Consider the following 60,897-nt stretch of genomic DNA (forward strand, 5'->3'; position numbering starts at 1 on the left):
CTGTAACTGTAGAACTACAAAGTGCACCTATATAGTAAGTGGAGCTGATAAAATGGACAATGAGCGTAGAAACAAGGAGGTGGTCAGAATGTTATGCCTGATCGGTGTATATTGATCCGTTCATCATGCAATTTTGGCAGTTGGCATTGTCAAATTATGTGAGAAAATTAAAAATGATAAAAGTGAAGAAAGGTTTTGCTCTGATACCACAATACATTTAGTATATAGTACAATAATAACAACAAACAGTCTATGTTAGAAATAAACAGTACATGTCAGATATATAATGTAGTTGTAGATAGTTTACATTAAGTTTATAATGTAATAGCAAACAGTAAGCATTATGCTTTGTAGGCCTTGTCTGGTGAGAGAAGGTCACTTCTGTTGTATCAAAACATTTCCCATCAATAAAACGCAGCAGTTTTTTTTTTAAAACCAGGTGAATATCTCAGTATTGCTTTATTTCACATACTTTATTAAAACGTTTTTTGGCACATGTTTAATTTGACACATTACCCACACATAAATCTCTCATTTACTTAAATATCTGATTTAATATAATTTATCTATATTTAAAAAGATTTCTTAGTGCTACATAATTTCTACCATACAACAGCTGTAAAAGAAGCAGTCTCTGTGCATTTGTCTCTCTCTTTCATCACATTTTCAGTCCTTAAGTGATGTCACTGTGACCCTGCAGCAGGTCATCCTCAGTCAAGCTGCCACGACCCTGTCTATAAAGGACAAAGGTCACCGCTCGTGTTTGGGCATGATATCATCCCTCTCCAGCACAGCTACGCTGCTGCCATTTTGAAGTGGCTCCTTCATGACCACGTCCAGGTAAAACTCAGCCATGACCGGGCAGTGCTCTGAAGCCACACCTCCCCATGACCAATTATCAGGGATCCAGGGGTTAGTCAGACCTTCCCTGACCACAGAGCAGTGACCTGCAGGGGACAGAACACATAAATAAGGCGTCAAACACGACAAACGGTGTGTTCAAGTGGTTTCCATAAACCTGTTCATATTTACCACCAGGGAATTACACACGTTGCAGATTCATACTGGGTTAATAGCACTCCACAATTATTACTGTACTCCACAATTATTACTGTAAAACTACACACACTGCAGATTCATACTGGATTAAAATCACTCCACAATTATTACTGTCAGACTGTAAAACTACACACACTGCAGATTCATACCGGATCAAAGATCTTGGTGGTACATATTTAAATGATAGACAACCCAGTGTAAAACCAGCTCAATAAGGCTAACAAAGTTAATTCAAGTGTTCAAACTGTTACCAAAGTTTTTGAGCTGGGGTGTTTCACCTTCCAGCACATACAGGTGTATGCAAAAGTTTGGGCACCCCTGGTCAAATGACATTTTGCTGATTTTCTAAGTGTAAATGAGTTACACACCCTCTACAGACAACACACTTCTGCACATTTTAATACACAAAAACTGTGTATTTGCTGAATTTAGCTAAATAAGTAAGTAAGTAAGTAAGTAAGTAAATGAGTAAGTAACTAACTAAGTAATTAAGTAAATAACCATGTATAAAATGTGGCCTGTTCAAAAGTATGTGCACACGCACGTACCGGTGTAGATCTTCTTCATGGTGCGGCTGGCCCAGATGTTGTCAAGCGCGGAGGAGCCCTGTGGTGATTTAGTGCTGATGTTAGTGTAGATGGACGGGGGCAGCAGAGCAGTGAGTTTTTCCTTCCTCAGGCTGTCCAGTTCAGTGCTGTCTGGGGGCAGACCGAAACCACCCAACACCAGAACATCCTTCATCCCTACAGCCGGAGAGAAACGACAACTTAAAGCCAAACGTTATACAGAATGAAGCTGTAGCACAGGCCTGATGGAACTTTGCTTGGGCCACAAAACACTAATTCTGAATCAGAATCTTTATATACTATACGATGTTTTTCAATATCACTCTAAAATTGTTGAAATCAAACCATATATAAATGAGGTATTTTAAGGTATTTTTGGGGACATCATGATGCCGTTCAGTTCTTTAATCCAGTAAAAGCAGCAAAGGCTTGAACAGCTGATTCAGTACACTAGGTAGTGATTTTGAGGGGAGGAAGATGTCTAGCCATTCACTCACAGCAGCACTTAAAAAATGTGAACCATTTTCAAATCATAAAATGTTGAAATTATGGGGATTTTTGAGTTTGAGGAAACAGTTTCAGAACAATAGCCTGTTCGAAAAGTGTCCACCTGATTAAACCTCCAGTGTCAAGGTGACACTGAAGGCATGAAGGGGATCTGATGACCTGCTAAACAAACATGCTGAATGTAATTCTTCTGGGTTTGCTCGTGCTGCACTGTGCTCCAGTACTGCCTATCTAAATCACACTGCTGCCTCATCAGCACAAAGGGCTTCTTTACAGATAGCAGGGCAGCTGAACCCCACTGACACGTAGCCGATAGCACACGGCCATAACCCTTCATCAGAGCCGCAATAAACCTGCCCAGAGGACAAATGAATCTGTGATTTGATTTTGAAGCATTGGGAAATGATTCAGCACAATTACAACCAAAGACAAAACACACAGGAACAGCTTCCCCCACCCCATTCAAATTTTCCTGTTCCACCTTAAATGGCGCAGCAGTTGCATTCTGGCGCCTCAGACACCATTTAAGGTGGAACGGGAAAATTTGAACAAAAAGCTGGCGAATGAGAAGCGACTTGAGAATGAGAAGCCGAATGCTGAGAGGCGTTTTACAAGAAACTGTTCTACTTTTGAGTAAAAGTTTCCTGCCAGAGATGCGAGAAAAGCAACTATAGCTGAGCTAAAGCTCAAAGCAGAGCAAAGTAAATCAGCGTTTTTTTATTTATATTTTTTATCCTATACTAGTACATCAGTGCACACAGACATATTTACAGCCAAGATGGTAAAATGGACATAAAAACACTCTCAGCCTGTTCTGTTCTTTTTCTTTCGCTGTCTGCTCACAGAAGTACGACACTATAAGTGAACTGCTGCCCTCTTCAGGTTAAGTCTTTAACTCACTCTAGGTTCAATGTCACTTTTAATAAAAAATGTAATAAAAGTTTTTAATATATATCTTTTTATTTTAATAAAAAAATTGATTATGGAAATATTTGTAGATGATTTTATTGTTTACAATATTGATAATGCCGAATACTCTTATTTTTATACAATTGCTTTCTGCTTTCTATTCCTTCTAACTCCGCTATTGTAAGGTCCTCCAATGCTGACAGAGGAGTTCAGCTTGAATAATATCCATCGAACCAATAGAATGGGACACTCTGGAGTAGCCGCATAAGGTCACCACGCAAAACGCCAAGCATCAACTAGAGGGGTATAAATCCCCCCAGCGCTGGACTAAGGCACTGCAAAAAATAATTTACTTTAAAAAAACAAGTAATCTGGCTATCTTGAAATGTGTTATTTTACAGAATGTATAATGATACAAAAGAATAAAAAAAAAATTATTGTTCTGTTAATTTACATTGAAAATGATATACAATTTCATCAGAAGTCAGCAAATGTAGTGTGGTATGCTTACCCAGGCAGGGAAATCAAAGCCCAGTCTACAGAATTACCCACTACGCTAAACCAACTATTAGAGGAGGAATAACCTCAAGGCAGCCAAGTCAAAACAACAAATCTCTTTTACAGTGTTTAATGACTGAGCTCCACCACTGGGATGAGTTTGAGCGGTGTTTGTAATCCAGAACTAATTATCCAACAGTAATTGGCTAATAAATTAATCTGACCTTTGGACTGACCTCTCAGTGTGTCCTGCACTGCGGTGCTCAGTCTGTGGTTTTTCGGCCTGTCGGAGCAGTGCTTCCGTCCATTCTGCTCCTTTGGCAATGCAGGTGTTTTCAGGTGAACGTTCACCAAGGTGAGTTCCGATGATCCAATCTGGTTTTGGAGGCAAACAGGAGAGAGATAACAGTGTGAGCATCTAGCTGTTTTATCCAATCACTCACCCACTGTTGTGGAGATATAGAGGCAATATAATATTAATAATGACTGTTTTGCTGATAGTTTGTTGTTGTGATGATGCTTTTCTGAGTGTATCGTGAATATCGCCCATACTGTCACAAAGCTGACCAACCACGTTTCGGTGCAAAAAGACTGCAATTGGTCCTGTCTAATTGGATTTAGTGCAGTGCAGTTTGGGAGATAAAGTCATTGCATCCAGAGTTTTGATGGCAGTTTCTAAATGTGGCACTTCTAGTGAAATATATATCTGTCATTATATCTGTCAAAATATCATAATACATATTGTGTATTGTGAAAATGCTGCATTGTGATCTGACATTTTGCCATTTCTCCCACCCTTACATTGTAGTTTACCCAGCAGACCTCTGAAGTCGAGTAGCATTTTACAGTTGGTCTTCAAGTTCAGGTTCAAGAGGCTTTATTGTCATTTACTATATATACAAACATATATGCAATATACACAGTGCAGACAATACAGTGCAATGAATACAAAAGACAATACATACAAAAAATAGAACACAGACAGTACAAGATACTGAGAGTATGCAGAAGCAGGATGTGACATGCTATGACATATTAGCAGCTAGCCTAGCATATATGAGCATAGCGGTCACTGAGGTAGCAACTAGCAGCCGATATTGTTGAAATAAAATGTGCAAAAAAATACAAATAAAAATAGGCATCACAATAATATGTCATGCCCATATTAGGAACTCCAGCTGTAATCAGGTTTTCTTAATGGTAGAAATGAATGGAGCATCTGAAAATCTCTGAATCGCATCCTGTGGTTAACAAAACCGTACATTTTTCTTTGAATTACGAGGCGGAAACATAAATAATGCTGCATTCATGCTACTACTGAGCTAACATGGTGTTTGTAGGCATGAAAGTAAGCCTACAAACACCAGCTACTCAAACTGCAGCCTAAAACTGCCAAAGCAGCTTATCTGCCACATTTAACAAAGCTTGCTGGTTTGTGAGAGATATTTTGGCTGAATGATGTCAGTTCAATGTGCAGCAATGTTAGCTCACATGTCACAATGTTCACATTTAACTCCTTAACGATCTCGTAATTCAGAGAATCCAGTGACATTCAGGAGAAAAGCGTAAATACAGGAAAATGTATTGTTTTTAGTTGTTTTCAATTCCTCTAGTTAGGACTCCCCCAATCACATGATACTACCAGCGCTAGGAGGGTGAAGGCTTCCTCCAAGACCTGTGAAGATCCACAACACCTTTTCGAACTGCAGCTCACACAACGTCACTGGACAGCCGAACGCGCTCAGAGGAAGGCGCTAACAGTCAGTTAACAGACGCTTGCGCTGACTACTATCGTGCAGAGTGATGGGGGGAGAAGGAGGGCCATCCTACCCAGCCAGAGAGTGTGAGGCCAATAGTGCTCTCTTGGTCTACCGGCCAGATGGCTGTAGCATCATGGATTGAACTTGTGATCTCCTGATTATAGAGCCAACGCTTAGACAGTTGCGCCACTCGGGAGCCCCACAATGTAGTGACTTTACAACATTTCCGATTACCACAGGACGCAAGAGCAGCAATTTTAGGAAAAATCCATTCAAATCTCCCATAGAGAAAAACACTTAAGATCCGGAGCTCCTAATATGGGTGTGATGCCCACTGCAGAATGATGACACGTCCTCATTGGTCTATTCGTAGAAAGATTACACCGAGCTGATAAGACATGGCCAGGTTTAGTGCTGATCTGTTATGTAACAGTGATTGCAAAAGTGGATTATTTTTATTGTTATTGCTTTGATTTGTTGTATTTTGTTGCTTACCATCACTTGGCTGTTCTAATATTATCAGACAAATTAAACTACTTATCTAATTAAACTAATCTTAATTGCTAAGACAGTTATATAACAAAGAATTGCACTGGATTCCATATCAAGATTTATGTGCCCTGTAATTATATCATGGGACTCCTATAATAATCAACTGTCTTGAGTAAAAAAAACACATCAGAAGCAGAACACCGTCTCCTCTGACGAAAGCTGTTGGTACTTACGCAAAAGCGGGCGAGGAACAGTTTAGGCTGCCCGTGGTTTCCGTTGCCGTTAGCAGCGGCGCTGTCCAGCACCACAGCTTCCTTCAGCTCAATTCCAGCTGAGGAGTCCCAGAGAAAACCGGAATATTCTGAACCCTATGCAAAAACAACATAACTACATTAGCACAGGTTATTCAGTAACACAAGTCTCAATACAAATGAACAAAGCCTGCTTCAATTTATGGATATTTCTAAAATATATCATCAGTACTGTACAATAAAATAAAGTTATATTATTTCAGCAGCTCGCACCATGCTTCATGTATACATATATTTTTCACGTTCACATCTGCCGATGCTAAAACATAAACATTTATAAAATGTAGAAAATGGGACTAAATCTACCTGGATTAGATTTATAGTGATAGATAATGTGGATTTGTTGGGTCTGATATGGATATAATATAGTGCTATTGGCTATAACACTGCAGGAGTGTTGTGCCATTGTCTTCTCTGTACCTACAGCTGAAAATTAGGGTGATTAAACTACCGAGATATTTCATCAAAGGGCACATAGCCTACATTTTTCTTGCATTTTATTTTTTGTTCACTTCCATTTAGGACATTTGCATAGATTTTTCTTTTAATTCATGTGTAAATGACCATTTTCCAACCTCTCTTTATCCCTATTAATCAGACTGCTTTTGTTACTGTGTCTTTAAGACAGATATATGCACACAAGCTCTGTTCTGATTGGCCATCCTGCATTGTGCTTCAATCAAAAAGCAGTCCATTTCATATAACTTCAGTACGAGGGGGCAGGGCTAAACTACAAATTCAAATCGGGCAGTTTTTGCAATGTAGTTTCCATTTATGGACAGTATGGACAGTATGGGGAGGGAATGGTATGTTTTACATATTGCATTAAGCTCTTCTATTTAAAGGGGAGAATGAAGGTTTTCCATGCTACGGACCCCTTAATGTGCACTGCCCTTTTAAAACTAATGTAATGTAATAATATTTTGTTGCTTACCATCACTTGGCTGTTCTAATATTATCAGACAAATTAAACTACTTATCTAATTAAACTAATCTTAATTGCTAAGACAGTTATATAACAAAGAATTGTACTGGATTCCATATCAAGATTTATGTGCCCTGTAATTATATCACGGGACTCCTATAATAATCAACTATCTTCAGTAAAAAAAAGCACATGGGGAGGGAATGATATGTTTTACATACTGCATTAAACTCTTCTATTTAAAAGGGAAAAATGAAGGTTTTCCATGTTATGGCCCCCTTAATGTGCACTGGCCTTTTATTTTGTAATAATGTAATATATGTATAATGTAATAACGTAAAATAATGTAACGTAAAACCTTGTATTGCTGAAACAGTAACTTCAGAGGAGAAGGCTAAAAATGTTAAAACTGTGATATTTTAATGTCCCTTTGTAATGACAATGTTCATACATTGTAAAGGGCAGCTGACATTTCAGCAAATGGTGTAAAAATAAACAAAAAAAAGAAAGAAATGGAATAACAGCTTTTCTTATAGCAGCAACGATATGCAAACGAACCCACATCAATCACAGAAATCTACTTGTCCCTAAGATTTGAACTGATGTCTTTAATCTGATCAGTGTGGTTTCTCACTGTCTCCCATAAACACGAGAGCTATCAGGTCGTATTTGCATTTCCTCTGAAAGCGTGAATAGCAGGAAATTGTGGGCCGATGCTGATATCCAATATTTTTCATGTTCACATATGTCGATGCTGATACAGAAACATTTATAAAATGTAGAAAATGGGACTAAGTCTACTTAGATTAGATTTATAGTGATAGATCATTTGTTTTTGTTGGGTTACAAAATGAGTGAAATAATCAGCGGTATACAGACATATGACTGCAGACATCGCCGGAGCCTTAATGTCAAAAAGAAGCCAAAATTCATGAAGGCAAAATCATGTTGCAATTTTATATTAATTGACCTAGTTATGTTTCATAAATGAAAATAATCTCATTCAGCCTAATAAGAAACTAGAACAGACTCAGTTTATATCACAATACCTACATTTAGAGTCAGTTATTCATTCAACCTAATGAGAAACTGTAGAACAGATTCAGTTTATATCACAATACCTACATTTAGAGTCAGTTATTCATTCAACCTAATGAGAAACTGTAGAACAGACTCAGTTTATATCACAATACCTACATTTAGAGTCAGTTATTCATTCAGCCTAATGAGAAACTGTAGAACAGACTCAGTTTATATCACAATACCTACATTTAGAGTCAGTTATTCATTCAGCCTAACGAGAAACTGTAGAACACGACTATTTTGATTATTTACATCAGACCACTGAATGTTTGTTTAGGGTTGCTGTATAAAATATGGAGTTTCCAGTTTAGAAAGCTGTGCTACTGAGCTGGACTTTGGTGCTGTAGCTAATCTAAACTAGTCAAGTTGTAAAGGACAATGACTTTGCCACCATGCTGATGTTAGCTTGATTACACAAGAAAAAACTACACTCAGTGTCTCCTAACAGTTCAACATTTCACAATCGTACAGTATAAACATCACGTTAAATTTTAAACAATCTAAATTTACATATTCAGACAAAAACTGAGTAGAGTGAAAAGTGCAGATTCTAAACTTTCAATCCCTATAACATTTTTATCTGTGAGTAAAAGAGCAGATATTTTATTATTATTTGAAAAGTTATTGTTGTGTGTACAGTTTTGCTTCATGGAAAGAAAAAAGAGCCTTTACAATTTTGCTGTTTTTTTATTTGCTGACATCGAAACAAACAGAAATAAGTCAGAAGTGCAGAATGTAAAGAATGTACAGAATGTAAACAAAATTTTACATTTATTATGCAACTTTAATTAGTGACTATGCATTATAACGAGAAACGCCCTTGCAACCTCCTTGAAAACCACAGCAAACAACCTAGCAATGCCCACCTGGGATCCCAACCACCTACCAACCACCAGGGATACTAGAGCAACGAACTAGCTACACACTACCAACCACCTGGTACTGTTGTGTGTTTGTTATCGAACCGTGTAATTAATTATGTAATTACATGTATACAGTGTAGTTTGGGGCTCAGAGTGTATAAAGACGTCTTTGACCTCTCTGAACTGTCTGTGTTGTGCTGGAGGCCGCTGTGTGTAGGCTAATCAGCTGTTGATGCTCCATTTAGATACAGAAAGGTGTGAGAGATAAGAAAGACAGAGACAGTACACACAGCTGTCCTCTGTGCAAGCACGCGCACACACACACACACACACACACACACATACACACATACACACATACACGCACACACACACACACGCACACACACACGCGCACACACACGCGCACACACACACACACACACATGCATACGCACACACACACAGGGTGTCGGTTAAATGAACACTTGGGGATGAAACAGAATCCTTGAATAGTCATAAAAGTGTAAAAATCTAAATGTTAATTAAGCAATAAAACACGAGAGGGAGCGTCTTATCGTCATCGTCACGTTTCTGCGACCAAATCGCAGCTGTGACGTTATTTTGCGATAACACCCGACCTCGAGTGTTCTATTGCTTTTATACTACAGTTAAATAAAGTAATAAATAAATAAACTGGGTTGTGAACGCGACATTTAATGTTTTAATGTTAGCAGTTCCTTCACCAAATTGTAGTTCATTAACAAGCAGCTCATTGCTACGTCAGAGTAATGAACTCCGCCCACTCGCTGCACAGTCTGCTGTAAGCCTCACCTTTTGAAGTTTGGACTAAGCCATAAAACTGCCGCAATATCAAGTTCAGCTCAGTTTTGTCAGTTTTTGCCAGATCAGTATTAATGTTGTTTTGTTCCAGCCAGTCTGTAAAGCATCTTACAGCCCATTTAGTTTGGCGAATGGTGTTGGGTTCATTTCTGGCTGATTCCAGGTTGTTTAGCTGTTCTTCTGTCACAGCTGCCGACTGAAAAGCTGCTCAGTGGTGACGACAGTTTGGGAATTTAGTGTCGTCTCATCTTCAGAGTCTGACCAAATCGGCTGTCGGTCAAATGTGATCTTAAAAGTGTCCATTTTCTGTTTGTGGCAAAGTAAGAAGTAAAAACGTTCAAATGGCTTGAGAGTCTCCTACAGCTGCCTAAGTCGTTGCTTAGCAACGGCGTCTCAGCGGAGTGATGCAGTGTTTGTAAAAAAAACAAAACTTGATGTTATGGTGAAATATCAGCACGGTTAGAACGCTTCTCAACCGATCAGCTTGCGTGGCCAGAACTAACTGTTGTATAATTAGTATTTTTGATATGCTTATTACCTTTTTTCTAACATTATACAGTCATAAGCACAAGTTTGACCCCCTCGGTCTTATAAATAAAAAAAAAATAATATGTACACATCTCTACAGGGAACACATAACATGGGTCATTCTCCATTTGGAGTGGGAATTCAGGTGGATACATCTTTTAAAAAAAATTAAAAAAAAAATTTCTTTCATGCCAAAAATAAATAATTTTAATATGTCCATTAACATAATTCTCTGGTGTTATATGAATGTGGTGTAACACCAGTGACGGTGATTGCAGTGACATTCTAGTTAAAACTGAGGATTTTGTAAATTGGCTGACTCATTGGTGGTCAGGTGACCTTGTGCAACTATTTAAAATCAGTAATAAAAATGATATTTGGTATTATTTTAACAAAATTTTAATTACCCAGCTATTAAAGCACACAACACCAGTGACACATAAACGTTATGTGCCGCCTGATAAGCAAAACTATGAATTAATGAATAAAATGTAGTGAGCAGTGTTGGACTTGACTTCTCATGCAATGAGATGCTTCCTCTCTGATGAGCCTCGACCCAAAGAAGCAGTTTAATAGAGCTGAAAATACTGTGTTAAAATGTAATATAAGAGTCCTGATAACACCAGTGACCAAAATCGCTCTGGCAAATGATTTGTTTAAATAAAATACATATTTTTTAAGTGTAGTATAACAATAATATGAAAAGTAAACATGAACCTGTTGAATACAAGTTCCTAAGTTAAACCACTTAAAAATATTGTTTTATATTACAAATGTTTTTTTAAATGTCAAAAATTGATTTATCAGTCTACTCAGGCTTTCGCAGAGCTCAATAACAGATTAATAGCTGATCACATTGATTTATCAGTCTACTCAGGCTTTAGCAGAGCTCAGTAACACTGAGATTAATAACTGATCACATTGATTTATCAGTCTACTCAGACTTTAGCGGAGCTCAGTAACACTGAGATTAATAACTGATCACATTGATTTATCAGTCTACTCAGGCTTTAGCGGAGCTCAGTAACACTGAGATTAATAACTGATCACATTGATTTATCAGTCTACTCAGGCTTTAGCGGAGCTCAGTAGCACTGAGATTAATAACTGATCACATTAATTTATCAGTCTACTCAGGCTTTAGCAGAGCTCAGTAACGCTGAGATTAATAACTGATCATCTCATTGATTTAACAGTCTTTAGCAGAGCTCAGTAACTATCACTGCTAATCTCAATATCATCTGACACCATGAGATTGTGATAGCTTTGAAAGATTATTACATTTTATCAGCACTAATGGCTTACACACACACACACGCACACGCACACGCACACACACGCACACACTCACACACACTCACACACACTCACACACACTCACACACACACACACACACACACACACACAAAACAAAGGAATGGGTCAGTCAGAGAGAAATGCAGGGTTTACATTCCCTCCTCTAATGAGCTTCATTTATCTTCAGTATATAAACACTGGCGGCTAATCGAGTGTTTACACCTGCTAAACCTCAACACAGATTTCTCCTGTGTGCTTCACCCATCCGAGAGAACATCATGTGTTTATCCAACATTACTGGAAACAGCAGACATTCTTATGTTGTATAAACATTATAATAGTGTTCATTTCTTATCTCCTGACCCTGCGAGTTTAAACAAATCTGTCTGCTGTCCTCTGCTAGAGATCAGACTGAGGCTTCTTTAGTCAGTGTGGATTAGTCTGCATGTCTTCAGTGTGGCCTCCTTTTTAATGTCTAAGTGGACAATGTGTGCACTGCATGTATGTTTTGAATAAGTGCTCCAAGACTGGCCAGCAACGCCCTTAGAGTGGAATTCCACCGATTTTTCTAAATTTCTGCATAATTAAAATGATAAAATGTAAACAAAGCCATTCAGAGTGGAGTGCAGTCACTTATTCAGAACTGCTCACAGTGGGGGTGATAGGAACCAGACGTCTGAAGAGTTTAATGCCTCTAAAAGCTCCCTCACAATAAGTTTCTAACTAAAATAGTCATGAATGCGCTGCCTGCACCGAAAACTGTGACAAATCAGTCAGTGATGTAGTTCTTCATACCGTCCCATCACTGCTCATGATCTCTCAAAGCATCATGTATGGTTTCTATTTTAAAGTGTTCATGATGTCTCACCTCACTGGACTCTGCAGTGGGTTTCTCAGAAACAGCACATTTCCACGGTCCTTGAGGGCCTTTCCACTTACGCACGTTAAAGAGGGACGGCTGATTCAGCTCCGCACAAAACTAAAACACACAGGAGGGGAGAGAAGAGAATTCATTAGAAAAAGCAAAAATACAGGGGAAAAAAACAATACATTCACTGTGTGGCCCCTTTATCGGAAACCCTGCAGTTCACTGTTGCTTTTAATAGTCTTTCACATCAACTTCTGCAGTAACTATATGGTCAGACCTGACCCTGTTGAATATTCTACTGTCCGGGTGAAAAACATCAAAGTCAAACCTCATTCACCAACTGATCTTAAGAAGAAATCTCTTCTTAAAACCCACTTATGCAGTTTTCACAAATATTCTGACATTCACAAGTGTTTTCTTGCATGGCATTTGTTTTTAGGTAAGAACAGAATCTACACACACTCAAGAGCTCAAAGGAGTGAACAGTTCTGTGGTTTAAGAACACGTCATGAATCTGACGTAGACTTTTTCTTAGGACCTTTATCAAGAACACATTTAAGAAAGAACTTAAGGAGATATTGGTGAATGAGGCCCAATGTTCTTATACAGCCTTAATGCCTTTGGACACCACCATTTACGTAAAAGGCCCATACCATGAAAAACCTAATTCTCCTCACTTCTTTTCAAAATAAAAGAGTTCATCGTAGTACATAAACAGGTTACTTCCCAGTCTATACAGTCATGTGAAAACATGTAAAGAAATACAGTCTAAGTGACACATTTTGTTGATTTTTTAAGTGAAAAGAAGTTAAAAGATCATCTACATGGAACAATCATGACTGATTTGCTGTGTTTAAAATAGTGGAAAAAATTAAACAAAATATAAAAATATGCCATAACGTTTACACAATTTTACTTTTTTCTGCAATAGTGTATTAAAATGTGCAGAAGAGTGTTCTCTGTAGAGGATGTGCTGACTTATTCACACTTAAATCAACACGACATGGAATCTGCCCATGGGCGCCCAAACTTTTGCATACGACTGTATACAGAAAGCTGCAAGCTGCAAAAACAGCCTATTTTGGATTTACTGCTTTTGTGATGTCACAAAAATCTTCATGTCTACATAGATCCACCTATTCAGCCTACAGCAGTTTAGCTCCGCCCACTCACACTGAAGTTATAAGGAGTGTTTCAGCTCTTCAGCTTTTTCAGTGAGGCACAATACAGGGCAGCCAATCAGAACAGAGCTCATTTACATATATTAGTCTTACAGGCACAATAAGCAGCCTGTTTAATTCTAAGAGATAGAGAGAAGATGGAAAATGAACGCTTTTGTTTTTGATTCATAAAACCACACAAACGTTATAAGTGGACCTCAGGGGGAAAAATAATAGAATAAAATGTGGAATAAGGACCGTTTACTAATGTTGTTTACATCTGTTTTGATAAATAAAGAAGCAGTCAAAAGTTTGGGCACACAGTCATCATGGCTCTTCTGTATTTTTACTGTTTTTTAAGCATATTTAAGCATAATAGTGACATGAAAACTACAAAATAACACTGGATGCAATGGAGAATTGTTAAAGAATTGTTGTTATCTTTTAGAAATTAGCCCCCCTTTATGTGATCTTGATCATCCTCTCCAGCAGCTTCATGAGGAGCCACCTTAGATCCTTTTCCAACAGCACTAAAGAAGATACACACATGCTGAGACCTTGTTTGCTGCTCAAAACTAGAGCTTATATTTAAAACTCACACCTACACTGTAAAAAGTGGCTCGTCAGATCTACTTAAAAACTACTTCCTGTGGTAACAAGCAATCGAACTAGTTTTATTCAACCTAAATAACTGAATGAGTAAATAAATGAACGATTCTTTCAATCAATGAAGTTTTCTCGCTGAATAAAACTAGTTCGATTGCTTGTTACCACATGAAGTAATATTTTTAAGCAGATCTGACGAGCCACTTTGTACAGTGTAGGCACTGACCTCAGCTGTTAAAGTGATTTAAGTACTATGATGACATTCTTTATTATTTTTGTCATGAATTAGCTTTAAAAGAGCCAAATGTACTGCATTCTCCTACATGTACAGGCAGCTCCTTCCGCCTGTGATCCGCTCTTACTGAAAAAGATGTCCCTCATAAACATCTCAACATCTCCTCTTGTACAAGAAAGGATAAAGCCACTTAGATCTGAATGAAAATGCCATCACAATTACAGACCACGGGTGAAAATGAGCCGTATTACTCCAGCCTAAACAAACGTGTTTTTAATCTGGATTGATACCTACCGAGCCTGCATTTCTAACATTCTCTGGAAAGAGTTTAGGAGCTTTATAAGCAAATGATCTTCCACCGACTGAGCCACAAAAGATCCTAGGAGTCTGCAGTAAGCCTGATGTGCTCTAGATGGGCGGTAAGACGTGCCAGAGCTCGGCCATTAAGACCCTCTAGTTAATGCTGAACTGTTTCCATATTTAGCCCACAGAGCAACTTTCGAATCATCATGGGGCAAACAAAGGCCTTTAGCTCTATGCTAATGAATTAAGAATGTAAACAAAGCAATTAGAGCTTTAAGCGTGCCTTCACATCTCCAGCTGACGCTTTCTGCTTTTAGAGCTTTGTGCTTCCACTTTTCCACCAAAGCAACTGGTCTAGGGGTGAGAAGGGGGATCCCCTGAGGTTATGAATACAGTGCCTGATGAGGGAGACACTGTTTTATGACAGTTTTGAGAAGGTTTTGGCCTACAATTTATTTTTTAAAACCTATTCATGGCGAAGGGGTACATGCAGGGCACTGTGAGGCAAAATAGTCCCCAAAGAAAACACATTTTTTTTTAGATTTATCAGTATTTTTTTTATCATCAACATTACATATAAAGCGTAGCAGACACATGTAGGTTCACTGGTGCTTTTGGATAGTTAATAAAGTATAAAATTGCTACAGTAAAAATAAGTTAACACATCCTCTACAGAGGCCACACTACTGCACATTTTCATGCATAATTACTATTTACACCAATCAGGCATAACATTCTGATCACCTCCTTGTTTCTATGCTCATCGTCCATTTTATCAGCTCCACTTACTATATAGGTGCACTTTGTAGTTCTACAGTTACAGACTGTAGTCCATCTGTTTCTCTGCATACTTTGTTAGCCCCCTTTTACCCTGTTCTTCAGTGGTCAGGACCCCCATGGACCCTCACAGAGCAGGTAGTGTTTGGGTGGTGGATCATTCTCAGCACTGCAGTAACACTGATGTGGTGGTGGTGTGTTAGTGTGTGTTGTGCTGGTACGAGTGGATCAGACACAGCAGTGCTGCTGGAGTTTTTAAACACCTCAGTGTAACTGCTGGACTGAAAATAGTCCACCAACCAAAAATATCCAGCCAACAGCGTCCTGTGGGCAGCATCCGGTGACCACTGATGAAGGACTAGAGGATGACCAACACAAACTGTACAGCGATTAGCCATGTAAGAGATTAGCCATTGTCTCTGGCTTTACATCTACAAGGTGGACTGACAAGGTAGGAGTGTCTAATAGAGTGGACAGTGAGTGGACACAGTGTTTAAAAACTCCAGTGTGTGTCTGATCCACTCGTACCAGCACAACACACACTAACACACCACCACCACGTCAGTGTTACTGCAGTGCTGAGAATGATCCACCACCCAAATAGTACCTGCTCTGTGAGGGTCCATGGGGGTCCTGACCACTGAAGAACAGGGTAAAAGGGGGCTGACAAAGTATGCAGAGAAACAGATGGACTACAGTCTGTAACTGTAGAACTACAAAGTGCACCTATATAGTAAGTGGAGCTGATAAAATGGACAATGAGCGTAGAAACAAGGAGGTGGTCATAATGTTACGCCTGATCGGTGTATTTGCTGAATTTAACATCTGTTAAACTCAGTAAACAAATAGAAATTGCTCAGTAAAATTAGCAGCCACATAAGTGCCACATAAGTGTGTCTCTGTAGAGGATGTGTAACTTATTTTCACAAAACATATCATTTGACCAGGGGGGCTCAAACTATTGCATACTTTTGCATTTAGGCTGTAGACATTGTGATCCCTGGTTCCTATTAGCATCATTGTAAAGATATCTGAGTCTCTACAATCAACCACTTCACACCAAACCACTCTGAATTACTCTTTACGTCTCCGGCATAAAGTGAAGGTTTCCCAAAGTCCTGCTGCAACAGCAGAAACATCCTTTTTTTGTGTTCTTATCTTATCTTATTGTATTCTTTGCGTAATATGGTTGAATCTTACGTATAAGAGCAGGAGAAACACAAACTAGCTTGAGGAGACCAAGACTGGAACTGAAAACCCATCAAACGCTCTAAGCACTTCTGCCTCGGACACTTTTGCAAACATGCAAAACACCTGGCAAAGCAGCGCAGATCCAGAAGCTACTGAGCATGCCGCACAAGAGCGGTGCAATCTGATGAGGGCACTTGACATTTCCTATAAACTCTGACATCTATAATTAACCCATGCAGTGAGATTTCCTCTCAGGTACTGACAGACCTCTCCTTTATTCTAATGCTTGACTTTAAAGCGCTAGACCACCTCAAATACAATCGACCAGCCAAGAAACGCTTGGTGTCTGAAGTTCGCTTCATTAGTTTTAGTGCTGGAGCTACAAGGCTGGTGGAGAGGTACATGCAAGGCAAAATGAGGCAGAGCACTCCCCAAAGAACCTTTTTACCATCATCAGTGTTACATATAAAAACATATGAAGGTTCACTGGTGGGTTTGGGCAGTAAATAAAGTTGCTATATTAATAGTGTTGTAGACCCCTGGTTCCTATCACCTATAAAGTGACCAGTGAGTGGAGGCACAAGGTAGGTGTTTCTAATAAAGTGGCCAGTGAGTGGAAGTACAAGGTAGGTGTTTCTAATAAAGTGGCCAGTGAGTGGAGGCACAAGGTAGGTGTTTCTGATAAAGTGGCCAGTGAGTGGAAGTACAAGGTTGGTGTTTCTGATAAAGTGGCCAGTGAGTGGAAGCACAAGGTAGGTGTTTCTGATAAAGTGGCCAGTGAGTGGAAGTACAAGGTTGGTGTTTCTGACAAAGTGGCCAGTGAGTGGAAGCACAAGGTAGGTGTTTCTAATAAAGTGGCCAGTGCCTGATGAAAGAGATTGTTTTACAATAGTCTTGAGAAGGTATTGGCCAAAAATACATACTGTGGCGTTGACACAGAATAAGATGTGGGAAATGTTGGGTACTGTAAGGTAAACTTACTTTTTTCTGATTTTCTACTATTTTACCATAATCAACATTACATATAAAACCTCAGAAGACACATGTAGGTTCACTGATGGTTTTGGATAGTAAATGTCTATATTTTGGTTATAGTCATGGTGACCCCTGGTTCCTATCACCACCACTGTAAAGAACTCTGAGTCCCTACAATCATTTCACACCAAACCACTCTGAATGACTGTTTACTTCTCAGCAACTGAATTATGCTGACATTTTTTGTAAAATCTGCAGAATTGCCCTTTAAATCTTAAAAAGACTTGGTTTCTGACACTGTCTAACACTGTTGTCTATAAACATGGACAAAATTCAGGGTTGAAGATGTCTTGAAACACCAAACATATATAGGCTGATTGGTTTAAGGGGATAACTGTGTAAACGTACTTTTTGTTGAACAATACTTATAAAAGGGGTTTAGGGAATGAGGGTAGGAACCAGCAAAGTGATTTAGGACAGGGCTGCAGCTCTTAAAGCACTGGGCTCCAGTTCCAGGCAAATGAATGATGAACAACAATCCCGATAAAAGTCTCATAAGACTTCCCATAAAAGTCCCATAAGAGTTCTTTCTGTAAACCTGTAAATGCCAAAGCGATGGCCGGTTGCCCAGCGTCTTCCACTATGCAGGCTCAGTTACTGTAACCGAATCTCAGCGATAACAGTGGAAGGGGTTTGGCAGAAGCTGTGAATCAGAGAATCTGCTGGCAATCAGATGGCAAACTTGCTTACACTAAAGAGAGTCGAGGAAACCAGCCAGACTTCCAGCAGAAACGAGAGCAGACACACGTAGACATGTACACAAAGATACTGGATCATATAATCAATACTAACATCAATCAAGAGGTAAAGGTAAGTAGGTTACAACTATTTACTCAGCCACTAAGACTCAACAATTAAATATATCATTTTTTCAGTATTTAGTGTGTCCACGCTTTGCCTGTTTTTCAACTTGCATTCTTTTCAGAAAAATTTTTCAAAATTATCTACATGGAATTTTTTCCACAGTTCAGTTTTAGAAATTGGTTTTACATTTTCTGCTTTTCACAATCCAAGATATCCCAAAAACATTCAGTGATACTGAGGTCTGGTCAGTCCATCGTTCTGAGAACACCAGCAGCTTCTTTGTTGTTTTCTCCTTGTTTGTCTACTTTGTTTTCTCAGTACCAGACTCAGATACACACTCCCACACATATATACACACACATATATCAACCACTTACGATAGCAACAAGTAAGTAAGTTAGTAGCAACCTGAGATAACATAGTAATGTCCAAGCAACACCAAGGCAACCACCTGGGATGCTAGGCCATTGCTATAGTAACACCTTAGCAACCACATGAGTTAAGACAGTAATGTCCAAGCAATACCTTAGCAACCACCTGGAATACCCTAGCAATGGCCTAGCAACACCTTAGCAACCACCTGACTTAACACAATAATGCCCAAGCAATACCTAAGCAACTACCAGGGATACCAGAGCAACAGTCTTGCAACACCTTAGCAACCACATGAGTTAACATAGTAATATCCAAGCAATACCTTAGTAACCACGTGGAACAACATAGCAGTGGCCTAGCAACACCTTAGCAACCACCTGAGTTAACATAGTAATGTCCAAGCAATACCTAAGCAACTACCAGGGATACCAGAGCAACAGCCTTGCAACACCTTAGCAGCCACCTGACTTAACATAGTAATGTCCAAGCAATATCTTAGCAACCACCTGGGATACCATAGCAATGGTCTAGCAACACCTTAGCAACCACCTGAGTTAACACAGTAATGTGCAAGCAATACCTTGACAAATCACCTGGAATACCATAGGAACGGCCTAGCAACGCCTTAGCAACCACCTGAGTTAACATAGTAATGTCCAAGCAATACCTAAGCAACCACCTGGGACACCACAGCATAGGCCTAGCAACACCTTAGCAACCACCTGAGTTAACATAGTAATGTCCAAGCAATACCTTAGCAACCACCTGGGACAACATAGCAGTGGCCTAGCAACACCTTAGCAACCACCTGAGTTAACATAGTAATGTCCAAGCAATACCTTAGCAACCACCTGGGACACCATAGCATAGGTCTAGCAACACCTTAGCAACCACCTGAGTTAACATAGTAATGTCCAAGCAATACCTTAGCAACCACCTGGGACACCATAGCATAGGCCTAGCAACACCTTAGCAACCACCTGAGTTAACATAGTAATGTCCAAGCAATACCTTAGTAGTCACCTGAAACAACATAGCAGTGGCCTAGCAACACCTTAGCAACCACCTGGGATTTCAAAGCAACAGCTTTGTCAAGCCAACTTAAAGTTTGTTTGGTTTTCACTGTTACTTTTCAATGAAGTAAGAAAAAAAAATACCTGCTTAGTATTTAGTGATCGTGAAGCAGCTCTGTGTTAATGCTTTGTGTAAATTACCATCAGCTTTCAGGTTTATATTCAAAGAAAAACGACGAGATCTAAACAGCTCCCTATTTAATGTTGTTGCAAACTGACAAAGAAAATCAGTTCATTTGTATTAAAAACAGTTTAAGAAAGCAAGGTGTCAAATTGTTGCTGTATGTGTTCAGTAATGGCATTTAAATTATAGGGCTCCTGAAGACTCCTGGTTGCGTCACATGGCTGAATAAATCATAAAGGTATGCAGTGAATATCAATATCACATGCTTGACTCAAATGTGACTCTCATTTAGTCTGTATCTGAGTCACTGTGCCAGTGTTCAGTTATTGGGTCAGATACCTGACACTGTTAGCCCAAATACCAGTCCAGGGTGATCCAGAAGCTGTGTCCGATATCCCCCTGGTGCTCTCCAAACACGCATATTATTCCCCTGATCCTCCGTCATCGTCGCCCCCTACAGGCAGCAGGAGGCCAGCAAACAGCTCCATTTACTCAGTCACATGTACTACAGTAATTTTCCAGTTTCTCAACATCCAGTTTTGCTTGATTTGTACAAATGATTATACCGTTTCTTCAACTCAAGCAGGGGATAAAGCTAGTTGGCAATGGCTTAATTGGCACAGATGAATTTTTGGGAAACTTAACGGCTCTTTTGGTCCTTATTTCACTGCACTTTCAGTGGAGTTTAGATTAAAGCTGCCGTACTCAGTTTTGTTCTCTCTGAACACGAGTAAAGGAAATGCCTTTTTCCTGAGAAATCACAGATCAGAGTTTCTAGTAAAGAGCACAACATGTAAACAACTCCGTTCAAAGGAAACAGCCCATAACACTTCAGCCTCTGAAAGGCATGCACCGAAAACAGTGCTGCTTCCAGTTTACATCTTTCAGATGAACAGATGTTGCTTCTCGTAAGTGAACTGAAGGACAATAATTTTGACTGACGTAAAATAATTTATTAATGTAGAAATAATGTACACATTGTAATCAAGCGCATCACTGTTCGACGCACTCAAAGTAAAAGTTCCAGTCAGATTGTGGGTTAATTCCTGGTAAAGGCTGTATTTGTAGCAGATGTGTTACTGCAGCCTCTTTTTAATAGCGATGACTCAGAGCAGTGGAAGCCCTTCTTTCCATTAGTACGCATCCAAACAAAACACATGCAGCTCACACAGCACTTACACTCACTGGCCACTTTATTAGAAACACCTAACTTGTACTTCCACTCACTGGTCACTTCATCAGAAACACTTACTTTGTATGTACATTCACTGGCCAGTTTATTAGAAACACCTACCTTGTGCTTCCACTCCCTGGCCACTTTATTAGAAACACCAACCTTCTTTTCACTCCCTGGCCACTTTATCAGAAACACGTACCTTGCACTCCCACTCACTGGCCATTGTATAGGTGATAGGAACCAGGGGTCTACAACACTATTAATGTAGCAACTTTATTTACTATCCAAACCCACCAGTGAACCTTCATATGTTTTTATATGTAACACTGATGATGGTAAAAAGGTTCTTTGGGGAGTGCTCTGCCTCACTATGCCTTGCATGTACCTCTACACCATGAATGCATTTTAAAATATATTTTACACCAAAACCTTTTCAAAACTCAAGCAGTGAATTCATATTCTGTGAGGGAGCTTTTAGAGGTGGACGTCTGGTTCCTATCACCACCACTGTGAACAATTCTGACATGGTAAGTTCCTTTAGAACGGAGCATTTCACACCAAACCACTCTTAAATCAGAAATCTTCACAATTTAATTATGCAGAACTGAAAAAAAAATGGTGGAACTGCCGTTTCCTATAGCTGTATTTTGAGAATGCCTCTTTGTTGTCATGGTAAAGATGGTTTAGTGTGTGGAGGGCACTGACGCCTTAAGTGGCACACTGATGACTCAGGACAGGAAGCCGAGACTTATCAACTCAGTGAACGAGGCAACACAATCTCTCAGCATCACAAAACCACAGTTACACCACAGACCCAGAGGTTGCCATGGAGACCAAAACATTAACTCAAAACTAAAGGCCTTAGTGTCTGTAAGAAGAACTCAACCAGCGTGATCCTCACACTCACACAGAGCAGAAGAGAAACACACCAGGATTAGAGACCATTAAAACTGCACAAAACTAGAACAAACAGTGAAAATCAGGAACACAGTTAATTACAACTGTTCTGGAGGAAAAACTGTTTATACATTGTTTATAAGAACTGGTTAATAATGTGATTATTTCAATCTGGTTGAACTTTTATTGAATGTTCTTACTTATTCACATCAAACAAATAAATTTAGCATCATGAGGAAAAATGCAGCAGAAATTTTGTATGTTTGTAGCTTGGATGAATAACAATACCCAATTGATTTGTTTCATGCAACTTTCACACTTTTATTCACAATTAAATTAGAATTTTCTATTGTTCGGTAAAAAAAAAATCAAGGGACATGACCAAAAAAAAAAAATTGCACTTTGTAGTTCTACAGTTACAGACTGTAGTCCATCATGTTTGTCTGCATACTTTGTTAGCCCCCTTTTATCCTGTTCTTCAGTGGTCAGGACCCCCATGGACCCTCACAGAGCAGGTACTATTAGGGTGGTGGATCATTCTCAGCACTGCAGTAACACTGATGTGGTGGTGGTGTGTTAGTGTGTGTTGTGCTGGTACGAGTGGATCAGACACAGCAGTGCTGCTGGAGTTTTTAAACACTGTGTCCACTCACTGTCCACTCTATTAGACACTCCTACCTTGTCAGTCAACCTTGTGGATGTAAAGTCAGAGACGGTAGCTCATCTGCTGCTGCACAGTTTGTGTTGGTCATCCTCTAGTCCTTCATCAGTGGTCACAGGACGCTGCCCACAGGACGCTGTTGGCTGGATATTTTTGGTTGGTGGACTATTCTCAGTCCAGCAGTGACACTGAGGTGTTTAAAAACTTCAGCAGCACTGCTGTGTCTGATCCACCCATACCAGCACAACACATCAGTGTTACTGCAGTGCTATGTTATAATTTTTAATTTTTATATTGTGTGTAAAATAGATTGCTTTTGATTTCTAATATCTTGAATATATTACAGCTTCACTTTTCTTTGAATACACACTCAATGGAAGTTTTACACATTGATTAGAGAACTTGTGAATTGCACTCTGACAGTTTTGTGGTGTGTGTTGTGGTGAGTGTTGACCAATTGGTCAGGAATGCCATCAGTGTTAGATTAAAAGTCAGATGTGCTTCTACAGACACATAAAACAGATCCAGGCCTTAACATTTGAGCTGAAATTTACATTTATTTCGATAAATGAATTATTCTATCAACTATTATTCGGTTAATCAGTCAATCAAACTATTCCGTCAGAATGACTGGGTGGATCATATGAACAGTTTAGAGCGCTTTTTAAATGAAACAACAGAAGCCATATCGCCCCCTACACTTCCTGTAGAGTATTACAGTCTGTCAGAATGACTGTGTGGATCATATGAACATTACAGAGCACTTTTTAAATGAAACAGTAGAAGCCATATCGCCTCCTACCTTTCCTGTAGTGTATTACAGTCTGTCAGAATGACTGTGTGGATCATATGAACATTATAGAGGCTTTTAAAATGAAACAGTAGAAGCCATATCGCCCCCTACACTTCCTGTAGTGTATTACAGTCTGTCAGAATGACTGTGTGGATTATATGAACATTATAGAGCACTTTTAAATGAAACAGTAGAAGCCATATCGCCCCCTACACTTCCTGTAGTGTATCACAGTCTGTCAGAGTGACTGTGTGGATTATATGAACATTATAGAGCACTTTTTAAATGAAACAACAGAAGCCATATCGCCCCCTACACTTCCTGTAGAGTATTACAGTCTGTCAGAATGACTCTGTGGATCATATGAACATTATAGAATGATTTCATTATAATCCATAATCATGGATTTCAAAATCCATTCTAAGCATTTTTACAAAAAATATTTAAATGCCTAAAACGTTTTGTCAATGCAGGCTCCGGTAATTGTTCCTTACAGAAAGAGCTTTATCAAATCTGTTGAGTTTTTTTTTTCATAATCAGCTTTGTAGGCTAATTGTGGCAGCCCTGATATACACAGCAGCACAGTGTGGCCTGGACACGGCGGAGACAGAGACTGGACTGTAGAAACACTGCACAGAGCTCAGAGCTGCAAAACAGAAGGGCAACCAGAACATGCAGCGTGAAATCACTTTTCCCATGTGACTCAGACGGTCTGCAGTGCAGTGGGGAAAAGAGCAAGGGGGACAAATCAAGAGAGAGAGAGAGAGACAGAGAGAGAGAGAGAGAGAGAGACAGAGAGAGGGGGGGTAGGGTGGAGAAAAATGTTAAAGGAAGAGATGAAAAAGGAGAAAGAAAAGAGAAAAAAAGGACATACAAGAGTAAAGTCTCAAGTCTCTGTGGTTGGAGTCCGAGTCGAGTCTCTGTGGTTGGAGTCCGAACAGAGTCTCTGTGGTTGGAGTCCGAACAGAGTGCCTGTGGTTGGAGTCCGAACAGAGTCTCTGTGGTTGGAGTCCGAACAGAGTCTCTGTGGTTGGAGTCCGAACAGAGTCCCTGTGGTTGGAGTCCGAACAGAGTCCCTGTGGTTGGAGTCCGAACAGAGTCTCTGTGGTTGGAGTCTGAACAGAGTCTCTGTGGTTGGAGTCTGAACAGAGTCCCTGTGGTTGGAGTCCGAACAGAGTCTCTGTGGTTGGAGTCCGAACAGAGTCCCTGTGGTTGGAGTCCGAACAGAGTCTCTGTGGTTTGAGTCCGAGTCAAGTCGTGAGTCTCTGTGGTTAAAGTCTGAGTCGAGTCTCGAGTCTCTGGGGTTAGTGTCCAAGTTGAGTCTCAGACACAGCAGTGCTGCTGGAGTTTTTAAACACCTCAGTGTCACTGCTGGACTGAGAATAGTCCACCAACCAAAAATATCCAGCCAACAGCGTCCTGTGGTCAGCGTCCTGTGACCACTGATAAAGGATTAGAGGATGACCAACACAAACTGTGCAGCAGCAGATGAGCTATCGTCTCTGACTTCACATCTACAAGGTGGGCTGACAAGGTAGGAGTGTCTAATAGAGTGGACAGTGAGTGGACACAGTGTTCCAGTGAGAATGATCTACCACCCAAAAAGTACCTGCTCTGTGAGGGTCCATGGGGGTCCTGACCACTGAAGAACAGGGTAAAAGGGGGCTAACAAAGTATGCAGAGAAACAGATGGACTACAGTCTGTAACTGTAGAACTACAAAGTGCACCTATATAGTAAGTGGAGCTGATAAAATGGACAATGAGCGTAGAAACAAAGAGGTGGTCATAATGTTACGCCTGATCGGTGTAGCTTCATCAATGTAGTTGATTTTGTGATCATCTGAGACCTAAACATTAAGCCAGACCTTCATTTTAAGCCTGTGCGTCTAACGTAATACATAAAGACGTCCAGCATGGTCCAAAAACCGCACAGACACTATTTTAGCTATTTTAAATCTTGAGTCCAAGTCGGTCAACATGCGAGTCTGAGTCACTGAATTGAGTTCCCACATGTAGGGAAAAAGAAAACAGATGGAAAGATGGAAATAGGGACATGGGCAGGGGGACAGAGAGAGAGATAGAGAGATAGATAGACAGACAGAGAGAGAGAGAAAGAGAGAAAGAAAGGGAGATGTGTGTTCATAAAGCATGCAGCACTTAACATGAGTTATTTGAGGTGATTTGAAAGGGAACCGAGTCTCTCTGAGAGGAGAGGAATGAAAGGAGGAGGAATGGAATGGGAGGAGAATAGAGAGGGATGTGGGACACCTCCATGTGGAGCAGCCTTCTGATCTCTCCCTCACTTAGACACTCTGCTGCTGCTCTGCTGACCTACTTTAACAGTCAGGCACAGAGCAGATCAGACCCACCCATACAAACACATCCTCAGTCGAGAATGACCCGTCCCGATCTATATGGCTGGGAATTTTACCCATGATGCCACATTACCTTCACACACTGCATCTGTCCATTAGGATTGGGTGCTGTTGTCAGCAGTGGCATCACGTTTATTCAATATAAAAACATTACTTCAGTTAACATTGATTCGCCTCTGTAATTTACTACTAAAATGCTCATAAACTACAAGAAAAATAACAAAAGATAAAGTAGAAAGCAAGATCGCTTTGCATTACTGTCATTTCCTGTAGTACTCTGAGCAAATTATACACCAGAAAATCTAAAATCCATCAAATTAGCCGTGTGTCCTGGCTCTGAATTCTATCAAATGATGGGGTTATCAAATTAAAATTCAATTTTAATTTAAAACACACTAAAACGGTCAGATTAAGCCAGATGAACCACATGCTGTACAGCTGTTTTTGTGTGATGCAGAACCATGCTAGTGGCTGTAGCTGTTTTCTGACCGTTCTATGCAGTTTCACCACCATGGCTTTTCTCAAGTTTTGTGCTTTTGTTTTTGTGGGGGGGCAATGGCTGTGTTTACATGCAAAGATTTTTGCCAATCTGATTGAATACATTCCGATTACAGATTAAGACGGAGGTGTTAATTCTCACTCTACAGTTTCACGTTTGCTAGCTAGCTTGCTATGTAGCGAACCTAGGAAATGTTAGGTGTCCTGGGTTATATAATAAGCTACCGTGCTAAACATGCAACAAAAGGCCATGGGACTGGAGTGCGTGTTAGGGGCTGGCTTGCTTGCATTTCCCTAGTTGTGATCACCTCTATCCCATCTCCTGTTGAATGAATGCCACAACTCTACTCTGTTAAATCAGCGGACATGCTGCAGTAAAAGCTAATCTGCTCTAAGAAATGCGAGGCTGTATTTTATGTTTCTTGTGTGCAGCAAATGGAGTTATAGCAGTGGATTTTTCCACAGAAGCCCAGAGTCCAGAGCATACACACTGGAACTGACACAGTATTTATAGCTGAATGGGCTGCGAAGGGACATGAACGCCTCACACAAAAATAATGCCCCAAAATAACCAGGAACCCTGGCTGGGCCAGCGTGAAAAGAGAGAGAGAGAGAGAGAGAGAGAGAGAGAGAGAGAGAGAGAGAGAGAGCTAAGTCCTTTATATTAGTGTTTGCTGTTGTATTTTTAGATTACTTTATTACTGTAATACAATCATACAATACACTTTATTGTTATTGTCCCCATGGGAAAGCATGTTGTGGTGCACTGCTGATCCACCACAAAAACATAAAATTATAAGATCAATCATCAGAACAGTCAAACATCAAATCAGTAATTAGCAAGATCCAATATGCTCACTGCCCAACAGCCCTGACTATTTACTGATCACATGCACTGTCACATGGCTTAAATATACAGATTCTACAGTGGCAATAAAGACTGCTGTGCACCCCCTATCAGAGCTGGACCAATATATCGGTTGGCCAATATTATCGTCTGATATTAACAGTCTGTCTTTGTTTTCCTTCCCCTTGTGTGTCTTGCCACATGCTTTTGTTGTTGTCTTGGTCTGTGTCTTCTCCCCGGTCCTGCCTCCTTGTTATCTGTCTCACCTGTCTGTAGTCTGCCCTCTTGTTAGTCCCAGGTGTTTCTCGTCTCCCCTTATTGTATTTATACCCCTGTGTTTGCTCAGTCTGTTGGTCTTGCATTGTCGATGTGACTGTTTTTGTTCCCTGTTTCCAGGTTACTTCAGTATTATAGTTTTTTCTAGTTTAGTTTGTCTTCCTTTGTGTTCAGTTTTGCTTTTGTTCGCTTCTCTTTGTTATGCTTCACAATGGACTTATCTGCTCTACTCACCTCTGCAATCAGTTTCTGGACTCTGATCAGATTTAAATAAAAGGAACTCATGCTTGCATCCAGCTTCATCGCCTCCCTCGTTACAAAGATAAACAAGAGGTAACAGAAACGAAAACCACAAAGAATTATGGGTAGCTCCACTCCCAGTGCGACAATATTTATATTATTTAAGACAGAGCTGAAACTGAGAATAAAAAGTGAGACAACTGAGAAAACCATATTTATCAGTAAAGCATTGACTCGCTAAAACTTTATATTAGAATACGTTTAAAATCCAAACTATAAATGCGCAATAATGTCAGGCAATATTATTGATAACAGGACATTTTAGCTCCTTTAAATCAATACCAGCCACAAAAATGTTTATATCGGTCTGGCCCTAATTCTGTTCATAAGGCTACGTGACACCTACATAAGCTTGACATGACAACTGACATAACCCTACATAAATGTTTATAAATGCTTATACCAATAGGCATCATCGGTCATAAAGTCTACTTTAGCTAACATTGACAAAACCGGCAAATGTAAACTTTATAGTGAATTACACCTATTGTAATAAGCATTTGTACACATTTATGTAGGGTTATGTCAGTTTTCATGACAAGCTTATGTAAGTGTCATAAAGCCTTATGACCTGTACCCTACAGTAAAGCGTTATCAGTGTTTTTTCTGTCAATATTTTTTCTTTTTTTCTAAGTAAACTAAGTGAAACTGATCTGACTGGTCTGTAGGAATCGACTGTTTGCAGCATTTGCGGATTAGGTTGAAAAATGCTGTGCTATTCCTTCAAGCAGGTTAACCGTATCACAGTATGAATGTGGGCTTATGTTGATTTAACTTACAACAAGAATCTCCAACCAGAGCTAACAGCTGGAATTACAGCAGTCAAGTAGGGTCAGACAGTCAGGCTACTCTTAAAGTGACTCGAGAGATCAGGGACAAAATGATTTTAGAGCACAAAATGGAAATTATATTAATGAACTACTGCAGTACCTTATTCAGAGCTTCACGATCAGCCAGGTCCTGAACTGCTAACAGCTTGATGCTAGAGAGAGAGAGAGAGAGAGAGAGAGAGAGAGAGAGAGAGAGAGAGAGAGAGAGAGAGAGAGATTATTTTTCACTCAGAGTATTAAAGTCAAAAACAGAGCCTTTTGGAATCACTTGTCATTATTGTTGTTGTTGTTGTTTTATTCAATAATAACTTATACAGTGCAGATGTTTTCCTTAACATTTTAGCTTTTTTAACTTTATTAACTATACTGTAATTACTATACTGTAATTACCTATTTACAGTAATTTCTTGATAAGTTATCTGCCTCAAGCACTTTTCAAATATGAAGCATTCTGAGAATTTATTTCATTATAACTTCATTCTGGATGTTGATGGAGGTTTTAGAATCTTCTACAGCTCTGTTCATTCTCAACACATCCAACATTTCTTCTTTTTTGTCCATCTTTCTACTAATGATCTGAACCTGGCTTTCCAGACCCAGATTAAGCCTAAACTAATGGATTTTTTTATTGTGGAACACCACTGACATCGCAGTTTTAGCCCAAGACTAGGTTTAATTACTCAGGCTTATTAAGACTACTGTGGCTGCCACCTGCTCAGTGTCACCAAGGGCTCTTCAGGTTTTAATAAAAGCTGCACCACATTACCCCCCTCCTCCCGAAAGAGACGTTTGTCATTGTTGTTTATGTTGTTGTTTGTTAGCTGTTTGGCTGTGTTTTATTGTGCTGGGCTGTGGGTTTACTTAGAGTGGGCTTGGTGTCTACGATAGAGAGAAGTCATATGGCTAGAAGTGACCTTTCCACCTATTCCACCTATAGTGCTGCACAATATTGACATAAAACGTGATGTTTGATGAAGCTGTCCGATATCATGTTGACTATACGAGAAGCGATAAATTACGTGGCGCAAGTGGGGACATTGTTTGGGATGTGTAAACAGAAATCTAACTAACCTCTCTTTAAACCCTCTTTAAGCAAATAGCAAAATACAAAATTACAAAAGCACCATTACCTTTTCTGCAAAAGAAACAAAATACTAAGAACTACTTACATCAGAACTGCAAGCACATTTTTGTGCATTGTAGGACTGAGAAACAATCAGCATTACCTCAACAAAATTTGAGGCCACAAAACCAAATAAATAGATATGTATGTTTTTATATAGGCACAAAAGAACAAATACATATTCTACTTTATTTTTTTGCTTAGTTATTAAATATTCTGGCATCAGACACACACACACATACACACACACACAAACACACACACACACCTAAACCGCTTATCCTTCTGGGTCGCGGTGGGGTGCTGGAGCCTATCCCAGCTGTCATTGGGCATCAGACATGGCAGGTTGTATTTACTTCAAAAATAATTGTTTTTTACAAAATATTGCTCTTGTTTTTTACAAAATATTGCAAAATATTGCGCTTTTGGTCGAGTGTAGTTCTTAGTTGGTCCAGGACTCTTATTTTGAAGGACTCTGGGGGCATAAGGTAACAAGCTTCAGTATCCCAGCTGGCTAGCAGAAAAACAGTAGAGCCTGAGCTAGCCTGTGTGCTGCGTGTTTCGCCCTTTGCTGCAGCTCTTTTGAGTTGAATTTCCAGTAAAGCTGAGTTATGGGCGATATTTAAAGCCCTCTGAGTGTGTTCTGGAGTTGGCTGTTTGGTCGAATGGTTAAGTCACTCATCTCCCACGTGGGAGAGCAGGTTCGGTCCCAGCGCAGAGAGGCAGGCTTGTAGCGGTTTGTGCCGGTAATGTAATGATGCCTCTCTGGCGCTGCGTGTATAAGGTAATTAGATTGGTTCACTCATTAATGTGTTTATCGCGGAAACTCATATCGCGATAACGATAAAAATACAATTTATCATGCACCCCTAGACTGTTCAATAAAAGAGAACTTTCCTGAGCAGAAATACTGGCATTTTCTGGTTCTTCACCACAACGCCACACTATCATTACGCCTTTTCCTACTATTATTATAGTTTCCTCATCAGCCTCCTGTCAAACAGCCCGGCACACCCTGTTGGTAAACGACAGCAGCAGATAGGACACAGATAGCAGACAGTTCAGGACAGAAACTCCAGGATGCTAATGATGTTAATAATGCTCAGCACACAAACACAGCAGCACGAGGAGAACACGGTCAATATTTATGCTTATAAAAAAGGCCAGGCTGTTTCACCAGACCAGCACTCCACAAGCAAGCAGGATATTAACGTCCGGCTCCTCTGCATACCTCTACACTGGAGAACCCCCGGTTTAGTGGAGCAGTTTGGAAATCAAATGTAGGGGAGAGCAGGGCACAACCTATAACCTATCACACTGTGTTTTGCTAAATAACTTTAAAAGTACCTACAATTTATGAACAATTTAATCGAAAGCAGAGTGAGTGAACTTAATCCAAGAGGGAGTTAACTGTTACAGACTAAGGGTAACAACTGTAACAGCCATTTAAAACAGATGCAAAACTCTATTAATTATTAATATGATTAGGGAAAAGAGAGCTGATCATACATGGCAAATTCATTTTAGTGGGAGAGCTAATATTAGAACGATAAAACTGGTTTCTGAGGTTTTATAACACGATTTGATTTTCGATATTTCATGTTAGCAATGTCTTGATTCTGCAGAGCTCTAGATTTGGCAGAGCATTTCAAACAAAAGATAAAAGATTAATCAAGCCATTGCCGAATACGCTGTATTAAATATATCTAAAAACAACTCAAAGGCAACGATGTGACATCACAGTCAGGGGGAGCTCTAGGCACAAACAACAAAGAGATTAGACCAATCACAGTCAGGGGGAGGTCTCAGAACAAACACCACATAGATCAGGACCAATCACAGTGAGAAGGAAGTTTCAGAAGTAATGATGTGCTCATTAGGACCAATCACAGTCAGGGGGAGGTCTCAGAACAAACACCACATAGATCAGCACCAATCACAGTTAGAGGGAGGTTTCAGAACGAATAGTGCAGACATTAGGACCAATCACAGTCAGGGGAGGACTCCGAACAAATGAGACGGTGAAATCAACCAATCACAGTCAGGGGGAGGTCTCAGAACATACAAGGCAGTGATCAGGACCAATCACAGTCAGGGAAGAGGTCTCAGAACAAACAATGTGGAGTATAGGACCAATCACAGTCAGGGGGAGGTCTCTGAAACAAATGAGGTGGTGATATCAACCAATCACAGTCAGGGGGAGGTCTTGAAATAAATGACGTGGAGTATAGGACCAATCACAGTCATGGGGAGGTCTCAGAACAAACGACATGGAGCATAGAACCAATCACGGCCGGGAGGGGGGTCTCAGAACAAACTAGGCAGTGATCAGGACCAATCACAGTCAGAGGGGGGGTCTCAGAACAAACGAGGCAGTGATCAGGACCAATCACAGTCAGGGGGTGGTCTCAGAACGGCCACACATCACACTGTACAAACTCAAACCACTGCAGCATTTTGGCCAAAAATACATCATTTGGAATTGAAACGTTTTTTTCGTTTGAAGTTACCGATGGTTTGGTTCAGAAAAGTTATCCAAAAGAGCATCTGACTCTGTGTCCATAGCATAAGCCCCACCCCCTCTCTGCCCACTTTACTCTGACCGGCTGCACCCAGATGCCTAGCTCTGATCAGTGAATACGTTTACATGCACTTAATAATCCAATAACTGCAGAAAATCAGATTTTGTCAGTAATCGGATCAAAGCTTTTACATGCATTTGAGTAATCAGATAATCAGAGGCTCCAGGTCTACATGAGTCAGACAGTAATTGGATTTCTGTTTTGAAACCGGCCAATAAACTCACAGAAGGAGGCGTGACGTAAACATAAGGTAAAACTAAAACTTCATGCCGCGGCTTTTTTTTTTTTAAAACATTGCGTCACTTTACCTGAAAATATGAACAAACATCATCTAGAAGATGAAGAATATTTAAATCCTTCATATCGCCAAGCATGTATTTGGTTTCAGCATTGTTTGCTGCCATTTTGCGACAGTGCTGCTGGCTTATTTCCGGTACCGCGGTCTATTTTTGCACATGTGCAGACTGAGCAATCAGAAAGAAATCAGAGTAAGAGTTTACAAGCACTGAGAAATCTGATTACTGAGGTAAAATCCAGCTCTCTTTATCAGATTTTTAGACAGTACTCTGGTCTAAGAAATTGGAGTGTGCTGTTTACATGACCATTTGAATAATCAGATAACTGCAGAAATCGGATTATGATCGGATTATTAAGTGCATGTGAACTTGCTCCCTGACACTGGTTTCCAGGATAGACGGTAAATGAGACACTCTTTGAAGAGGAGGGGCGTGCACAGTTTTACATTTCCATACAATATCACAAGCTCAGTTCTTCTGATCTTTGGATACTGTATTGAAAATTTTTTCATAGTTAGTATTTCGGAAGCATTAAGTGTGATATTGTCTCATATGGACAGCTTGAACTCTGCTCCATTTACACAAGCAGCTCTATCAGACTGGGGTAAAGTCTAACTGGACAGCTGGCCTGCATTACACCATCAGCAGAAAGAGAAAGAGGAAGGATTACACTGGGGAAAAATACACTGCCCACTGAAATGTTTGGGCTTTACAAAATGTTTTCAAAACACAGTCAAGCCTTTCTGGGGCTGCAATGTCTAAAACACAAACATGTCCATTTTAAATACTATCCAAAATCAGCAGTAAACCTACACGTGTCTTCTGAGTTTTGATATGTGATGCTGATTATGCTGTTTTACCCACCTTTAGACCAAAAGTTTCAACGTGTGCTTAAACAATAGTTTGGAAAACTGTTAGAATACTTTTTAGACAAAACCTGGTCTTTAACAGCTGAGTGTGTATGATAAACCTAATCAAAGCATTAGCACAAACCTGCTTTATGCCCTGCATGTACCCTTCCACCATGAACTGATTTAAAAAAAAAAGGCCAAAAGTGACTGTAAAACAATGTCTCAGTCATCAGGCAGCAAATCCATAATCAATACATGGAATAACTTTCTGTGAGCGTTTAGAGGTGGACGTCTGGCTCCGGTCACCGCCACTGTAAACAGTTCTGACAGTAAGCTTCTCTAGAACAGAGCGTTTCACACCAAACCACTCTGAATGACTCTGTTTACATCTTAACCGTTTAATTGCACATGCTTTTGGGAATACAGTGGAATTCTTGTTTAAACAGAAAGTTTGAGAAACTGCAAAACAGAAGGAACAGCCCTAAACTGGGAGTAAAGCCAAAGTCCACAGATGTTATACCCTTGTTGCAATGTCAGAACTCAAAGCACCTTTAGACCAAAAGTTTCAACATGTGCTTTAACAACAGTTTGGATAACTGTCAAAATATTTTTTAAGACAAAACCTGGTCTTTAACAGCTGAGTGTGTATGATAAACCCAACCAAAGCATTAGCAAAGACCTGGTTTATGAGCAACCTTTACATGGACTTTACTTACTTCAGTGGAAATAATGAAATACAACATCACTTACTCAAGAAGGCAGAGTGTCCCCAAACTTTTAAAGGGCAGTGTATGGCAAAGAACCCTCTGAACCACACACACACACACACACACACACACTTATCAACACATCAACAGTTAAAAACAGCAGGGCTTAAACAGCCTCGTGCCTTGGCGGCCTGCCATAAACCCTTCAAATCACCTCCACCAGAGAAAACCTATAACAGCTGAAATGAATCAGGTTACATAACTATTACAAATCCACTTTACACAACACTGATACGTCCTGAGCCCAGAGAGTGAGGAGAGCCTTTCATCCACCCGCTCAGAACCCTTCAGCATTCTGACAGTGTCATTTCTGTGCTGCCTCCTTTTAGTCCTGGAAAAAACTGAAGGACTGGATTTCATCTGGACCTCACAGAGGAAAGGCTGAGTACTGAGAAGAGTACTGACGGGCACTATGAGTAATTCTGTAGTCAGGCATTCTTAAATATTCTCAAAAGACTGCATAATTACTGTTTATTTGCTGAATTTAACATATTGGAAAAAAAATTAAAACAAAATGTGGCCTGTACGAAAGTTACGGGATATTTTACAACCCTATTTGCAAAAAAGTTGGAATACCATCAAAAATGTATATAAAAACAAAATTGAATGATGTGCAAATCATTTAAACCCCATATTTCATTGAAAATAGTACAACGACAACATATCGAATGTTCATTGTTTTTTGAAAAATATATGCCCATTTTGATTTTGATGCCAACAGTACGTTCTGAAAAAGCTGGGATGGGGGGCATCAAAAGGCTGGTAAAGTTGTGTAATGCTAAAAAAACACCTGGTGGTTAATTGGCAACAGGTCAGTAACAAGACTGGGTATAAAAAAGCATCTCAGAGAGGCTGAGACTTTCAGAAGTAAAGAGGAGGAGGAGTTCACCACTCCGTGAAAGACTGCACGATCAAATAGAGCAACAATTCAAGAAACTTCTCAACATAATATAGCAAAGAACTTTTGCTTTTCATCATCTACAGTACATAATATCATTAAAAGATTCAGAGAATCTAGAGAAATCTCTCTATGCAAGGGACAAGCCCAAGAACTAGTATTTGCTGGCCCTGATCTTTGGGCCTTCAGGCAGCACTGAATTAAAAACAGACATGATTCTGTAGTGGAAATCACTGCATGAGTTTAGAAACACTTCTGAAAACCACTGTCTGTGAAAACAGTTCAGTGCTGCATCCACAAATGCAAGTTAAAACTCTGAAACGCAAAAAAAAGCATATATAAATCCAGAAATGCTGCCACCTTCTTTGGGCCTGAGCTCATTTAAAATGGACTGAGGTGAAGTGGAAATGTGTCCTGTGGTCCGACAAATCAACATTTGAAATTCTTTTTGGAAATCATGGACACTGTGTCCTCTGGGCTAAAGACCACTCAGCTTGTTATCAGTGCACAGTTCAAAAGCCAGTATTCATGATGGTATAGGGGGGCATTAGTGCACATGGTATGGGTGACTGGCACATCTGTGAAGGCACCATTAATGCTGAATGATATATACATGTTTTGGCAACACATGCTGCCATCCAGACGACGTGTTTTTCAGGGAAGGCCTTGATTATTTCAGCAAGACAATGATAAACCACATTCTGCATGTATTACAACAGCATTGCTCTGTATTAAAAGAGTCCAGCTGCTAAACTGGCCTGCCTGCAGTCCAGACCTGTCACCACTGAAAACATTTGGCGCATTATGAAATGAAAAATACGACAAAGGAGACCCTGAACTGATGAGCAGCTGAAATCCTGTATCAAACAAGAATGGAAAACATTTCACTTTCAAAACTACAGCAGTGTCTCCTCAGTTCCCAAACACTTACAGAGTGTTGTTAAAGGAAGAAGAGATGAAAAACAGTGGTAAACACGCCCCCGTCCCAACTTTTTCGCAACAAGTTGTTGGCCTCAAAAAACAATAAAATTTCTCAGTTTCAACATTTGTTGTCTTTGTACAATTTTCAATGAAATATAGGGTTTAAATTATTTTCACATCATTGAATTTTGTTTTTATTTACCTTTTGCACAGCATCCCAACTTTTTGGGAAATGGGGTTGTATATTTTGTTGTCACTTAGAAAATCAACAACATATGTAATCTAACCAGGGGTGTTCTAAGTTTTGCATTTGAGTTAAATGAAAAATTACTTTCTTGTTACTTCAGCTTCCATATAAGATATACACCTACCGGTCATTTCAATAAGGGCATCTCCTGGTTTCTACATTATTTGTAGTTCTACAGTTACAGACTGTAGTCCATCTGTTTCTCTGCATACTTTGTTACCCTGTGGTCAGGACCCCCACAGGACCCTCACAGAGCAGGTACTATTTGGGTGGTGGATCATTCTCAGCACTGCAGTAACACTGATGTGGTGGTGGTGTGTTAGTGTGTGTTGCGCTGGCTCGAGTGGATCAGACACAGCAGTGCTGCTGGAGTTTTTAAACACCTCAGTGTCACTGCTGGACTGAGAACAGTCCACCAACCAAAAATATCCACCCAACAGCGTCATGTGGGCAGCATCCTGTGACCACTGATGAAGGACTAGAGGATGACCAACACAAACTGTGCAGCAGCAGATGAGCTATCGTCTCTGACTTCACATCTACAAGGTGGACCAACAAGGTAGGAGTGTCTGATAGAGTGGACAGTGAGTGGACACGGTGTTTAAACACTCCAGTAATAATACCTGCTCTGGGGTGGTCTGGGGTTTAATACTGGTTGTGTTTCAGTATTTCAGCATGCTGCTTATGAAAAGATGTCTATCAGCATGAGGCAGCTTCTCCGAAAAAGGAGAAGTGAGAGATGTGTGTCAGATGAGTGCTTAGAACACATCTCAGTAAAATAATATCTAAAAAAACAGCCAGTGAGTGAGCCATATGAGCCTGGAGAGTGATGGGCTTCCAGAGACCAAAAACACCACTGCTTCAATCCATCAAAAAGAGGTGGAGGATATCGCACCATCGCTCCAGTTTCCCAAGCACCTGTTGCCAATTACACAAACTCTGCTTTCAGAACAAACTGATAGGTAGTTTGGAAAAGGCAGAAATACAACACTTTATTCTTTAACAGTGCTTGTGACAGATGGAGAAAGAAAATACTACACTGTCTTATTCTGTTTCTTACGACTGTGTTTTAGGGCCACTGTTAATAAAAATAAAAACAGTAGACTTTGAGAAAAAAGTTGTAATATTTTGAGAAAAAAGTCATTTACTAAGACATTAAAGTGGCATTAATCCCAGGAAAGGTCGCAATATTGTGGCCGAAAGGCTTTGCAAAGGGATGGCAGCACCTCCTCGTGTTAAATGAGGGGCGTTGAGTTAGTGGAGTTATAGTTTCATATCTATTTCACCCATAAAGAATTACTTAGTCTCCCTGTCTCTCCTGCACATCAGCACCTGCCTGTTATAGTATAAGAAACGGCTGTGCAGGAAACTGTGTTTATTTAGAATAAAGAGCGAGACGGACTCGGAGGAAACTGTCTGTCTGTTTGTTGAAGGAGAATCGCAGGCAGGGTCATCATGGCTATCTTTGGTTACATCTCCGCACCATTCAAAGAGGGCATGAAGTTTGACGGACAGTGAGAATAATAATCAAAATGATCGATCCACAAAGAGACAGGAGTGAGTGGAACTCCGGCGCCAGTACAGCAACCGAGACCCCAACGCATTATGACAGCAGTCTTGCTACAGTTATCCCACTTTATCCTTGAAATATTCCCACATTTTTTATTCTAAATATTCCAACATTTTTTTCTCGAAATATTATGACTTTTTTCTCGCAATGTTATGACTAAAAATAGTCCACTATTTTTATTTTTATTAACAGTGGCCCTAAAAAGCCATTGTAGTTTCTCTCTATAGGCAAGGCAAGTTTATTTATATAGCACCTTTCAAACACTGCGGTCATTCAAAGTGCCTTACAAATGAGAAAATTCAGAGTCAGAGTTGTTTAAAAAAATAATAAACGCAAAGAGAAAAACAACTAAAAACAACATTAAAAACAAAACATGAAGAAATTAAATTAGGATAGTTAAATAATCAAATGAAAAACTAAAAGTTAGATTAGGATAAAAAAAAGTGCTGTTACAGAGGAAAAAGGGGCTAAAAACGCTAACGGTGTTTAAACTGAGCTGAAAGCTGCACAAACAGGAACGTTTTTGGGGCTGGATTTGAAGTGTCCAGTGTTGGGGCTCTTCTAATGCTCTCCGTCACCTGGTTTCATTTAAGAGCAGCGTAGTGGCTAAAAGCTACTTCTCCATGTTTAGTCTTTAACTGACCAGTTCCTAATGATCTGAGAGTTCTGCTCGGCTCACATCGCTGCAAGATATGAAATAAATATGCTGGTCCTGCACCACTGAGTGACTTATAGACCAGTAATAGTATCTTAAAGTCTATTCTTAGCAATAGTTAGTTGAGAACGTATATTTATTTCCTCCTTTTCCCCAAATATTGTCAAGATATGTTGTGTCTGAAGTTTGCTTCTTTAGTTTTAGCACTGGAGCTACAAGGCTAATGTAGCTAGCAAGTACTGCTACAGTTTTTAGCTATGCGATGTACTTAGTCAACAGATACAATAAACATGGGCAATTAACTACCCTGTTAGAAACTACTAGAACTAGAACAGACCAGCGTATGTTGTGTTTTGGATGCTGGTATGCTGGTCAACCAGCATGATCATGCTGGGTGACTAGCTAAACCAGCACCAGACCAGCACAGAGTTCATGCTGGTCTGTTTTTTCGGCAGGATTCACAACATATTCAACACGCTTCTAAGAGACAGAGGAAAAAATATACTACATAGTCTCATTCCGTTACGTTCTAGAAGCGATAGGTGAAAATTTCCACCCTTTCCCCAAAGTTGTCAATCAGCTTAGGCATGTGTGGTGTCTGAAGTGTACCTATGGTGTTCTTTAGTTTAGCACTGGCACTCCAAAGCTAATGTAGCTAGCAAGTACTGCTACTACTTTTTAGCTATGCAGTGTTCTTAGTCAATAAATAAAATAAATATGGGTGATTACCTTAATAAGTCTCGCCCACATTTAGCCCAGAATTTCTCACAGTTGCCCCCAGATGTTTTAGTCAGGTCACGTTTGGCTCCGCGAGACTAGCTGTCTGTATGACGGCTTTAAATAAAAAGAACCGGTCGTTTCGGTTGTTTTGTATATCAGTGGAGGAGATGCTTGATAGGACTCTGTTGTGTTTGAGGGTTGTGTCCGTGCGTGAGGGTCGTGAGGTTGCGTCCTGTTTTGTAGGACACAGCTGACTCTGTATATTTGATATTCAGGACTGAAGCCCAGAATGTCTGTTTGTGCGGGAGTGTTTGGACATCACACCTCTCGGTGCTGTGCGAAAAATCTCCTGCTGCAGCAGAATGTGGGCTGACCGTGGTGGTGAGTGAGTGAATGTTTGGAAACCTGTATCTCTGGCCACAAACCAGGGCATCTAACAGGGCCACAAACCAGGGCAAAAAACAGGAAAAGTCTCACAATAATGCCCACAGGCAAGGGGAGGTGTTTATGCATAGCAGAGGGTGGCAGCTGCCATAACCCATCATGACAAAAAGTGATCAACAAGCATCAACATGATGCTTATTAAAGCTGATCAGATCTCACAAACTCACACAGATAGGCTGATCCTAAACCTATGACACGGCATGCGGGGGGCACTGGTTGTGTGGGAAACACTCAGGTACTCGACTTGGTTACCCGTTCAACAGGCCTGTATTAAAAGACCAAAGTCACTATGTGGGAAATTCATTAGCTGCACTCCAAAGCAGAGGCAGCAGCCGAGGTAGGGCGGGTCCTCGGTAGGACTGTCCTATGAAGACTCCTCCTTAGTAGCCTAATTGGTCGCACAAATGAAACAAAATAAAGTATGATGTATGGACGAATGATTTAATTAATCAATCATTTTACACTTTATAAGGCAGCAAAGACGAATTTAAGGACTTATACAACTTCCATTTTAAAACGAGCTCTGCTCCGACGTGCTGTTTTATTTTATTCTTCGCCTTTGGCCTTCTAGGCAAGGCCTACCTCGGCTGCAGCCTAGGCTATGGAACACAGCTATTGATAGAGAAAACATAGACCTACTAAATTTACAATACGACAGGCTAACAGGTCAGTGAATCTTTGATTTTACATTTTAACAGGACTGTAAAATGTGACAGTTTTGCCCACATTTGTGAGTATGTATAAAAATTACACTCTGCCTGGTGAGAATTTTCAGCCAATGATGTGACTGAGAAGGCAGAGATAGCAGTTTTTTTCTGCTTGCTAGGCTAGCCACACTTACTGATGTTAGCTAGGTCCGAAAACATCCATCCATCCATCATCTAAACCGCTTATCCTTCTGGGTCGCGGTGGGGTGCTGGAGCCAGCAACCTGTGCGGTACCAGTTACCTGTAGTGTTAGCTCTGTTAGCTCATTAGCTCATCTGAAGAGGCAGAAGAGGCCTTTGTTACTCAGCCCACATAAAAACCTACAAAACGTATTTCTCTGTGTGCTGCTAAACGTTTGCTTTTGCTTTTTATCCTTCTAACAGCAGTATCACCTAAAAAATTAAGCCTACAATCTTTCAGTGGTTCTTTAGTAAAGAAAATGGTTCTATACAGAATCATGAACATGCAAATTACCATTTGCATGATTAAAGGGTTCTTTGCATCGTGAACAGATTCTTCAGATTGATGAAGAACGTGCTGTAGATGAGGTTAAACGTCGCGACGGCTGTCCAGCGCCTACCTCATCGCTCCGACGCAGGAACATCCCGGCTTGTTCGAAGCTCTGTATACTGAGGAGGACATTGCATGTTGTTTCGTTCAGATTGCTTCGTCCTAGTGAGAGAATATTCGGGGCCTCTTTTGAGTGAATCTCCCTGTTTATAGAACCTTTTTGATAACAGTTCTTTAATGCACCGAAAAGGGTTCTTTTATAAGCAATAGTTAGGGGAGAATTTATATGTATTTCCTCTTTTTCCCCAAATTTTGTCAAGATTTTCTTGGTGTCTGAAATTTGCTTCTTTAGTTTAAGCACTGGCGCTATAAGGCTAATGTAGCCAGCAAGTACTGCTACAGTTATTAGCTGTGTGATGAACTTAGTCAACAGATTCAATAAACATGGGCAATTAACTACCCTGTCAGGAAAACCAGCAAGGACCATTCTTCTATGGTTACAAGGTCAAGCTTGTACCAGTAGAAAAACCCTTTTCGGTGTTGTATACGACCCATTTTCAAAAATGTTCTATATAGAACCATCTATAGCACATTCTTCATCAATCTGAAGAAGCATTTCACAATGCAAAGAACCATTTAATCATGCAAAGGGTTCTTTGCGTGTTCATGACTCTATATAGAACCGATTTCTCCACTAAAGAACCCTTGAAAAACCACCATTTTTAAGTGTGTACATTTGGAGAAAACAGTGTAAGCTGTATTTTCTCCAGCTGCTCCATAATCCAGACCCAGCACTCTGCATTATTACTGAGGAGTGAAGCTGGGATGTAGACACACACATCACACCCATTAGAGCCGCACTGAGGCCTGCACACCATCAACCTGACCACACATACGCACAGACACACTAATAACATTCATTAACCTTTACACTCTCTCCTTCATCTGACTGCACCCCCCACCCCGCCACCGGCTAACAGCAACACTGTTTCATCATTTCACTGTAATCTGTCGTGGATTACTGATGTGGGCAGATAAGACTGATTCAGTTACAGCGCTAATCTAGCATTTCAGCCCAGCCGCTCATCACTGCGTCTCTCAAAGCTTTACAACAGCAGCAAAGGCCACTGTTCTCCAATCTAACTTATCTCGGGGCAGAACAGAGGATTCAGACTAAAATCAGACTGATATCATTTATGTACAGAACATGCCTGTAATATTACTCACAGATTTGTAGAGTTTAACAAGAAAGAAAAAGAAAAAGAGACTTACATCACAACAGCTGACCACAGAAGATGAGGTGTATACAGCGTCCTGCACTGTAAACAGTAAATGTTGGGAAATTGCCTTATTTTTTCTTATAATTTTCTAAAAAATTGTTCTTTTAACAAATTAATTTTAATTCAGGTCTAAAATTTAATTTTTTCAACTTAAAGCCTAATTTGCATAATTCTAAAGTGCATAGGTAGTACATAAATTCGCATGAACAGGCTCAAAAGGTAATTTATTCTAATATTATTAACAGTAATATTAAGTAATATGTAATATAGAGTAATATTTGCTAGAATATAGAGTAATATTTGCTAGAAATGTGCTAATATTTGCTATTTAGTTTCTTTTCTTGAAATTTAAATTGTTTAAATAAAATATTAGTTGGTTAAAAATTAAGTAAACTTGCTTACCAACTATTATAATACACGTTTAAATGTCAAGTAGGGCCCAACTGATATGAAAAGTGTTACCAATACACATTTTAAGGAGCTAAAAAATCTGATAACCAATACAACTGGTAATTTTATAAAGAAAAAAGATAAATTGAAAGAAAAAAAAGAGAAAAATTACTCTCAAACTGCTGTAGTTAAACAGTGCTTTACTGACTGATATACCTCAGTTGTCAATTTGTACTGCATTTGTAAACATTGTGTGAACATTTGATGAAAAATAGACAGAAATGCTCCAAAATTGATATAAAATCCCAGTATATTAAATTTTGCCTGAAAGCTGCTGATGCAGACCTGACAGCGACTGTATTCTATTTATTTCCTTTTATTGCACTCAGATTCTTTATTTCTTTGATTTTATATTATTTAATCATTTTTTTATATCATGTAAAGATGTAAAGATAAAAGTACATTTCAGCTTGAGTAGAAGTGCAACAAACTGCCTGAGTGCTGAGTAATTTATAGAACTTCTTGGTCCATTCAGCGTCTGTCAGTGCAGGAACTGAAGTTTCTATGACCCTATTCTTCTCTTTTGGGGCTAAAATAGTGATACTTAAAAAAAAAAAAAACAGCTAAAAGTACTAAATAAATAAAGACTGAATTCCTTCTGTAAACACTCACTCATCACTGAGCGCTTACACTGCAAAAAACAAGAAAAAACAAAATTAAAACAATATATTGGCAAATGAAAGAATCTTAAGTTTAGTCAATACATCTATATTTCTCATTATGAGACTGTTATAAGAGTATTTTCTATTTCTATACATTTTACTTTTTTTGTTCTGAGTAATTTTACGTAGTCAATTTGTGATACTTTAAATTTTTTTTTACTTAAAATTGTCTTATTCCATTGACAGATACATTTTTTTAAAGCATTTTTTAAACTAGATAGGAAATACAAGATGCTTTCACTTGCCCAGATATCATTTATAAATACTCTCTTTTTAAGACATTCTACTGGATATGTGTAGTTTAAGACAGTTTATAAGAACAGACGCTGTGTGTCCTGTTTTTGTTTTCTTTACTAGAAGCAGTTGGTGCGTATTATCACACACAGCCTTTACTCACCTGGACAGGAGAGACACACACACACACAAAAACACACACACACACACACACACACACACACACACACACACACACACACACACACACACACACATACACACACATTCAAATTGGAGTTATTTTACAGCTTGTTTTTTGGAGAGTAATGTAACAGTCTGTCTATATTTCAGCTGAAGTAGCAGAGCAGAATAAAATGAGGAATAATACTGTGATGGTGATGAAATAGAGAGAGAGAGAGAGAGTGTGTGTGTGTGTGTGTGTGTGTGTGTGTGTGTGCGTGCGTGCGCGTCATCTGAACACTCACTGGCTGAACAATCAGACAGGCTCTTTTAACTTTCTCTAAATGCTGCAGTCGGCGAAACAGTAAAACTCTGTGTGGCTGCTGCATTTCTATGTTTTCTAAGATAAATAGACAAGTGGATAGATAGATAGATGGATGGATGGATGATAGACAAGTGGATAGATAGATAGATAGATAGATAGATAGATAGATAGATAGGTAGATAGATAGACAGACAGACAGATAGATGCATGGATGACAGATGAATAGACAAGTGGATAGATAGATAGACAGATAGATAGACAAGTGGATAGACAGATAGATAGATAGATAGACATATAGATGGATAAAGTGGATGGATAGATAGATACACAGGCGTTAATCCATCCATCCACCCACCCATATCATCCATCCTTCCTATCCCTATCAGAAACGCAGCAGGTAAAGGAGTTTCAGTCTTCGGTCAGCGTTACTGTCCTAACATCCCTCCCTGCAGCGTGAGCGGATGCAGGACTCCTGTGAGTAAACAGAGCTGAACAGAGTCAGAGCCTCGGCTGCTCTGGAAGTGAGTCAGACTGTTTGTGTTAGGGAGCGTGTGCGCGGGGTTACTGCAGGGCGTTCGAGAGTGAGCTGGTGCTGCTGAACTGCAGTAACCTCAGAGCCGCTGCTTCCCTTTGGCCTGCATGCTTACGGCAGTTCAGGGTGTGCCGCCTTCACTTCTGCCATTAAGTAAGTCCTCCTGATTGCTGGTTACTCCGGGTCAGAGCGATCCCAGCAGAGATCAGCTTCCCAATTAAGAGTCTAATCATGGTAGCAATGAGAGCTTGTAGCCCCCCAATTAGCACTGCTCTAAGTGCATGTCTACATCACCACATGTTCGCCTCAGACCGTGTGGAGGTGTTCGTGTGGTCTCTGACACCGTGTGACACACTGTCATCTATACAGTATCCCACAGTAAGATGTCACGGTTTGAGGTGAACGTGTGATGATTTAGAGGCGTAGTTTGATGCTAATTGGTGGGCTGTAAGCTTCCATTCCCTGTTAGCCACGTTAGCCTCACAGCTCCAAAGAGTGAAACTGCAGACGTTTGATCAGCTGCTGGTTCTCCAACGGGAGCAGTCTGGTGACCTGACGTGACCCCAGCCCTCGCAAAGAACACAGTCTGAACGGAAAAAGCTATAAAACTGAGAGCAAAGCAGACAGATAACAGCGATGCTGACCACTCTTTCCTTCTTCATCCTCTCTCGTTTTCTTTCTCTCTCTAAACCTTTTTTTTCCTGACTCCTTTCTTTCTCTCCTCTCTCTCCCTCTCTCTTTCCTTTTCTTTCTCTAACACTTCCTTTCTTTCTCCTACTATCTCCCTTCACTCTCTCTTTCATCTCTACCCCTTTTTGTCTTTTTCTCTCTTACTCTTTCCTTCTTTCTCCTTCTCTCTCCTTCACCTTTTCCTTCTCTTTCTCTCACCCTATGTTTTTTCTTTCCCCTTCTCATTTTCTCTCACCTCTCGACTTTTCTTCTCACTCTTTCCTACTTTCTCTCTCTCTCCCCCTCTCTCCACTCTCTCATTCATCTCTACCCCTTTTTGTCTTTCTCTTTCTCTCTCTCTCCCTCCACTCTGTCTTTCATCTCTACCGCTCTTTTTGTCTTTCTTTCTCTCTCACTCTTTCCTTCTTTCTTCTTCATCTTTTCCTTCGCTCTTTCTCTCACCCTTTCTTTTTTCTTTCCCCGTCTCTCTTCCTCCACTCATTTTCCCTCACCCCTGCCCCCTCTTTTTGCTTTTTCCTCTCACTCTTTCCTTCTTTCTCCTTCTCTCTCCCTCTCAGCGTTGCTGTGCTGAATGCTGATGGTGTTCAGCTGGCTGTGGACGAGTGTGGAGTCGCTCTCTTCGTCAGCATCTTTGCTGTGAGAGACGCTGTTTTGGTCTTTTCAGCGATAAAGAAGTGTCATTATTCATATTGGAGTTAAAGGAACTGCAGGTCAGTCACATCTCAGATCTCTGTTCATCCAGTCTGAGCAGAGGAGAACAGAGCGAGGTCAAAGAGGAAGAAGCAGAAATGCTGATAAGCAGATTTACTCACATGACGGCCGTCAGTGCAGCCGAGCTAAGAGGTTAAAAGAGGTAAAACTGACCGCTGAACAGGACAAACCACATGACACAGTGACAGGCCACTTTATTTAGAGAAAAGATAGAACAGCTGACCTTTTGACCAGTTCCTCATGTGCTGCACTGATCTGTCCAGTGACAGAGTGATGATGTCCAAGGCAGAGCAGTAACCTATCAATCTAATTATCAATCAATCCATTCAACCATTCATCCATCACCGATCGATCTATCCTCCAACCAGCACCCATCCATCCATCATCCACTTGTCTATTCGTCTATCTATCCATCTATCCATCCATCTATCTATCATCCATTCACTTGCGTATTCATCTATCATCCATCTATCCACTTATCTATTCATCCATCCATTCATTTGTCTATTCATCTATCATCCATCCATGCACTGACCTGGCAATCTATCTGTCTGTCTATCCATATATCATCCATACATCCACTTCTATATTCATCCATCATCTATCTATCTATCCATCATCCATCTATCCATCAATCCATCATCCATTTATCCATTCATCCACTTGTCTATTCATCCACCATCCATCCATCCATGCATTGATCTGTCTATCTATACTTTTATCTATCCATCTGTCTATCTATCTATTGTTCTGCAAATAATGGTTTGAAGACGCATTGTGGTGTTGATACAGTCAGTGCACTGTAATGTATTTAGTTGCAGTATTAGACATTAGAGTTAATATGAAACAGTAACACAGTAATATCGTTTTGAAGGCAGTCATTTTCTATCAAAGTACAGATCAGATATTCTACTAATCCAAATATTCCAATAAATAATTTGGCTGTGCCACCCTTTAGTGCACTCTAGCCCTCCTTGTGCTACTCATGTAAAATCCTGGACACGCCACTGTTTATTATTACAACTAATCACTGCTAATTCACTGAGACGTAATGACCTTTTTAAACAGAGCTTAATCAAGACACTGTGACAGTCCTACAGGCTGTTCTGCAGGTGTAGATGGAGCTGACCGATAAAGATGACCTCAGCTGTGGGTTAATGCTGAGGCTGTGTTCGAACTAGCACACTGTGTACTGTGTACTGCATCAGTATATACTAAACACTGCGTGCTCAAACAGTAGTATAGAGTACAGTATCCAGTATGCGACACAAACCGTGTGCTGTATTACAGGAAAGGGGTGGGACTAGCCTGCCAACCTCAGGCACTGAGCCAATCAGACCAGCTCAAGATCAGCCTCACTTTCCTTACCCCTCCAATCACTGCTGAGCAAGCGTTGCTTTCAGCATTTATGTTCTGGTCGAGAGATGGGCCTGTGTGCCTTTTAAAATACTCCCCCTTATACCATGATAGAGTGCAGATGTTGTTTTCTATCCATTTTCAAAGCTACAAATAAACCTAAAAAATGCTGTGGATTGGTCTGTGTGGGAAACCAGTTTTTCACTGTTAGAGAGTCGTTTCATTTTCATTACATTGGATACATACTTGGTAATATAAGCTAGTCTGACTGTATAATAGCAGTGTGACTCCACACAGGAGCCTGAAAAGCCGATGCTGAGCAGATCAATCAGTTACTGTTTTACCCACATTATGCAGAAAGTTAACCTTTAAATAGTCAAGTCAAGTCAGTTTATTTATGTAGCGCTTTTTACAACAGGTGTTGTCACAAAGCAGCTTTATAGACAAATCCGGGTCCGAGCCCCCATGAGCGTCACCAAACAGTGGCAGGGAAAAATCCCTAAGAGCAAGAGGAAGAAACCTTGAGAGGAACCAAAACTCAAAAGGGGAACCCATCCTCCTCTGGTCAACATCGGATAGCAAACAGTGTTAGTATAAAATATTAGAATCCATCTATCTATCCATCATCCATCTATCCACTTGTCTAGACAAATAGACAAAGCAAGCCCAACTCAAGACCAGCAGAGAAAGCTGGTGCGGCTCCAGTGTGACACTGAGTGCAGCAGCATTTTGTCAAATTTCTTTCATTTTGCCGTTTTTAATGTATAGAAGAAATGCTGAATGTCCTCCTGGAGTGCCTGCAATGCATTTTGGGATGCAGTATCTCATGGAGATAGTTCTGGCAGCGTACTGGAAAAATTTGTCAGAGCAGTACGTCACCCGGGTATCTTTGGCGTATTGCAGAGATTCATGTTGTTCACATACTGTACACTACTTACTACTTTTGGGCAGAGTCAGTATGTGAGTAGTATGTAGTGGGCTATTTCCAACACAGCCTGAGACTGTGACAGTGCTGTGGAATGGAGTGCTGTTATGACAGTTACGTGCTTTACAGCAATAACACAGGGAACACTCTGTAACTAATACCAACCAGCCAGCGTTCCTATCTAAAGACACCCCTCACACACATACCAGTGCATAATAAATCCGTCATGAAAAGCAGGAGACTGCTGAGCCCAGTCAGTGCTCAATGAAGACCATCAGTGAAAAACAACAAAAGGTCTACATAATTCTATCATTCAGAGTGGTTTGGTGTGAAATGGTGTATTTTTGAGACTCAAGATGTCTTTACAGTGGTGAAGATAGGAACCAGGGGTCACCATGACTACAACAGCTTTACATGGAATCTTGATGATGGTAAAACAGTGGAAAATCTGACAAAATACATTTCCTTTGGGGTCTGTTTTGCCTCACAACACCCTGCATGTATCCCTCCACCATGAATGGATTAAAAAATCTATAAAATTTAGGCCAAAACATCCTTAAAACTATGGTAAACAGTGTCTCAGGCATCAGGCAGTGAATTCATAACCATTTAATGTAATAACTTTCTGTGAGGGAGCTTTTAGAGGTGGACGTCTGGTTCCTATCACCACCACTGTGAACAATTCTGACTCTCCTGAACAGAGCATTTCACACCAAACCACTCTGAATGACTCTGTTCACATCTTAATCATTTAATTAGGCAGAAATCCCCCCTTAAGCCTAAACTGAGTCTCTGAATACAGGCCCTCAACCTATGTCATGCAATTAGGACTGACAGTATTGAGTACATGACTAATTGAGTAATCTTCTGATTGTTATGATGATTAATCAAGTAATCAGAGTTTTGTAAGAGGATAAAAACAATAAAAATGTATGTATTTGAACAATAACAAACCATGCCGAGAGATTTCTACACATTTTACTAGAAAAGGATAAATAAGGAAGACTTTAAAAAGAATTTTAAAATAAATAAACATATATATAATATATAAAGTATGATATAACAGTATATAAAGGGGTGTGTCCATCAGGATGCATCCTCTTACTGTAAGAGAAAGCAGTTTAAAGTGTAAATTATGCATTATCAAGATACACATTGTTGAATTCAAATTTTAAATCGATGATTTTTTTAACCAAATGAGTTTTTTATTTTTATGCACCTGATTGATTTTTATATGTCCTGTGTCTTTTTTACAACCCCATTTCCAAAAAAATTGGGACACTGTGCAGAACGTAAATAAAAATAAAATGCAATGATGTGCAAATCATGTAAACCATATTTTTAAAGGAAAATACTACAAAAACAACATATCAAATGTTGAAATTGGGAAATTTGATTTATTTATTTTTTAAATATATGCCAATTTTGAATTTGATGCCAACAACATGTTCCAAAAAAGTTGGGATGGGGGCCTGTTTACCACTGTGTTTCATCACCTCTTCTTTTAACAACACTCTGTAAGCGTTTGGGAACTGAGGAGACACTGCTGTAGTTTTGAAAGTGAAATATTTTCCCATTCTTGTTGGATACAGGATTTCAGCTGCTCAACAGTTCAGAGTTCATGTAATACATTCGGAATGTGGTTTATCATTGTCTTGCTGAAATAATCAAGGCCTTCTCTGAAAAAGACGTCGTCTGGATGGCAGCATATGTTGCCAAAACATGTATATATCGTTCAGCATTCATGGTACCTTCACAGATGTGCCAGTCACCCATGCCATGTGCACTAATGCACCCCTACACCATCATGAATACTGGCTTTTGAACTGTGCACTGATAACAAGCTGAGTGGTCTTTAGCCCCGAGGACACAGTGTCAACTGATCACTGCTGAATTAAAAATGTAACTGACAGTTTTAACCCGAAGGTCTTTATGCTTCTGATTTTTACGTCTAGTGTGTCCCATGTTCTTCAGATTAAAAGATGTGTTTACATCTCCGTGCAAAGCGATAACTAATGACTGCTGATTCACCATGAACATACTGAAATAAACCTCCAGCCCATTTATCTGCTTGTGTCATCCATAAATTCCTGGCACCTTGTGTGACTTTCGTCATGCGTTTAAAAGCCTGAGAAAAACACGACCAGCACACCAAACACTTATTTGCTTGAGTCAATGTTTTGAACTCTAACTTAAACACAAGCAGGTCCGACTGGAGCCGTCACTGCACTCACACATCTGCTTACAGCACAGAGCAAACACGCATTACAGCCGGCGCTATTGCTACATTACAGGACGCTGATGGCTCAGCCTAGTCTGAGACTGATCTGGCACTCTGTCCACTGTACAGCTTTATGTCAGTATCGATTACATGAGTAATCAAGTAATCTACTGATTATGTTGATGATTAATCGAGTCTGCAGAGGTTGAACAAAAGAATGAATAATAAAAATGGACGTGAGTGAATGATAAACCACGCAGAGACTCCAAAATACATAACTGGATAAAGCTAAACTATGAAGCCATTAACCCTTGTGTGGTGTTCAGGTCTGTGGGTCCCATTTTCAATGTTTACCAAAAGAAAAAATGATGTGATTTATTATTATTTCAACCTCAGATTCTTAGCCTTTGCTCATTTTCTGTGAAAAGCATATAAAATAACCCATTTTCAGTGTCTTCACTCTGTTCACCCCCACACATTTATATTACACATGTGGTGTTGGGTGAACCTGCGGGGAGTAAAAGTGTGGAGGTGCTGTGTCCTTCACTCTGTTCTCCTTCTACATGGCCTGCTGTTAGTGTGTGTGTGTCTGTGTGTGTCTGTGTGTGTATGTGTTTGGACAGGCTGCTGACTGGCTACAGCTGCTAAAGGAGAACCCTACGCTGGCCACTTGTGATATTTTAAACATCTGGTATTTTTACATAAACTGTTATGGCTGTATTGATTTAAAAAACAATGATGTGGTGGGTCCAGCAGACCACTGAGTAACAAACACATCAACACCACACAAGGGTTAAAAAGACTACATCATATATATGCATACAACATTATATATGGGTAAAAATGCATACAAATGTGTGTCCTTTAGGCTGTTTCTGACTGTAAGAGAGATCAGTAGGAGAGTTTAAAATATGCACCGTCATCATGCAAACTGACAACTAATCACATAATAATGACAGCTGAAAATAAATCAGAATCAGACCTGGGGGCAAAAATATCACATCATTTTATTCAACATTTAACTTTCTGTACGGCACTAAAGCCAATTAAACAGGACTAATTATGGTCTCTTTTCGATCCAACATCAAAGTTGTTCAGTGTTCTTTAAATACAGACAATACTATGATATACTCACAAAAGCACACTGTCTATCACAGTAACAACATTTATCACAATAACCATACAATATCGTCATATTGCCCATCCCTAATGTGGTCATAACACAATCTCACACATTGGCTTTTTTGAACACTTTTTAGCAGAATTTGTGTGCCATCATTTATAACAACATCTCTCTCTCGTGCTCTCTCTTGCACATCCTTCTGCAAAGTTTAGTGCACAATTTCTAATTATTTATTTTAATATATTGAAAAAAACTCATAACTTTTGCACAGAGCACATTTTATATTTAGTTTTTTCCAAATATGTTAAAGAAAATAAACGGTAATTGTGCATTAAAATGTGCAGAAGTGTGTCTCTGTGGAGGACGTGTTCACTTATTTACACTAAGAAAATCAACAACATGTGTCATTTGACCAAGAGTGCACAAACTTTACATATGACTGTGTCTCTTTACCTATTTGTCACTTTTCTTGTGATGCAAGATGTCAGAAAACGATAGACTAACAACCAGGAGCAGCTACACTCTAACCCCCATGTGTCAAACACAAGGCCCGCAGGCCAAGTCAGGCGCATGACACAGTCCTATTGGGCCAAATTAATTTTATTTTCGATTCTTATTAGCCTGTTTCACCCCGAGATGCACTACGGTCCCCAGCATGCACTGCAACATAGTGTGCGTTTTGACCCACAACAACAATCTATGGGCCAGCAGTTACACAAAAAGAAAAGATGCCTGGTGTCCAGTTCAAGCCAATAGGCAGTTTAAAAAAAAAATTAATTAAATGTAATTTTTTTATTTAGAATTATTTATTTTATTACAGTAAATTATTATTTTTGAATAAGTACTTAGTGCATATTTTGCTGTTGCGGTTTTGGCATATTTTTAATAAACAATGGCTCATTCGGGTCAAGGCGAAATGAGTAAAAATGAAATAAAAGCACAGCTGGACGACAGATTTGCTGAGATTTTTTAATATGGCCCTTTTAGTATTTCTGCTCTAACCTCACCATAATCATCATAAACAGACTGCTGCCAATTAATAACTGCCAGTTTTGTGTTGTTCACCTTTTTTCCTTTATCCTGCTGAGATTACACTTGCAGTTTTATGCTAAATAAACAACTGAATATTTGAACAACTCATGATTAAATACTTTTACAATTACTTCTTAAAGGATTTAAACAAAAATCTGGACAAACCTTTGAGTGGTCATCTGCTTACCTACAACCTGCCCATAACATTATGTCACTCGCTCTGAATGTCTGGATTAAATCAGGTAAAAAGCAGAAGTGGGTCTTTTAAACGTGCTCCATCTCACCTTTCTGTTCAGCTCAGCAGTGCAAATATCACCGATCGGTCGGCTCAGTGTTGCTGACAATGTGCTGCATGTGGCTGTTCACAACAGTAGAGCCCCTGTCCTGTACATTTCCCCTGCTCTAACACACCTGATCCAACCAACCAGCACAGTAACAAGACTTTAAATGGTGTGTGAATGTTTAGAATGAAGAAAGTAGTGAAAAATAGCAAGCATGTGTCTTGGGGTGTGGATTTTTCCTTATTTTTTCAAAGCATGCATGTCAGGAAAGAGTAAAACTAGCAGCCTGGAACGTTTTTTTTGTGTATGCATATCATTATTTACAACAACGTGCACGTCAAGATATAGACGACTAGCAATCAGGCTTATTTGGGAGCTGATATGGGACTTTTTTGCTGTGCGTGCAACAACCTGCTTATCAGGAATGAAGAAAGTACCAATCAGATGCATTTTGGAGCAGATTTGTTTCTGCTTGTACTTCACTCTGTCCTGCACGTCCTGCTCGGATTGATTAGAGTGATTCACTATTATTTTATAAAGGGAAAAAACCGACTGCACAATCTTTTGAGTGGTCATCCACCCATAAATTCATCGCATTCACTTGCTTGTTTTAAGCCATGATGTCATTTATAGTAACGTGCATGCTGAAGATGAAGAAAACTAGTAATGAGTTGTATTTCTGGATAGAGTTTGCATGCTGCACGATGCATGCGGCCATTTGCAACAACATGAGGGTCAAGGAGGAACAAGACTAACAATCAGATGCAGCTGGGATGAGAAAACGTTTCACTGTGACGCAAGATGTTGTTTACTATGAAATGCTTAACAGAAAGTGGACAAATGAGCAATGGGGAGCAGGTTTCTACACCCTTTAGTAAAGAAATGGTTCTATAAAGAACCATGAACACATAAAGAATCCCCTTGCTTGATTAAAGGGTTCTTTGCATGGTGCCATGGTTCTTCAGTGACGGAGAATGTGCCAAAAGGGTTCTTCTACTGTTACACGCTTGACATCGTAACAACAGAAGGACGCTTTTGGATGCTATATAGAACCCTTTCAAAAAGGTTCTAGATAGCACCGTCTACAGCACATTCTGGAGAATTCTTTCATGATGCGAAGAACATTTTAATCATGCAAAGGGTTTTTTGAGTGTTTATGGTTCTTTATAGAACCATTAACTTTACTAAAGAACCTTTGAAGAGTGTGGCTTTTGTTTGGAACCTAGCAGGCAAAAACAAACAAACAAACAAGCAAACAAACAAAATATGTTCCTATGTTTTACCTTTATATCTCAATGTTTATTACTCTTTTCAGTCTTTTCTTCAGACTCAGCTTGTGCTCCGTGTCAGTGCTGTGGTCAGTGCTGAGGAACTGACCAAAGTTATTGAAGTTATTCTCATTTATTAGTTATTCAACAATTCGGAATCAATAACATTATTCTAATCTACTGCCCTGTTCAGCTTCACAGCAGTTAGCACTCTTAAAAAAGACGGTTCTTCAAGGGTTCTTTAGTAAAGACATTGATTCTATATAGAACTATGAACACTCAGAGAACCCTATGCATGCTTAAAAGGTTCTTTGCATGGTGAAATAGTTCTTCAGATTGATGGAGAATGTGCTGTATATGGTTCTATACAGTACCAAAAAGGGTTCTTTTATTGTGACAAGCTTGACTTCACAACAATAGCAGAACCCTTTTTGATGCTATATAGAACCACATACAATTCTTTGAGTGTTCATGGTTCTATATAGAACCAAAGAGTTCCACATGTTCCTATGTTTTACCTTTTTATCTCAATGTTTATTACTCTTTTCAGTCCTGGTTCTCTGTTCTAGCGCTCAGCCACACAGCAAAAGAGGGTGACCCTCTATGTACTCTGAGTGTAAACAAAGACTGATTGATTGATTGATTGACTGACTGACTGAAACAAAAACTCAAAAAAGAACACTCACCCGTTCTCCAGCAGGGTCATGCACACCACCTCCCTGACCCCGGGGTTGTTGGCCTTGTCGCTGGAGCAGCGCTGCAGGTCCCACGTGGCCACGCGCATCAGGGGCTTCCCGTGGCGCGCGCGCTCCTGAGCCTGCACCCCATCGGGACGCGATGACGCCATCTGTTCCGGCCCCCCGGGAGGCAGGCTGTCGGTGGGGCTGGCTCTGCTGCTGCTGTGCGGCTGGCTGTGGGTGTTGTGGTCGGTGGTGGAGCTGAACTCAGCACTGACTCCGTTGCCCGGCGCGCTGGAGGACAGCGAGGAGGAGGAGGATGAAGATGAAGGCGGAGATCCTCCTCTTCCACCTCCTGCCTTGCTGCTCACGCAGATCTCCGGCTTCACGAGCTGCAGCCTAGCCGCCCCTACCCCGCTCACGAGCGCCAGGTCCTCCACCCTCCTGAAGCCGCCGATGCGCGCGCGGTGCTGCACGATGTTGCGCGCGAGAGCCCGCGTCACTCCGGGCAGGGTCATGAGCTCCTCCTCGGTGCACGAGTTGATGTCCAAACACTGATGCTGGTGCTGCTGCTGTTGTTGTTGTTGTTTATCTTGTTGTTGTTGTTGTTGTTGCAGCTGCTGTTTCACTAGAACATCGCTGAAGTTGCACGCGGCGCTCAGTTTGCGCCCCAGCTCGCTGGGGTCGCGCGGGATGGAGCGGTGGCACCCCAGACTGCCCCCCATGGCACTGAAGACCCCTAAAACAGCGCGCTCGGCATAGCACGTGTGCTCCGTCCAGCTGTGTCAAACCGCTCCGCGCGCCTCTCTCTACTCTCTTCCTACAGCGCGAGACTCTCAACAGCACGACTTTTGTAGAACTGAAGCGCTGCTTCTGGGAGCGCGCGGAGTCATGCAGAGGAGGCGGGGCTTCGATATAAGTGTCACGCAGAAAGGGGCGGGACTTCAACGTCAGAGTCATTACTTAAGAACGGGGCCTCGGCACCAGAGTCACTAGAAGGGGCGTGGTCTCTTTTCAGGGAACCTCTGGGGGCGTGGCCTTTGACCGTGCCGGGGTGTGGCATCTTTTCAGGGTCACGCAGAAGGGGCGTGGCTTCCAGCGCTGTTGGATTCAGCTTCACAACAGTTAGCACTCTTAAAAAGGATGGTTCTTCAAAGGTTCTTTAGTAAAGACATGTTTCTATATAGAACTATGAACACTCAAAGAACACTTGCATGCTTAAATGGTTCTTTGCATGGTGAAATGGTTCTTCAAATTGATGGAGAATGTGTTGTGGTTCTATACAGTACCAAAAAGGGTTCTTCTATTGTTACAAGCTTGACTTCACAACAATAGCAGAACCCTTTTTGATGATATATATATAATCACATACAATCAGAAGAACCATTTCACCATACAAAAGGTTCTTTGAGTGTTCATGGTTCTATATAGAACCATATATTCACCAAAGAACCCTTGAAGAACCATCTTTTTTAAGAGTGTTGGACACTAATCTGTAATTAAAAATGAAGAAATGTTAAATGTGTCCAGACTGGTGAACAAATCAGTACTCACTTAAAAAAGATGGTTCTTCAAGGGTTCTTTGGTAAAGGAAAAGGTTCTACAAGGAACCATGAACACTCAAAAAAAAACATTGCATGATTAAAGGGTTCTTTGCATCATGAAAGGGTTCTACAGAATATGTTGTAGATGTTCTATATAGAAACTTTCTGAAAAGCGTTCTATGTAGCACTGAAAAGGGTTCTGTCAAGCTTGTAACAATAGAAGAAACCCTTTGGGGTGCTATATAGAACCCTTTTCAAAAAGGTTCTATATGAAACCATCTACAGCATATTCTGTGTCAATATGAAGAACACTTTCATGATGCAAAGAACCCTTTAAATTTTTTTTGAGTGTTCATGGTTCTCTATAGAACCTTTTACTTTACTAAAGAACACTTGAAGCACCATTTTTTTGAAGAACCTTTTTATGGGACCATTAAAATAAGAAAGTTTTACCTTTTCCTGTAATGTTTTTTTGGAGATAAAAGGTTTTGCTCAGGTAGCAACAATATGTAAATTGAACAAGCAGTCCAGGCTGAAACACTCCTTATAACATCAGTGTGAGTGGGCGGGGCTAAACTGCTGTGGGCTGAATGGGTGGACATATGTTGTGACATCACAAAAACAATACATTCAAAATTGGCCAATACAACAAGCAAAACTGAAACTATTGGCGTCACTTTTTTCTTGTCAGTAATGTTTTCACTGTTGCTTTAGTTTATCATAAATATCCTTCTATTTTGGTTTTATTAGATCTTAGTGCAGCTTTTGATACTGTTGACCACAAGTAATAGGCAGTTCATGGTTTCACTTGGAAATCATTCATCAGAAAGATTTGCCATTTCTTGTGGAGTCCCTCAAGGTTCAGTTTTAGGGCCTTTGCTTTTCTCTTTGTACATGCTACCTCTAGGTGATGTCATTAGAAAGCATAGTATAAATTTTCATAGCTATGCTGACGACACCCAGTGATACATTTCCATTCCTTCTGATGATCAAGACTCTGTAGACAGACTAACCTGCTGTGTGTCAGATATTTCTCAGTGGATGTCATAAAATTTTCTACAATTAAATCATGAAAAAACTGAAATATTGATTGTTGGTAAAGAAACTCAGAGAAAAATGATTTATGAGAAACTCAGCTTCATCTACCAAACCTGAAGTAGGAAACCTGGGTGTGATCCTAGAATCTGAGCTCTGTTTTATCTGCATGTAAACACAGTCACTAAAGTAGCTTTTTATCATCTGAGAAATATCACTAAAGGCCTTTTCTATCTCAGAGCGATGCAGAGAAACTTGTTTATGCATTTGTTACAAGAAGAGTTGATCACTGCAATGATCTTCTTACTGGACTTCCTTAGAAAACAATACATCCCTTACAACTCATACAAAACACATCAGCATCCTAACAAAAACAAAACAGACAGATCAGATCACTCCTGTTTTAAAAGAGCTACACTGGCTGCCTGAATCGCTCAGGATAGATTTTAAAGTTCTGCTACTAGTTTTTAAAGCTCTAAATGACCTTAAAGCACCGCTTACATCACAGAGTGTCTGTGTGTTTATGTTCCAGCATGTAATCTTAGATCTGTAGATACTGACCTTCTACAGATACCCTCTGTAAAATACAGAAAACATGGAGAGACTCTTTCAGTTATTCTGCTTCTAAACTGGGGAACTCAATTCCACCTTTTATTAGACAGTCAAGCTCAGAGCTCACTTTTAAGAAGCATCTAAAAACTTATCTCTTTAACTTAGCATTTCATTAAAACTCTACGTCTCGTGGTGTTTATCTTCTAATTGGATCTTTTTCATTTTCTTCTGATTCTAAATAAATACTAATGATTTCTTGTATAACTATGTTTTATCACCTGTTTGTAAAGCACTTTGAGTTGCCACCAGCATGAAAAGTGCTACATAAATAAATATTATTATTATTATTGTTATTATTATTATTATTATATGAAAGCAGCTCTATTTATCATAAACACTCAGCTTCATGTTCATCAAAGTGTCTTCCTTGGTATAAAGAGCAGGTTTTAAATAATGAATTGACTGGTTTCCAAACTATTGTTAAAAGCACATATTGAAAGCAGCTGAAAGGTTTGAGTGCTGATGACAGCTGACATCACAACAAGGAGATAAAACGAGTGGACTTTGGCTTTATTCCCAATGTAGTAACACTTTTCCCAAAGTTGTGACAGGCAGTGGACACAGGAAGCTTCAGTAAGTGGGTTAATCAGTAGAAAAAACACAGGCAGCTCAGTTACGACCCACACACCACTGAACCGCCGGAACATTTGGAGCAGCCTGAGGCTGCAGAGCTCTGTACACAGTGCTGACAGGTCTCCTCTCAGTGTTAGGGGTAATTAGCAAGTCAGATTTTAAAATGCCACATGAGAGTAACAAGGACAGCCTGTTCAGTATCAGTATTTAGTGCCCATTAACACAAGAGCTGATGAGCAATACCTGTCAAAAGTGTGAGGAAACTAATACTCAATTAAAACTACTGCAACTTTGATAAGATAAGCACTGCAGAAAAGAAAACAGCTTAAGCAGAAGAACAAAAGTCTCGGAAAACCACTTAAAGGGGAATTCAACATTTGCCAATAATTCCTGCATAATTCAGTGGTTGAGATGTAAACAGAGTCATTCAGAGTGGTTTGGTTTGAAATGGTTGATTGTAGAGACTCAGATGTGATAGGAACCAGGGGTCACCATGTCTACAACACAAATATAGCCATTTTATTTACTATTCAAAACCACCAGTCAACCTACATGTGTCTTTTGAAAGTTTTATATGGAATGTTGATGATGGTAATAAAGTGATAAATCTGAAATGATACATTTCCTATTTTAAGCCAAAGTCTTCTCAAAACCATCATGAAACAATGACTCAGACATCAGGCAGTGTATTCATAACCATTTCATGTAATAGCTGAAATATGCAAGGCCTTCCCTGAAAGAGACGCTGTCTGGATGGCAGCATATGTTGTTCGAAAACCTTTATATACTGTTCAGCATTGATAGAGCCATTCCAGATGGGTAAGCTGCCATAGACACTAATGCAACCCCAGACCATCAGAGATGCAAGCTTTTCAACTGTGCACTGTACACAAGCTGGATGGTCCCTCTCCTCTTGAGTCTGCAGGACACGGCGTCCGTGGTTTCTAAAAAGAATGTCAAATTTTGATTCATCTGACCACAGAACAGTTTTCCATTTTGCCTTAGTCCATTTTAAATGAGCTTTGGCCCAGAGAAGACGGCAGCGTTTCTGGATCATGTTGACATATGGCTTCTTCTTTGCATGATACAGCTTTAACTTGCATTTGTGGATCACACGGCAAACTGTGTTCACAGACAATGGTTTCTGGAAGTGTTCCTGAGCCATGTAGTGATTTCCAGTACAGAATCATGCCTGTTTTCAAAGCAGTGCTGCCTGAGGGCCCGAAGATCATGAGCATCCAATACTGACTGTCGGCCTTGTCCCTTGTGTACAGGGATTTCTCCAGATTCTCTGAATCTTTTGATGATATTATGTACTGTAGATGGTGGGATACCTAAAGCCTTCACAATTTTACGTTCAGGAACATTTTTCTGAAATTGTTTCACAGTTTTTTTTGTTTGTTTTTTGTTTTTTAGACACAGTTTTTCTCAGATTGGTGAACCTCTGTCCATCTTTGCTTCTGAGAGACTCTGCCTCTCTAAAATGCTCTTTTATACCCAGTAATGTGAGTTAGTTCCAAATTGCTTCTCCAGCTGTTTTTTATTAGCACCACTTACTTCTCCAGCCTTTTGTTGCCCCTGTCCCAACTTTTTTGAGATGCGTTGCTGCCATCAAATTCTGAGTTAATATTTTTTCATGAAATGGTAAAATGTCTCACTTTCAACATCTGACATGTGTTCCATGTTCTACTGTGAATAAAATACGGGTCTATGAGATTTGCAAATCATTGCATTCTGTTTTTATTTACATGTATTTACATTTTACACAGCATCCCAACTTTATTGGAATTGGATATGTATATATATAGCACACTCACTCTGCTTCTCAGTAACCCTGTTTAACTCTAATTTGAACTGAGGGTCAGTCTGACTGACAGATGGACAATCAGCTTCTTCGGTTAATGAGTTCAGGTCTTCTCTGTGCCAGACTGTGTGAGAGCCAAACGTCCCCATAACGACAAAGTGGTCATGTTTTCACCATCCTGAGGACATTCAGACCCCATAAAGGGCTAAAACTTACACACGTTTGTATTTCTATCTACTGCATCTGTAGAATCTTGAATGCTTCTTCTTCACTTTATCTGTCT

The 60,897-nt window shown here is 40.0% G+C and overlaps 1 protein-coding gene across 2 annotated transcripts; it reads right to left on the reverse strand.

Annotated features, from left to right (window-relative positions):
- Positions 1-440: 440 nt before the first annotated feature.
- Positions 441-55,917, reverse strand: eepd1 (endonuclease/exonuclease/phosphatase family domain containing 1). Of its 2 annotated transcripts, none has more exons than XM_036566002.1 (7): positions 55,056-55,917; positions 28,927-28,978; positions 12,489-12,599; positions 6,025-6,159; positions 3,764-3,914; positions 1,608-1,802; positions 441-947 (listed from the first exon to the last, which is right to left on the reverse strand). In XM_036566002.1, exons 1-7 carry the CDS (start codon positions 55,769-55,771, stop codon positions 751-753), a joined length of 1,557 nt encoding a protein of 518 aa, XP_036421895.1. In that variant the 5' UTR covers positions 55,772-55,917; the 3' UTR covers positions 441-750. The 2 variants fall into 2 exon arrangements, with proteins under 2 accessions (XP_036421895.1, XP_036421896.1); XM_036566003.1 differs by having other exon boundaries at positions 3,776-3,914; positions 55,056-55,916.
- Between the last annotated feature and the right edge of the window lie 4,980 nt (positions 55,918-60,897).

Source organism: Colossoma macropomum, unplaced genomic scaffold (assembly GCF_904425465.1).
Source record: "Colossoma macropomum unplaced genomic scaffold, Colossoma_macropomum, whole genome shotgun sequence".
NCBI classification, from domain to species: domain Eukaryota; kingdom Metazoa; phylum Chordata; class Actinopteri; order Characiformes; family Serrasalmidae; genus Colossoma; species Colossoma macropomum.

Bases quoted from the DNA above. Each gene is read 5' to 3' on its own strand.
- eepd1 (XM_036566002.1), bottom strand. From the start codon at position 55,771: ATGGGGGGCAGTCTGGGGTGCCACCGCTCCATCCCGCGCGACCCCAGC. The intron at 12,600-28,926 runs GTACTGCAGTAG...TGTGTGTTTTAG, and splicing joins ATCGTGAAGCTCTGAATAAG to TTTTGTGCGGAGCTGAATCA. The intron at 3,915-6,024 runs GTAAGTACCAAC...CTCCAAAACCAG, and splicing joins TGTTCCTCGCCCGCTTTTGC to ATTGGATCATCGGAACTCAC.